Here is a 71,527-nt window from a genome sequence, read left to right as displayed (position 1 = left end):
TGTCATAGGAGGAGATGTTGGTACATATTGCTAAGTACTTTTCGGCAAGTACTGAGAGTGTTGGAAAGATATGCTGATACGAGTTCTACCGTGACAGAGGTTTTGAGTCAATGTCCGCGCTTGGAAGTTGCACATAGAGCTACATTCTTATTGACGCTGACGCTCAGCTGCATGTCCCACTCTCAGCATCAACGCTGATGTGTTCACATGTAGCAGCGAGTTGTGTTGGCTTTGAGCGTCTGATTCTATTTAGATATTGTTCGCAACTTCATTCTGGAAGTTAACTATTCGTATACGGACAGCGTGTGTGAATGCACTGCTCGCATGATGGATGAAGAGGTGTTACTTTTGTTATTGTTGTTCAGGCGTCGTCGTCGTAATACAGAAATCAGGACACATCACAGGCGATTTTGTGCATGTTAGTTACATACTAAAGAAAATGGAGATCTCACTGGCAGCTTTGTAGTCTTCTTCAGGAGAGGAGACTGAACGACGCGGAGAGATACTTCCGGTGTCTTCGAAAGTCCAAGTCGACGTATGACCAGCTTGTAGCGATCGTTGAGCGTATGTTGTCTCGATGCCGTAAAGGAGTGATGAACAACCGAAAATGTGACTAACTGAGATACCTGTTGTCAAATGTTTTATAAACGAAACCCCAATTGTTTCATTACCTTGTACACGTACAAAGTGGGTTTTCCATGGTAGGTACCCGTTGCTCGAAATTTGACAAGAAATCTTTCTATGGTAGGTAGTTCTTTGTTCGAGTAAGCTGTGAACTGTCCTTCTGATAGCCTCTTGATCAAAGTTGTCAGGCTAAATTCTGCTAGCCCTTCTACGTTTTCTCTTGTCTGGAGTTGATAGAACTCCTGTTTGTTTGAGTTTTCTTCTAATCGATTTTACGACAATCTGTCCGACACCACGTGCCTTTGCCATGAGAAAAATAAGCGCTGGTTTACCTGAGATTCGGTTCGGATTTCATTACTGTACCGCCCGTGATCCCGCGCATAGTGAGCGCGGATCCGACGCAAATCCGACATCGGCCCGAGAAATTTCTGTCGGGATGGGCTCGGGGAATTGCAGGGATTTTAGCATCGGATCGATTTCGGGATCTACTTGAGAGCACGACTCGGGATTGTTGCAGGCTGGATTAGGACAAATTGGACCTCGGGATGAAGCTCCGGATAGTCGAGAAGTCCTATACTGATATTTGTACATACCACAGGTATCTTTAATTAAATAAAGTAAAGAAGAAAGTACGTACGCTAGATTCTAGTCGACAATAAGTAGTACATCTTGTTTATTTAGTTCTCCTGTGCCCGTGTGACCATGAATGTGTTAATCGTTTGGTTTTCTACCCTGATCCCTACATTTGGCTATGATAACTTTATAATTCTCGTCCAGTCACATTTTTTATCTTGCGAAAGATACTTCAAAAAGTAGTGACCTGCAACAGGAGAATTCTAGGCTCTTCTACTACACGTATCTCATTCTGTGATATAGATTCGCCATTCTTTGCATGACCTTCAATATACCGCTGTCGATTGGACGCTTTTTTACTTCCATAGGCGCTAGAAATCGTCTATACCGACTTACTAAGTACATCATCTAACAGGTTGCGTGCTAGCGCCTACATATGGACGCGTTCATTTCCGCCTCCACCAAACTCAGTCTTAATAGCATGGATTCTTCCAGCATATCTTCAATCGCAGATTTCAACGTTATTATCTCGCATGTGTTCCGATGTGGGGCGCTAAGAGCACGCAACAACTTCACCTGATAACCTCTTTTCTCGCCGAATGAAGAAAATCGGCGCCAAAATTTAAACAGTTTTTGTCATATAGTAAACGGTTTTCGCCTTTTGTAATCTGTCGAATAGTTGGCCATACCTCAACTTTTTATGTTAACAAGCGGAACAGCTTTGTAAACAAGGTAGTTCGTACTATCATAAATGATTTGCTTTAGCCACTTAGTAGATTGCCTCATTAGTGCGCCTCAGTTATTGTTGACTGTTTGTTGATACCATGTGTTATTCTCAATAAAGTTAATGCTCAATATCGTTGCGCTTTCGTATGACCAGGTGATTCTTAGCGGACATTCTGTCCGATTAGACCACAAACTAAGTCTAACACGTTTTGTTTTGTTTAGTTTCAACTTGGGACCTTGATGCCAACACATATTTTGCAAAGTTGTGTAAGGGTGTAGTCGCATGTTCGTCGAAGACACATGGAAGGTAGTGTTATTAGCGTACAATACAATTATTGCTGAAGTTAACTTTTGTTACTATGAGTAAGTGTAGAAAACAGACAGATTGGTGGCAAGGAACACACAGTATCTTGTCGTATATGTTGAATATCTTTTAAAACAAATTTTACACAACACTTATAGTGATTGCCACCTTCACATCATTAGCTGAAAGTTTTCTATAAGTGTAGGTGTTTGCTGAAACTCCCAGCTGTTTGTATCGTGCACGTATATACTGAAAACTTCATTGTCTCGCGGTTGCATTTTTACCTCACTGTGACTCCTCTTCACTTGCAAACTGAAAATGACTTTTTAGGGGTTAGTACATTCCCAGATATACTAAGCAGTATGTCACAGGAGGAGACGTACAAATTGCTGAATACTTTTGGCAAGTACTGACATTGTTGGAAATCTGCTGATGCGAGATCCACCGTGAATGTGTTTGAGCCAATGTCTGCCGTCAGAAGTACCACGGCTTTATCTTCGCTGTAGATTGTCCAACTAGCCACATTGATTCCCACCGACCTGCCATTGGGATGGTCTTGCCGAAGCGCGAAGGTCAGAACCCGTGTTTGCGCATACGCCCATAAATTCCCGCTGAAGGAAATACGGTCAAAAGACCCGGATTCCGAAGCTCTGTTTTTTCGTGTTGCCAAGACAACGGAGAATAGAGCAGAATACAACTCCTGGGAGGGCTGCGATGGGATGAACTGTTCTCCGCACTGACGAGGCTCGAACTGCTGTCGATCGCCTGATTACGTGGTATTACTACGCCATTTGTATGCGCGTGCATGCCAGACTCCGGGGTGGAGTCAACTCCGTTTAAACATCGTTTGACTTCTACTTTCTCTGTAGATTGTCCAACCAGCGACATTGATTTCCCATGTTCTGGCCGAAGCGCGAAGTTCAGAACCCGAGTTTGCTCGTGCGTCCAAAGATCTGTGCTGAAAGATAATACGGTCGAAAGACCCGAATTCCAGCCCATAGAGAAGAATTTTGCAATTCTGTAGCTGTGATCGTTGAAGCTCGAGGAATCCAGGCCATCCTCGGATAAAGCTTTTCGAACTTCGTGTACGAGTTTGCACCGAGCATAGGCGTAGGAAAGTGATTACTATTGGGGGGGGGGGGGCACAATTATTGAATCCGTGCACTTTGTATATCAGCGGCGCATGGGCACTCATACAGATATCAAGAGTCATAGTGTTGACAGATATCAAGAGTCATAATGTTGACAAATAACTAAACATGACCAAAAAAGTTTCTTCTCCTCTCATTAACAGTTATAAAGGAATTTGCAATTTGATCTAGATCTATGTTATCCGTTCTGTCCTTGTGCACATAGAGAGACATTGCATGATTTAGTCTTTCCTGACTCATTGTGGTTCTCAGATATGTCTTCAATCTCCTAAGTGCTGAAAATGTTCTCTCAGCAGTAGAGGTGGTGACAGGAATAATGTAGAAAAGTTTAATCAAGTGAACAACTTCTGAAAGCATCTCCTTACAGAGAGAAATATCAGCCATGATAGAACATATTGTTCTTACATTTGTCACTTCTGTAATTGGTGGATTGTTTTCAAGCTTTCGATTTCTGACTTGGACAACATCTGGAAGCATTGATAGCTGGTATTTCAGTCGAGATAAATCAAGGTCATCTTTGTAGAGTTGTAGTTCTTCTGGTAAAGCAGTACCATCCATGGTGTACGTACCATTTACTGCATCTAATAGTAGCTTCTCAATAGTAGCTGCCACAGGCATACCTCTCTTCTGCTGGAACCGTCGTTTGAGTTCATTAACCAGCAAATCTAACACTTCAAAATACTGCTGCTTGAAATAACATTCAGGGGAAGAACATTCATGGCTAGTTAAACCTGCCTCATCCAGTCTTTGTTGTGGACGCCTGTATCTTGGGAGGCAAGGTGGTGCTGTGAGATTCTTTGAGCATTTGACTACATCCTCATAAAACGAATGAAACTTCTCATCAGTCCTCAGCCGTTCAAGATGACATACTGCTAAATCTGCCGCTGTCGTAGCCTCCTGCAAAGTTGTGTCTTTCCCCTGCAATGATATGGATAGCTGCTCACCAGCACCAAAGATTAAATGAGACATTTTGAGACCGAGATACGTACTAAACTCTTCCATTTGAGCAAGGTACCCACCAGCAGTACGCCCATACTCATCGTGGCATTCAGCATTAACCTTCTGTAATGTTTCACACAGCACACAATAATTGTTCAAAATCGAATGCAGTGCTGAGGTGCGCACAGTCCACCTTGTAGGACACAAAGGTTTTAACGAAGGTGAACGGTCAGAGCCTGGAGGTAGTTGAGCCTGCAGAGCTTGAAATAGTGACGATCTTTTGGGGGAGTATCTAATAAGATCAGCAACACTCCTGGCCAGATCCAATGCATCTCTTACAGGTTGACACTGACGACCTATTGTTTGTAAACATAAATTAGTGCAATGGGCCAGACAGTGCACGTAGAGTGCTGATGGTACATCATTTTGAATTTTAGCCGCCACACCATTTAAATATCCACTCATATTACCTGCACCATCGTATGCCTGACTGCGGCATTGAGACATGGGCAGACAGCATCTCAACAAACAATCCTTGATACAAGTAGTCAAAGTCTGTGCGTCAGTTTTTGGAACATTGATAAGCTGAATTGTGTCCTCGTGGATATCAAAATTATCATCCACCCACCTGATACAAACCACAAGTTGTTCCTTGTGACCAACATCTGTTGCCTCGTCAGCAATAATGGAATAGTACCGTGCATTTCTAATTTCAGACAAAAGACCTCTCAAAACACACAATCCCATAAGAGAAATCCGTTCGTTTTGAATTTCAGGGGAACACTACTTCTTCTTCTTGAGCCAAACCTTTAGTTGAGGGATCTCATTACTTCTCAGGAGCAAAAGCTGAGCCAAGTTACCTTCTTCCTCATGGTGACCCCTAACAGCCATTCCTTGTCGAAGCAAGTACCTCAATGTTGATAACTGAGTCAGCAGCATTTGCCGGTGAAGTTTTTGATCAACCATAGCTTGTCTGCACAAGAGTGCATCCACACTGTCATGCTTTAGTTGCTCAGCTTTAAAAACAGCTTCTTTATGATGACCAGATTGAGCATGTACAGAGAATCTTTCATGAGCCTTTTTCCAATTGTCAAACCCTGTGTCAATAAAGTTATCTTCTCCTTTAGTGGCCAGACCTAGCAACCCTTTCCTACTACAATATCTGCAATATGTGCAGTAGACTTTGCTCCTGGTTGTGCACAAAGTCAGCCAAGGATAGCTCGTATACCAAGTGGGAGAAAATGCTCTGTATTTCTTGCCTTGCTTCCTTTTGGTGTTGTTTATAACAGCTGGGTCTTTGGGTTGGAACGGTGACATAGTCTCTTGACAACACGCAGAAGAGCAGGCAGTACCTATCGACAATTATAAAGGGTAAACGTCTTAGATAACACGAGAAAGGTTCAGAAAAATGTACTTGATGTAAATCCCTGATCAAGGTCAGAGAAGACGCTAGCTCCAGCATCAACTGCGCTACCTGATGAGCTTCTACTCACCGCTGTATCGGAGTTGGACGAGGCAGGAAAGAAGTTCAGAATACTCTGATTCCGTCTTTTAGGTGGTGGAGGCGGTGTGCGCTCCTCGATCTCGCGTCCAGGTCCAATGCCGTTGTCAGACATACCTTCACGTGTAACGTGCACATGCGCACACGACACGTCGGCGTGACAGCCTGGCTCGGTTGTGGGGCACGTGCTCCCAGTGCCCCCACGGTTCCTACGCTTATGTTCACACAAAATTTTACTTTCTATGCAAACCTGACGGAACGAGATTCGACCCTTGAAGGGAATCATCGCCTCGTCAACGGCAATGTCCCGGGGCAAGGAATACTTTGCCTGAAACGATTTCTTCAAGGCATCAATAAGAGGTATAACCTTGCCAAACTTGTCGTACCTTTCCTGACCGGGTTGAATCTCAGTGTAGGGGTCAGAAACGTGCAGAAATCGTAAGATTTGCTCGAATCTGGGTAATAACACTCTGTAAATATCTTTTGAAATCAAGAAATGTGAACACTTGACCTACCTGACCACAGTGAAGACACTTGCCAAGTTAGATTGTAAATAAAAATCTTTCTTGGACCAGTACATTTCAAGACGAGGTAGATCCTGTATGCCCATGTGTATATAAGGCAACCAAAAAAGGCCTTCAGCTCAGGGACGGTGACGTCTGTCCATGGTCGGGCAAGGTCTTCCTCAGTTGGTTCATCCAGATAGTTTAGCGCATACAAATTAGTGCTTCTAACCAACAGCTCCCACACACCCTCCGTGAAAAACAATGAAAAAAACTAAAAAAATTATCAACATTCCAGTCACATAATTAGAATTCCATCACCGCATGAAACCTTACGGCAAAGCCCCTTTATCGCTCCTGAACTGTTTTGTGGGTCCAGACTGCTGATCTCGAACTCCCAGACGCACGTTGGCTGGTGGATGGTACGCCAACCGTTCTCGGCATCAAGTTCCACAGCTCTCGCTGACTGTGCGTCTAGTTGACGTCGCTGCTCCGCGCGTTGTCCTTTGCCGCTACCGGCACCAGACGTGCGACTCCTCCGTCTTCCGCGACTTCCGGTAGCAGCAGCGACACCGGAAGTTGAACGGGTGGTGGTTTCCTCTGACTCCTCGTCTCCCTCGATAGTATCCATCTCGGTATCATCCATCTCGGTGTCATCCCTCTCGTCCACCAAAAACTCTTCGTCGTCGTTCCTAGGCCGACGGCGACGGGTCGAAGAACCTTTAACACAACACTGTTTGTTCGCACGCAAAAACCTGTCGCATTTGAATGTTTCACCTCGGACGGCGGTAGATGGCCTTGGGACATCATCATCAGATGTCGCCTGCACTGACCAAGTCAGTTCCAGGAGCCTCGCGTCAGTGTTATCGCGGCAAGACCTTCTAGGAGACATGCTCGAGACAAAATGGCGACTAGTCATACCGGTTTTCGACTGGTCTATTCTGCATAGCAACAACGCGTCTCTGATTGGACCATTAGAACAAAGGGATCAGGCCACATCTTTCCTAACGGTTGGGGTGTATAAGGACCTGTTTTGGCCTTTCTTCGTTAGTCGTGCGCAGATGCTCACGGTAGTCTTCACGTGGTGGGCGTCATACAACTGGAGTTGTGGTCCACCGCGGGAGGGTTAACTTAAGTCCATTCCAACGATAGAGGCTGTATTAGAGAATTCCCAGATCTTGAGGCTCTGGCACTTAACGTTGAACTGGTACCTCTCGAACGGACGTTTGGAGGCGGAGACATTGGTGTATTCTCAAACAATAAGAATGACACTCAGATACGTTAGAACGAGCAGCTTTCGGAGGATTACATACGTAGACTCCACCCCATTCTGACATGACCCATCCAATTCTAGCTAAATGGGAAACTTCATTATCTGAATTGCATTTCTAGGGAAGCGTGAGACAGCCAAGAAGTTGTCAGTGACGTCTTCAGAGTCAGAAACAAAGATCTCCTTGCTTTCAGAGCTGGAGGAGTCATCGTTCCTTACTTCTATCACTAGACTCTCTTCCGCTTGTTCTATACAATGATATCACAGGTTGTATAATGGTACTCTACGTTGCTAATTACATAGTCAACGCACTTCTTCCATTTCTCAGCCGTCACGTTTTGGATTCCTTCCTTGGCCAATCTCTCAGTTGCTGCCATTGTGCGCTGCAGCATAGGCTTAAGTTGTGCTCATACGTTTTCGATGGGATTTAGTTTGCAATGGCCAACTGAAAGTCGAAGAACTTGGTGGCCCTTCTCGGACGCGAGAACGTCTGTCATGTCCGTGCTCTGTGGGTTACGTGCTTAGATAAGCATGAATTAAGATTTCTGCTTTGAGCGTTTTGTCGTATTAGATGTTGCGATTCTCTAAATAGTCCATCATTGTACGGATTTTTCTACCACAGTTGTGGTATTCGGCATTGTCAAGGACGATGACAGAGCGTGGAGGACAGTTGGCGATGAGCTTCCTCTCATACCACTCCATGAAGTGGTTTGTATTCTTCTCTTGGTGGTAGTCTCCTGTTCTAGTTTTGTCTCTAAAGACCAACTCTGCATTTGCAATCCATTCCTATTTCCATCCTGCGTGAAGTATGATAGATCTACCACATTTTCCGGAAGGCACACGTAGGCCTTCATTGCCATAATAGACTAACACCACACAACGCAAATTACACCAAAAGAAAATTATTCTAACAAAAACGAACCACCACATTGAATTCTTGACAAAATGCAGCGACCAACAAACAACACCAACAGGACTACAAATACTCATAAGTCTTCTTGTCGGTTAATAGATCTGCACAGTCTCTAATATATGTCTTCTTATCTTCACTTACGTTACATGAGTCCGCTGATGATCTCTACTCTCTATTTTACAGGGTGTTTTAAAAGTAACATACCGAAAGTATTTATAATTAAAAATATTTGTAATTAGAAATATTTGCTACATTAACTAATCATAACAGTTGCTGGAAATGTGAGCCATCCACTTGGAGACAGAGTTCGACTCTCCGACGCAGGCTGCTGAAGACTCGGTGCAGTTCCTCACATCTGATATCGGCAATGATTTGTCTGATATTATGTTTAAGATCATTGATTGAACGAGGGTTGTCAGCATAAACAAGATCTTTCAATTTTCCCCAAAGGTAAAAATCCGGTGGCGTCAGGTCTGGTGAGCGTGGTGGCCATAAATCTCGTGAAATGACGCGTTCACCGAATACCTTGCGGACGGCTGTCATCGTAGCTCGTGCAGTATGAGCATTGGCGCCATCTTGTTGGAACCATGTTCTTTGCTTTTCTGATGCTGTAAGTTGTTCAGAAAACGGAACAAAAATGTTCTTAATATACCGATCAGAGTTAACGGTGCTGTCGAAGAAGATTGGCCCAATGATACGGCTCCTGGATACTGCACACGAGACACCGATCTTTTGGTCATGAAGCGGCTTCTCGAATATTTCATGGGGATTTTCAGTTGCCCATGATCTCGAATTCTGCCTGTTGGTATAGCCAGATAAATGAAACCATGCCTCATCAGTAAAGAATGTATCATTCAAGATATTTTCTCCATTCATGTCGATGAATTGTTGAAATCAACGACAGAAGCTTACTCGCTTTTCGGTGTCTTGTGCCTTGAGTTCATGGACGGCACTAACTTTGTAAGGGAAGAACTTCTGCTTCTTAACTGCTCTGTAGGTTGACGTTAACGACATACCAACTTCCTGTGAAAGACGGTCTCAGAGATTTATGCGGGCTCCTATCAAGTTTCTTCGTGACATCTCGTAGTGCTTCGTTATTTATAACTGAAGGACGGCCACTACGAGGTCGATCCTGCACGCTTCCAGCTTGCTCGAATTTCTTCATTAATGCAACAACACAATGTCGATCAGGAAGTCGTTCCTCTCCAAAGTTTTCTTTGAAAATATTCTGAACTTCTTTAGAATATGTTGCCATGGCGTACTATTATGACGTCATAAAGTGACAATCCACCACATTTGAAATGAAAACTGTTTTTGTTATTATAAAGATATATTTTGGGCAATAAATGTAAGCATTATTCGCTTTAGATATACAATTATTGTCATAATGTATTTCAATAATATACTGGTATGTTACTTTTGAAACACACTGTAGTTGTTTGAGCAATACGCACGAGTATGATGTGCATTGAGCCAGGTCTTGTCGAGGTAGACTATTGGCTTGCCCTCAGAACGGAAAGTCAGGATTTTCCTGATGTACTCATGACGTGCATCGATGATTTTGTATTGCTCATACAGTGCAGTCTTCTTGTTAAGTCTTTGTACCTAAACCTCATCTTCCTGACTATTTTGTATAGTGTAGATCTACCATAGGGGTAGTCTACATTTTGTAACGTCAGTAGAACCAAACTTTTACGCAATCAGCTGAATAGTACTCTGCCAAATTCACTCTGTCAGCTGTACATGTGTGCTGCATTTGTGTTGTTCAGTATTATAGAAAATGCTTCACTTATAAAATTATGTAATTCTATAAAATTACTGAAGATGTCAAATGAAGTTACCTTTAACTACTGTTCGTGCCCTTCGGGTAGATTTGAATTGCACATTGATAGCTCTGTTTCACAATATAGTTGCCCTTCAGTTAGGCGGCAAAATCTTATTGTAGAAGGCAAGCTCCAAAATGTGATTGGCATGCCACTGAGGACACGCTACTGCTAGTAGAAATCTGCGGAAAATCGCGCGCCCCTGAATGAACTTGGCCCAATCAATCTAGCATAAAAACACGGTCTAGGATTGTCTGGTACAAACTGTACTGTAGTCCAGTCCGGGTACACGAAATGGTTAAAAACACACCTTCGTTTGCATGTCCTGCAACCATCTTGAAATGAGGTACTCATTCACTCCTGAAGTAAACGGTACATTTTGTGAACCAGGCTTTATACCTGCTCCATTTCTTCTGTCCATTGTAGTTTTCTATTCATCTAAAACTTAAGAACAACGTTCAATGTTGTAAATGCAAGTCGCCAATTAGGCACTCAAACAGCACCAACGCTCATGCGGACTACTCATGCAGTACTACTCTTGCTGCCGTGAGTGACCGTACAACAGCCAGAGGCGGTGGAGCACTCACAAAGTGGTACGGCGGATTGGCCCAACGGCATTTGCATCATTTGACATTCTTCAAAAGTGGTACGGGGCTCGCCGTAATGCGGGACGTCTCCGCTGCGTATGAACAGCGCCAGCAACACTTGTCTTGCTTGGAATGCATGCACGAGGAATAGGCGGGATTGCGAAGTAAATACTCCTATGTACAGGCCGGGCTGCGCCAGCTATAGATGCAGTCTCAAAGTTGCATAAGACTCTGATTACAAGCGTCGCCAAAGAACAAATGGAGCGAGCGGTATCTAATTGTTAGAGGCCCTGGTCACGCTACGTCAGGATACGAGTCTAACTTTGACCTTGATGCCAACGCATATTGCGCTAAGTTGTGTCTTGTTTTAGTCTATTGATACACGGAGGGTAGTGTCAGCAGCATGCAATGCTATTGATGCTGAAGTTAACTTTCGTTACTATGAGTAACTGTAGAAAGACAGACAGATTTGTGGCAAAAAACATATTGTATTGTCAAATAATTTGAAAATCTTTCCAAAACAAAGCGTATTTACACAACACTTATAGTCATTGCCACTTTCACATCATTAGCTGAAAGCTTCTGTAAGTGTAGGTTTTTGCTGAAACACACAGCTGTTTATATCTCGTATATACTAAAACTTCATTGTTTCGCGGCTTTATTTTTTGCCTCACCCCATCTCCTCTTCACTTTCAAACGGTTCTTCAGTGCAGACAATGCGAGCCCTTTCGGGATTTCTCCATTCTTGGATATACTAAACAGTTTGTCACAGCAGCAGATGGTGGTATACTGCTAAGTGCTTTTCGGCAAGTACTGTGAGTGTTGGAAAGATATGCATGCTGATACGAGTTCTATCGTGACAGAGGTTTTGAGTCAATGTCTGCGTTCGGAAGTTAATGGGTTCAACACTTGGCTCTTTGGATAGTTAGATGCTGTGGTTTCCTTTCAGTTAGTTCCTGGTCAACGTTTGACGAAAGCTCTCCATCACTCCATCACTTTTTTGATGGCTCGCCTGATGGAAGCGAGATTTGACAATCAACGTCTTTTCGATATTGCTTGAGCATACGCCCAACCATGTCAAGTGTAGCTGGGTAGCCAAATGTTCCTGGAGCTATGCATGCACGAACCACTACCTCTCTCCTAGCTCTGAAAGCGTGGTAAGCCTGCCAGTTTGCTGGTGTTTGTCAACACGGACGTGGCTGTAAAGTGTTGTTGTAGCACAGCCATAGATCTTTGCTGCTTGACGGACTGATAAAGGTTTTGACTTAACGGCACCAACTGCTTCTTGGAAAGCAGGAGATTGAGATGAAGCAAACGTCGACATGTATTCACAAACACAGTTGGGAAAAGTTCAAATCAATTAAATCAAATGTCTTCGTTTGCTCCAACTTGCACGTGCAGAATCAGACACAAGAGAACGTGTACAACTCCGTTACTCTACATGCGTAGCAGTGTGCTTTTCCAAGGTTCATCGCAATATAAATATCTTTTTATGCTTGGACACCTAAATGTAATTGAGTCGGTAGGCTAGTACACTTTCGTTGAATGTGATGTCCACTTCAGGACGGAGCTGACTGGTGCTAAGGAAGTCTGAGTGCATACTAGTAAAATTCAGGCAGTAACAATTTTGTGTGTCGTAAAACTATCGCGTAAGTCATTAATTTTAATAGGCTTGTCTCTACGCCATACTGCCATCCACACCAAATGAAACGGTGCACGCATCATGCTAGCAGATACATGTTACCGTCTGTACCATGTTTTTGCACTAAAGCGATTACGAGAGAGATTCAGGCCGTTTTAGCTTACCTTTGGCAAGATGAGGAGAAAATGGTACCCAGAGCCTAGACATTAACCAAAATTATTCTACATTGTTAAATACAGTCAAGATAAACACATGAAAAAATCGCAACGCGATGTGACAATTGTATCAAGATTATCTAGGTACAAACCAATCAAGCATTTTGGTACGTGAAGTAAGGCGCCGCTACCTTTCAAGTTTTTCCTCCATTGCTGATCCGGATGTCATTATCTCGTATATTTGTTGCTCTGATAACATGTTTGCATCAACCTCACCTGATAACCCCCTCTCTCGCGGAATGGAGAATACCTGCGCCAAAATTTGAACAGTTGTTTACGTAATGAAGGGTTTTTGCCTTTGGTAGTCTGGGCAAACGTTAGGCCATACCTCAAATTTTTATATTTTTATATCAACAAGTGGATCTGCTTTCTAAACAATGTCGTTCATATCAGTCATAAATATTTGTTTGATCCACTCACTAGATTGCTGCATTGCTGCGTCTCAAATGTTGTTGACTCTTCGTTAATAGTCTCGACATAAATTTATTCCAAATATCTTTGTGCTTTCTTAGCAGACAGTCTGTCTGAAAAGACAACGAACTAAGTCAATTTTTTTATTTTGTTTGGATTGTCGGTGGGGCGTCGGACTGTGCCGGTGTCGCCAGTGAGGAGCTGCCACTTGTGGGGTACGTGTGCTGTGATGTCGTGTGTGTTGTGGGGGCGTGTCGTCTATAAAAAATGATGCTGTTCGAGTAGTGGTTGGAGGGATTGTTGCAGGAAGTGTAGGGTCTGTGCGATGTGTTGGATTTGTTGTCTGACATCGTTGTGGGCGAGATCGTGGTGTTGTCTCGGTTGGTAATGGTTGTTGTGGTGTTCCGGTTGGTAGTATTGGTGTTGATTTCTGGGGTAGTGTCGGTAGTGTTGTTGTTGTTGTTGTTGTTGTTCTGGTCTGTGTGGTTGTTGTTGTTGCTGCCGCTCGTGTTGTTGTTGTTGGTGTCTCTGGTGGTCATCCGGTTGTCGGTGGTAGTGTTGTCTGTGGTGTTGTTCTTGTGTGTCGGGTCGTGGATGTCGGTCGGGGATGCGTAGGGACATGAGTGCTGGAGGTCTGTTGTTGTTGTCGAGTGTCCGGTGTGGGGGCACGTGGTTGGGGTGTTGTGTGCGTCGCGTGTCGTAGGTGCCTCTGTTGGTCGTTGTGTTGCGGGTCGTTCTGTTGAGGTAGTGTAGTTTTTTGTTCGTCTCTGTTTCAATTCGTTCTGGAGTCGGTCGATGTACTCTGTGTTGTCTCGCTGCTGTTGTCGGTGGTCCGTCTGTTGTCGTGTGTCGAGGCCGTCGGAGACGGCGTCTAGTTGTCGTTGTAGGTCTGTCGTTTCTCTCTCCAATTGTGTCTTTGTATCCTCTAGGTGTCGTAGTGAGAGTAACATGAGTTTGGACTCGGTGTCTCTCAGGATCGTCTCCCAGTTCTCTATAAGGTAGCCTGTTGCCCCACCTACGCAAGTCACACTCACCTTACCGCAATATTATCTTTTGAACTGCGCGCTCATTTCGAGCTCAAACACCGGCTGTGAACATGTCTACTTATGCCCTTTCTACTCGCGGGTTCGTTTTTTGCCAAAGTACGCGTTGCTAGGCTTTCGAGGTAGCCGTTGTTCTATTGTAGGTCGACCACGACCTTCGCTAAAACCGGTTGTAACTCGGCAGAATGGTAGAACGATGTATTTGAAGACACGTAGGTAAACCGATACATCTTTCTTACTTTATTAGAAGTACCAAGAACAATCTCAAATGCAACAATTAGCAATCTAGTCCAATGTCACGCCGTGAATTCGCCGCTACACGAACCAGACCTCTTCCTGTCGCTCATTATCAGTCGCAGACGTCCCCAACACTCGTCTATCCTCTCAATAACGTTTCAATCAACCTACAGACAAAGTCAAACCCCTAAACGAACGGATTACGAGAAAGGAAACGTGAATTACGGTGGGCGAGTCTGCTCGAATCGAGTTGTTCACGCCGACGCGTCTCCCAAAACGGTCGCTTGGCCAAAAAACGTTCACAGAAGGAAGAAACAGGTCGCCGAACGGTTTTCGAAAGAAATAACGGTCGGATTTGAGCTCTTTCGATGTCGAACGTCGGAACCAATCACTGAGACTAATCAATTATATAGCAACTGATGATTGGTCGCCACACAAATATCCAGGCGGAGCTATTGAAACACACGTGCGACAAATTATATGCTGAATGCTCATTGGCTGTCGCTAGGGACAATGGCGGGCGGAGCTAACACCACACCCATATTATGCGCATGGCACTACTGCGCAACATTTTCAATAAATAATATATAATATATCCGGTTACAACGGATGCATGCACGACGTCACAGATGATAGACGGGACTTCGTTCTATCCACGTGATCCTTTAGAACTCCCGTACGTTTCAGAATGGCGGCGCAATTTGACGAAGAAACCGACTGCTTGGAGTCGCACCGGCTGTCCAGACGAGTCTTCTTCGACTTCGTAAAGCTCTTCGCGTTGTCCGAATTAGAAGGATTCCTTTCGGGGTGTTGTTGCTGAATGGTATGTCTATGTTTTGAGATCGTTGGTTGTTTTTTTTGTGACAAGTGAAATTCGGCCTTTCTAGCGTAGGTGGGGCAACGGGCTACCTTTATGATAAAGGTGTCAGTCATTTGAGTGATGTTGGGGAGTTTGCGTATCTGTAGTCCTGTCGGTATCGTCTGTTGGTCGCTGCATTTGGTCAAGAACTCGATGTGGTGGTTCGTCTTGGTTAGAATGATCTTCTGGTGTATTTTCCATTGTATGGTGTTGGGGTCTGTAGGTGTGGCCTCGTCTCGCTCGTCCGTCTGGACTGCGGGGATTACCCGTTCCGTTTGCGGCGTGGCGACGTTCGTCGGCGGCGGTGGGTCGATTTCTTCGTTCTGTTCGACGTTTCGTTGGCGTGTTTCCGTGTCTGTAGGTGCCGGTGCGTATAGGGAGTCGAATGTGTGTGCGAATATCGACCGCGAGGTGTCGGTCGGAGGTAATGGATTGCCGTCGACCGTTGTCGTCCTCGAGACGGTCGGAAGTGTCTTCTTCGGTGTGCGAGGCGGTTGGGAAGTGGTGGAACGTGCGGGAAGTGCGTCGTGCTCCTGTCGTCGAGTGACTCTCTTGGTGCGGGCGGTCGGTTGGGAGGCGGACATGTCGGTAGAATCGAGGTGAACAGATAGTGCTCGGTAGTCGTGAAATAATATGATCTAATGTGAATAGACTGAGTTAAAACTATACCAACTCGTCGTGTCGCGACGTTTCGCAGTCTAGCTTCTTCTGGCGACGAGAGTCGGTCGTGCAAGAGTCTATAATAGTTTCTTTATGATTTCCTGGGCTGTTTGATGTTTTCAGAAACAATAGCTGTGTAGCTGTGTCGACAGTTCTCCAAGTTGCTGCGCAACATCATCAGTTACATCGATTTACGAAACATAATTTCCATTTTTAGCATCATAGGGAAAGCTTCTCTAATACCTGTGTAAGACTCCCTTTTTTGTATCATTTTAGAATAGTCAATATCGCCGATTTATGATTATACGAAACACAGTTGATCGAATCTTCAAAACATTCTGTGCAAACAGCTTCGTTCTTTCAGATGCTATGCGAGCAATATCCCACCAGATAATATAAACTGTTCAACTCGGCCTTCTGAATGTCGCTTATGGAATTGGCCTCTGGTAGATCAAGATTATGCTAATAGCTTTACCGGCTGCTCAAGTAAATCAACTACTAAGTCTCTATTATCCTCTTAATATCTGCCAGAAAATCCACTGTGTGCCTTCAAACTTTGTGCGATGCAAATGACCTTTAGTGCATATTTAAGAGCAAGTGGAAAAGAAATAGGGTTCTTAAGCCTAACAACAGTAAAATGGTTTTCTAGACAGTCCTGGGTAAAACGAGAAGTCAAATAGAAATTTTTATCCCACTGAAAGTAACTCCTCTTAGATACCAAGAACACTACTTGTTGACATGAGAACTCCCATTTGTACTGGCTTCCAGTCGCTTCTCTCTCCAATTTCATACCCTTAATCAGGGTGATCACTGATCTCAGAAATGTCACAGCCTCCACATAGGCACCAGGATTCATTTCACTTAGGACAGTTGCAGGATGCTTGCTAGACATTTGATCAAACGTCTTCAGGAACCATGCAGTTGTAAGGTACTCCTTTCCTCGGCCTTCTTGTACGAGGTAATGCAGTCCTAGCTCACTGACTTGCTAAGCCAATGCAAAGCGTGTGTTACCTTCATTTTCTCAAAATGTGATGGAGAAATAGTGGCATGAATAAGCTTTGGTGCTAATTTCAAATCATCTATGTTTAATACTTCTAAATCCATTATAGTTGCAATTGAGATAAAGTTAGACTTTGCCACTGATCAAAGTTCTCTTCAAATTCTTGATTATTTACGGAACATCTGCAGGAGAGTACAGCCACTTTCCCAAAATTTTGAAGATGGACAACTTTATTTACTATATCACAGTGTCTTCTATTCATAAGACCAAAAATTCTCCAAAGTGCTCTATTGACACTGCATATCACTAGTTACAGCTATACTAGTAGAGCTAGTATACTAAATACTAGTAGAGCTCTCAACTCAACAGGAACTACCTGCTCTACAACCAGCACGATACGACACACACACACACACACACACACACACACACACACACACACACACACACACACACACACACACACACACACACACACACACACACACACACACACACACACACACACACACACACACACACACACACACACACCAAGAGTATATTGTCTAGGACTAACGTTTACATAATAGCGCAACGTGTCAACAATAGTCTAGCTCCTCCCAACATTCTTATATTACTAGCACGCCCAACTATTACACTCTCCCCCCTTACTTCCTTGACTACATTACTTCAAGAACATGAACACGAACAAAATCGATCACCAAAGACTGTCAGGTCAAATCAAAGTCTGCCAATCGTCTGGGTAACATTACTTGTCTCCTTGGACGTCTTTCTGCAAGCTGTTGAAGTGGCTGTACTGGCGTTTGTACAGATATTTGGTAAACTTCAGCATACACTTACTTGTTCTTCTTTCATTGATGCTCTTTTGTCCTTCTTAGGTGTGGATCTTGTGATCTTGTTCCGAAGTTTCACATTCCTGTCGTTGAACGGCTGCACAGGCTCTTCTAGCGTCAGAGCTTGGACTTCAGAATGTCTATTCTTGGATATCGCTCCTTGATAAAATCCTTGTCTATAATAGGGTTTTACACGTTTTACATGCACTGGTTTTTGACCTCTGCTTCCTTTCCCCACTAGCTGTATGATAACGTTCGGTGCATGGTCAATCACCTTCACGATCTCATAAGGTTTGCCAATAGGAATGGACTGCATTGGCGCAGACACTCTTGCTTGTGCTCTATTTTTGTCTGACAAGCATGGCAACTTTTTACCCACTCAGTTGCTTGTAGAGTGTACCCTGGCCACCAAAACCTTGTATTAATTTTTTCAGAAGTCTTTTCAAGTCCGAAATGTCCGCTTTTGTCATGGCAGTGTTCTAATACCTCAGCAACCAAAGCATTTGGTAACACCAACCGGTTTTTGACTTTGATGATATTCCTGCCTTGCCCCTACTCGGTAGAGTACTCCATCTTCCATTTGTAGTTGAGGCCAAATCTTCTTTAGTGCCAACCAGCGTCGATTCTTTGCCTGTTGTGTTGGCACCTGCCTCCTAGGAAAATCATTCATCACTAGTGAGAGTAATGGATCGGCTTCCTGCAATTGTCGTAACTCTTGGACAGATCTTGTTACTCCAACACTAGAAAATGGCTTACTTTGTCTTCTGAGGTCATGTTGAAGACTAGGTGGGAACATGCTTTCTGGACACTCAAAACTCTCACTGCTCCTCTGTACTCTGAACTGGATGATCTCGAGACAAAGCATCTGCATTGACATTCTCACGACCAGGTCGATGTTGAATTTGCCAGTTGTATTCCTCTAACTACATTATCCATCTAGCAATGCGACCTTTCGGCTCTTTGAAAGACTTCAACCAAGACAACGGTTTGTGATCAGTTGTTAACACAAACTGGTTACCATAGAGATATGGCCTGAAATATGACACTGCCCACACAATTGCTAGTGCCTCTTTTTCAATACTGGAATAGTTTCGTTCAGGCTTCCTCAAAGTACGACCTGCATACCCAATAACACGCTCTACTCCATTTTGTCATTGTGATAGCACTGCTCCTATACCACAATCAGACGCATCGGTAGCCAATTGAAAAGGATTTGCTTCAGGACTCAAATTCGGAAAAGCCACAATAGGGTCACTCACCAAACATGATCTCAGACATTCAAAGGCTTCGTTGCATGCGACTGTCCACTCAAAACAACTATTTCGTTCAAGCATGGAAACAATGGAGCAGCCATCACCGAGAGAATCCTGAAATTAATTTGCGGTAATACCCTGCCAAACTTAGGAAGCGTCGAACAGCTGCCACATATCGAGGAACTGGAAAGTTCCTTACAGCAATTAGATTCCGCTCTGCTGGTTTCAACCCATCCTTTGACACCATGTGGCCTAAATATTCCACCGAACTTTTCGCAAAATGGCATTTTTCTGGGCGAAGCTTTAGTTCAGCTTTTTGCAAGCATTGAAGGACATCGGTAAGCCGCTCAAGACGACTACCAAAGGACCTTGATAATACGAGCACATCATCGAGGTAAACAAGACAAGCCACGCCTTGTATGCCAGAAAGAACTAAGTCCATAAGCCGTTGGAAAATTCCAGGTGCGTCGGTAAGTTCAAATGGCATTACATTAAACTAAAAATGACCTCGATGGCATATTAAGGCAGTCTTGTGTCGATCCTTTTCGTTGACAAGAACTTGCCAATAACCGCTGGCTAAGTCAAGAGTGCTAAGTATTTTGCGCCTCCAAGAACGTCAAGGTTGTCATCGACTTTGGGCAAAGGGTAAGAATCCCGACTTGTGACTGTATTTAATTTTCTGTAAGCTACACAGAATCGATGCTTACCGTCCTGCCTTTTCTTTACAAGAACAACAGGTGACGCCCATGCACTTGATGATGGTCGTATGACACCTTCTGCCAACATCTGGTCAACCTGTTCTTATACTACTGGTCGAACAGTATGTGGTACTCGTCTTGGCAACTGACGAACTGGTCTGGCTAAACCAGTTGGTATCGTGTGAGTGGCAACTTGAGTTCTACCCATGTCATGTGTTTCCTTCGAAAACAGATCTTCATAACCACTCAACAACTGATGTAATGTGAGACTTTCCTCAGTACTCAGAGCTGAATCCGACCAATCAAATTGCTTTAAGAATTCTGCATTCAGTGTTTCTGATGCCTTTTTCTCCGGACTCTCACTCAGTCCACAAGACTTCACATCAGCCATCGCACAGTTCGCCTAGCCTTGTGACCTTCAGCAATCGTCTTGGGCCATCCAGAAGTAATAGTTCAACTGGTATGTTTTCATCACCCTGTTGCTTCACTTCTACTAAAGCTCGAGCAACATGTACTCTTGTCCTCTCAATAAATATGGTATCTGCCTCCATTAGCCAAGTTACAGGCTCTACACTGCCAGTTTCTTCATGAACAACTTTAGCTTTAGCGATTATTGGTTTTTCTGCTCCCTCCAAGTGTTCATCCAGCACCACACTAAATTTCGATCGTCGTAGTGGTGTGGAAAGCTCAGCTACACCTCCGCTCCACTTTAAGCGTTCTTGAGGCAAATCCAGGATTATTCCATGGTTTAGGAGAAAATCCGACCCAATTGTAGGACAAGTGTCGAATTGTACCACAACAAACTGGTGCATGGTATGCCAGTGGCCTATTTTCACCTTTATACTCACTTGTCCAATCACTTTCAATGGATCTCCTGTTACTGTGGTCAAATTGGGTTCTTGACTTGAAGGAAAGATGGCATTGCTGTTTGGTCTACCATGTGGTCAGGAACAATAGAGACTACTGCTCCTGTGTCTACTAGGCAAGAAGCATTGTTGTGGTTTAGCTCAAGATTGAGCACAATGAAGTCTCCGTTACACCTGCAACAACATTCACTTGACTACGTTAACCACGCCCTTTCACACCACCTGCTGCTGTAAACTGTCTACCGTCTGATTGTTGAGGCAACGTGAATCTCCGTCCTGCTGTTGATTGCTGTATCCGTTGAGGGCAATCACGACCTAAGTGCCCAGTCTCAGGCAAACAAAACATGGTCCGATTGTAACTTGTTTACAATTGCTGCGGACATGTACTTCGCCACCGCACGCAAAACAGCGGCGTCCCGCTTTTTGTTTGTTGCCGCCGCATGGGAACCGCACGCTTGGAATCTGGAGTGACGGACGCACCGATTGCACTCATCGACTGCAACGCTTGCTCAATCCGATCGAGCCGTTCCGCAAAACTCACATCAATACTCGAATGATCTGCAATCGCTCGAACTTGACCATCCGTCCGCTTTCCGAGTTTCCTCCGCTCTAACAACATCAGTTCGCGTGCTCTGGTCACTGCCGCTTGAAAACTCGCTTCAGGGTGTAGGTCCAACTCGCCGGCAACGGACGGTGCGTTGTCGATCAAACCTTCGACGAAGCGATCTATCAACTAATTTGTCATCGCCTTCGTCAAAAGAGTCTCCAAATCTTGCGCATTCACCTCCAGTACCTCAGCCGATTTCCAACAGCGAGTCATAATTGTCGACGTGCGAGACGACGACTCTCAATCGTAGTAGGCGAAAACACGCGCTTGAGATGGGTCGTAAGCTCCGCATAGTTTCCTTTCTGCTCCCCCGTCATCTGTCGATAGACAGCATACGCCTTTCCCTTCAGAATAGTTGGTAATAACCGTAGTTTCATGTCGGCGTTCCAACCATTTGCAGTCGCAGTAAGATCGAAACGCTCGACCCACATCTCAACATCTCCATCCTCAAATTTTTCTGGAACAGATACCATACGTTGTAGGAGCTGAACCTGCTGGACTGCGTGCTGTCTCTCTTTCTGTTGTTGAGCCATACAATCACGAAAGAAACGATAACGTACAGTACTTACAAATCCACTTGCGTGCTAACACCTGGCCACTTGTGAAAGCGAGCCGTAGTAACGCCTGGCGAATGAACGTCTGCCGCTTCAGAACTAAACGTCGCTCCTGTCTCTGTCTACACTCATGTCACCACTTGTAACAAGTTGCCCACAGCACGTCTCTCGATGTGGTCCTGCTACTTGACGGGATGGCCGTAACACACACCAGAATAGTGCTCAGAACACAACTTGTATTTGTAACACTTACGGCTAACGTTATAAAACGTCTGGACTAACAACACGTCCAAATACTAGTAGAGCTCTCAACTCAACAGGAACTACCTGCTCTACAACCAGCACGATACGACACACACACACACACACACACACACACACACACACACACACACACACACACACACACACACACACACACACACACACCAAGAGTATATAGTCTAGGACTAACATTTACATAAAAGCGCAACGTGTCAACAATAGTCTAGCTTCTCCCAACATTCTTAGGTTACTAACACGCCCAACTATTACACAAGGCTAATAGCTGATCTGCAGCAAAAATCTAATTATGGTTTCGTGTGTTTCCTTTTTGCTTGATCAGAGCCTTCTTTTTTCTTGTCATTTTGTTCAAGCCGTTGCCTTCAAGCTCTTTTGCTCTGGCCTGCAGGGTCGATATTTTCGGGTTGTTGTAAAGCAACTAAATGTGGTCCCAGCCACGTCCAGCTTTAGTCTTTTAGACTAACTCTCTCCTGCTTCCTGTTGATTCGACTCAACATCACCTGCATTCTTTTCATCTGTCAAAGAGACAATCAATCTATTTAATTTTATAAGAATTATTCAATTATTGTTTAGACTTGAGTTGAAACGTTTGCAAAAATAGTGGTAATAGTAATCAAGAGAATGCTGGCAGTAAAACTTACAAATAGACAAGTAAACAAAAATGCAGACAGTTTCTTCATCGGCTTGGCTATGGTTGCACTTGAATTTACCATCCCAAAGGGGATTATTAGGAATTCATGCATTCCATCCGGTGTAGCAAATGCGGTCTTGGGGATATCCTCCTCCTCCAAGGGTACCTTCCAGTAGCTTTTGTATAGATTGATTTTGGTATATCATTCGTCCTTGCTTATACTTTGTATTGCATCACTTATCGACTCCATAGGCTCTGCACAGTGGCTTTGTTCAGTTTCCTGAAATCCACTCTGTCACGATTCGACCCATCTCTTTTCCTTACGGTGACATTTGGCACCTGATAGGCTGAACGAGATTCCCGAAATATTCTCATCTCCAGCATCGTCTCAATTCCTTCCGAAGTTTTCCCCCACAGCAAATAGTACTGGGTAGCGACGTGATCGTATTGGGGTCGTCGTCGTTAGCTTAACTCGGTGTTGCAGTAGCCTCGCAAGACAGCCTCTTCCACGCAGTTGCTGAGCTAAACGCTCGTGAATCATGCGAGGAGGAGGAGCTTTTGCCGGAATTGCTCTAGCATTCGAAGACCCTGGCCGCTTTCGAGAATGTTATAGTGACGTGAGACCCCGGATCCAGTTACATAGATTGGATATGACTAATTTGATTGCTTAAAGTGCTCTTTGATGTACATGCGTTTGATGCATGAAGCGCAACGTAGAGTGGACTTGCTATTGGCTAGAGTGAAGGCGCACAAAGCATATAGTATACTGTGTGATGTGAGGGCGTCGCCGAGAATTAGGTAGTGACTGGATTTGCGAGAAAGCTATGCTTCTCGACAAGAACGTGTTTGGCTTCAGTGAGTTCCGACTTGGACAATTGAAAGCTATAACATTAGTGGTACACGTGGGAACGACACGGTTGTTCACTTGACGACCAGCGCTGTGAAGTCACTGTTTTACCAGCTTCCTCCACTCATTGCGGATTATGGTTTGTGTTGCCTGGTAATAAGTTCGCTGCGTGCACTGATGAATATTAGGTAAGGATGACTTCACTCACATGAGTGTAAATCGTGAAATTGAAGCATCTTGGGCTGAGAGCTGCGTCATTTGTTCATCCGGCAGAATTATTTAAGTACACTACGACAAGCGACGTACAGCTCTGTCCCTTTTAAAGGTGCATAGCTCACACATCTCAATCAGTCGAACAAGCACGATCTGAAAGTCCTACTCTCTTTGCAGACATAGAAGCTACTCCAGCAGACTTGAAAGCTACTCCTGCAGACCTAGAAGCCTCTTTGTCTACCCAAAGGGGACTTTCTCTACTAGATTCACCTGATGTTGCAGTAAGTACAGTACTAGCTGTATTTGTGTGTAGGTGTATGTGGATATGCATGAATACATAAATGCACTAATTGGTTACTCAATAGTTGATTGAATAGTTAGTTTTTAATTAGGTTTGAATTTTTTATTGTGCAGGTCACACTGGAGTATAAGAAATCAAGAAGGCGTAGGCATCTGCAATTGCAGTCACCTTGGAGTAGGCAGTGTGCTAAAAGAATTGCCAAAAGAAAATACCCATCACTGGCAAAATCTGTCACTAGATCATCAAGGACAAATCCCTTTGTCATTTCAGTAATTTGCAATCAAATTAGACGAGAAATGCAGTCTTTATGTGCAAGACAGCAAACCAGTATGATTGGCTACTCAATTGAAGGCATTGAGAACTTCAACTTAGAAGCAGTGTGGCATGAGTTTTCAACACATGTTCCCACTCTTGCCATGATATTACAGCAATTGGTCACAAAGAAAAAGGCAGTTGATTATCCACTCATGAGTCTGATTGGCTGTATGCTGCTCAAGAAAAGGTCTCAGAAAATGTCTCTGTTTCAGAAAGCCATATCTGTTTTTTTTTGTATGGGAACGGAGCCAGCAAACAGGCAATAATAGGGTCAACGAATGGAATTAATTACAATAATAATTACTCTCTTCCTTTTAGGTATATAATTGCCTACATCGTCTCATGCTTTGCATGTCATATAGATATACGTTAAGTTTGGTCGACATGGCTTGTGAGACATATGATGTCCCCGTATTGGAATGGCGAGATTGCATGAAAGACCTCTTGGATTCTTCTCTACCTGTAAGTATAATGTCAGCTATCTTTCGCATGCAGTATATATAGTTATAGCAGTTTTTGGATGTCATTAATAGTTTGATCCCAGGCAAACAGCAGTGTTGCACTTGCAAAATCCGAACATCTTATGTCAGACCACAGTGAAGATGAAGTCGAAGAAGATCAGACCATATCATCCCTCGCATTATCAGACTCATCGAGTTCAGTCATAGCCAGTGATGATGGGACTGACATGGAACTGAGTGATGATCTAGATGACAATTACGCTGATGATGATCTTGCTGAACCTATTCCATCTGAAGATGTGGATTTAGCTGGTGTGACTGAGACAACTGGAGAAATGTTGTCATACAAGCTTGTGGGTGACAACTTAGATAAGAACGTTCGAAGGTCTTTCCAGCGTATGGACAGAACAACGAAGTCACTCCACTATTTTCACACTTATGGTGTCAGAGATCGAGTCAGCATTGCTGGGATGTCGTTTCAGCCTTGCCAACAGTTTGTGAGTGCTGACTTGATACTCCCTTCATAATCTGATTTGAATGTACTGAAGAGGGACTTTATAATTCTTGTATCAAGGTGCTTTAATTATATAACACATATAAACACACATTTAATTCTTGCATCTATGTATTGTTTGTGTTCTGTTAGAATCCTTGTTCAACATCTGAAAACATTTGATAATCAAAAGGAAAGATGTTGTCTGGCACATTCCATCAAGCCATACAAAGGAAATGTCGCAAAAGTCATATGTGGTCAGAAATTCTTCAACTAAAATTTTAGCTTAATTAACTTATGTCAGATAGTTAATGTTATGAATATAATATTACATACATGGTATAAATAGTAATGATTACTAGCTGACTGCCGGGACATATGAATAGATATATAGAATGTGTCCCAGTGGAAGGCTGGACAGGAGGGGCATATACAGATGCTTACAAACACACTCTTTGTCTACACCTTTAGGTCCCCTTGGGTATCCAGTTCCGCAATGAAATGCGATTAGACGAAATGTGCCACATCATGGAGGAGTTACATACATATGTCCCTACTGTCGACGTAACCCAATCATGTGTGCTACAGAAGGGAATGGTCAGAAAATTCAATGAGTTTTTATTCCTGAAGATCCTCTTTGGAGGGGACCAGTTGACTGTAGCTAGAGCCAGAGGAGCACAACAACTAAGAGCCAATGATATCAATGCTGTACTCCGCCTTGATGGTGTCATTCCAAAAATTGAAGACTGGCATGCTCGGCAAGCTCTTATGAAGGTATAATTATGTGTCAAAATTTTTGTGTCTTTTACTGTATGCCCATGCAAACTGACCATAAAGCCCTGTCATTAATATTGTTCTTGCAAGCTTGCGTGCTCTACTTTTCTGTATTGATAACTTTATTTCCAGGTTATATGGCGACAACTTTACTCAAAACCATCTGCCTTTGAACAACACAAAGGAACCTTGTACCAACTGAAGGTTATTACAAATCGCTCATCAGTTGCAGGTGACCCAGCAGACAACATGAAAGGAGCAGAGGACTTCTTGCTTGCAGTTATGCATGCTCATATTGTTGCTGCTGCAAAAGCTGCATTCCCTGCGATAGCTGACAAGTCTTGTCATCAACCTATAGCCGAGGTTGCTGACAGAATCATTTCACAGTTTGTTAACTTGAGTTAGTCTGATGGTTCAGACAACTGCCATGATAAAGTTTACAAATATGCATGTGAGCTGTTAACTGTCAGTCTTCTATGGCATGGGTTTCATGATGCCATCAAAGAAGGGGATGGAGAGAGAATTCTGACATACTGGAAGTTCTTGCTGCTGCTATTCGATGCCCCTAAGCGAAGAAATTACACTGTTGAAGCTCTCAACCTCCTGAAACAGAGTCAATTACTGTCAGAGGCACATAGAACTCAGCTGCTATGGTCAAGAACAGTGAACACTCTGGGACGACAAGGATGCAATGTACCATGTGATCTTCACATGGAACATCTCAATAGGGTGTTCAAACAAGAAATTCGACATCTTGGGTCCAACCTTACAAGATCTGCCATGGTACGATGTGGCAAGTCTTTGTCTGTCGTAAACAACATATGTCAGCTATTCGAGTCTGAGATAACTTTGGCGCCAGAACGAAACAGACATTTTTATTCATCATTTGACAAAGATTATCGGTTGATGCTTAACACTTTGGAAGAGACTAATATCTTTGTTCTGAATCCATCTTCACAGCCCAGACAATATCTCTCTGTAAAGTGGTCGGAAGGTCTTCTCCAGAAATGTACCAGGGAGGAACTGATGGCTTGGATTACAGACCATCTACTTTAAAACGGATGCGGTTTGTCTACTGTTCTGTATTCATATAGACAAGCATAGTATATAGAATGCTGCTTATAGCAATATGACGATCCACCATGCTCATGTTTTTGTAACCACTTCTGCCATCCTTTCAAAGCACCATAGGTAATCAATGGCAATATGTTACTGTGCCTCTAACTCTGATAAACAATAAAAGCTGTACAGTACTGACAGCTAGGTAGTAATATTTTTCTTAATGCATGCAGGATTCTTGCCTATTGCTTACAAGCAGGACAAGAACATTTGAGAGCACAGATATCACAACACAGACAACCTTTTACCAGTGGAGCAGGTGCAGGGCACAGTAGAAAGTCTTGAAACAACAATTTTCTCCTACAGAGAGCATTGTTTGTAGCATATTTCATCATCAATGGTGTTACATGGCGTCCTCCACGCCTATACTGCAAAATGGCCATGCTGCTCTCTCCATCTCTTCCTACCCGTCCGGTTTCCTGAACATACATTTCTTTGTCTGCTGGGCAACCCCAGTGGAGCACTGTTCGAATGTCATTACAGTCAATTCCCATACCAAAAGCAGTGGTAGCGATTACTAGACGTAGAATTCCATTCGGTTTTGAGAATGATGCCAGCACCATCTCCTTCAGTTACTGTGAAGAAGCTCTGGTGTACATATCCAAAACTCTAAACTCTTGAATGTTTGAGAGCCCTGGTGGATATGTCAAGAAGTTAGCAAGCTTGGAAGCTAATGAAAGAGAGAGACTTGAACAATCCTCATACCGTCGGCAGAAGATCACAGTCTTAGGTTAATGCAGAGGGTGATCTTTTAGCTGCTCAGAGATGGCTGTTGATAACTCATCAACTGTCATGTCTGGTTCCACAGAGTATCTGATATTTGATCTTTCTGGTGAAAGGGCTACAATGTAAGGATCAGGCATGGACAAACGTGTTTTCACGACCTTCAGTGTTTCCAGGGTCGCTGTGGCAGTCAAGGCCATTATCTTGACAGATGGTGGAATAATGCAACGAATGTCACCAATGAGAGAAAGAGCAACTCTAAACTCATCCTCCCTACGAAGTAAGCAGTACTTTAGAGAACTTGATTAATTGTCTATTTTTCATTAGCTTTCTTGAAGACACATGCATGGAGAGGTGCAATTATTTGTTGGTAAGGTTTACATTCCCTTAATTAAGAACTATAATTAATTAACTAAAACTTGAATTGAAAGTTTATCGGTGGTTGTAGGTGATTTCTTTTCGTTTGTGTGTACAGTGAAACCTAGTATTATTATTGTTGTTATTTTGCAACTGGTGATGTTATACTTGCACAAGAGGATCACAAAGAAGAAAGCTGTCTAACATAGGTTGTTGTGTACAATACTGATATACAAATATAAACTATATGAACTAACTGAGGACACAACAAACAACAAGAACACTTCAATGCAAACATTGGATATATGTTCCTACCAAGTCTTGACACAATGCGCTTCATCCACCGCAATCGCCTTCAGGCGATCTCTGTAGGGTTGGCTCATTAGCATTCCTCTGTACAGTTCATTGTTGATTAGCTTTTCAGGACTGAGGTAGACCAGTTGAACTTGACCTTTCAAAACTCTCCTGACTGCGTTGGGATCTTCCTGCGCCTCTCCTACAAACTCAGCCGTCAGTCCTACAGGGCAAATCTGCTTTTCTGATCTATCATAATTGCCGTAAGAGGTGAAACGCAGATCACGATGCTTCCATGGCCACTTTGTCCTACAACCGATGAACCATGTTGCACATAATTACCTAGTTGTGTGAAACTCTAACATTACTAACCAGATACTAGCTTGTCGAACACTACAGGCAGAATCGCGTAAATTAGAGATTTTCCGTAGCCAGTTGGAGAGATACAAAGGTGTCTCTTCCCTGCACAAATGCCTTCACAGCTTCCAACTGTTTTGGTTTGAGAGGAAGGAAATGCAGCTCCGATGTTGCTGACAAAATAGCATCGTCAAGCGAGACTGCACTCGTGCCTATGGAGGTAAGCGCGCAGTTTCCGTGAATTCGTAGTAATTATACGCCCGATACCAAGAACAATGCCATACTATCGCAAAGTCTGTCCATTGCTTGCTGCAGCTGTAAGCCTTTCTCGTCGACAATAGAGAGAAGAGTGCTTTCCAGTAATTATCACCTGTCAGCTTAACCTTAATCTAATTACTAGTTGGACAGACGTGGGCGTATGCCTGGCACCACTACTTGTGTGCAATTTCACCAAACCCTTCCCTGCCGGTAGATATCAAAAAGGGGAGGGGGTTGGCTACGCGAGACTAATCAGTTGCATCAATTGCATTGTCTTTCTTTCTTTCCAGGGCCGTTCGTATTTATGGACATTTTTAAAAACGAAGACTTTTCGTTGTTACTCAGAGTCCTTATCTCACCCCGAAAACGAAAGCGTTGATGTCCGCACTTTTCAATCTGTGTCATGTCACCTGTATAAAAATCTTAACGACGATATATACCGTTACTGTGCGATTACATAGCGATGATCTGAACTGCGAGGCTCGACTAGGTCAGAGTCTTCAGATTCTGAAAAGAGTCACGGAAGAACCTCTCAGCCGGTAGACTATTTGGTGAGCATTTAAGAGGTTGTATTATATACAAACCTTTGTATTTGCCCCGTCGATCTTTGCACTTCTCTTTCCGCAACCTGTTCGCTTCTTTCATAAATCTCTTCTTCGTCTGGAGGTCCTTTGTCTGCCACAACGCTTCCACCTCCTTCTCATAGTTATTCGTCGATTTTGCGTATATTGCAAGCCGAGCGACGGTACTGTGTCTGCTGAGAAGAGACAGTTGCCGCTTTACCACCTTCTTGCAAAATATGATCCGTACATTTCAAAAGTCCCGTCTGTGATCAAGTAACGAGCGTTTTTCCAACCGGTCATTGTGCATTCTACTGTTTTTTCAGGAGTACTTGCAAAGCACCTGTTAAGCTATCCACAACGCCAATTTTTACTTCCGGTTTAAAGAACGAAACGGCCATTTACCTTCATCCCAAACGAAAAATTTTCGTTTTAAAAATACTGACTGCCCCTTAATTGATTAACGGGTTTCTTTGTCGATTTCACAAACTATTTTGAATTTTGTAATTTTTCAATATCGGTAACATCAATAGTGTTTTGCAGTGTTTTCGACGTAGTTTTCTAACGTTTAGTTTGAGCTCCAATTGGAAAAAATTGGTTGACTTAGGTCTTAACTGATCGATGTTGTACTATCTATTTGATTGTCTTTAAAGATATATTGGATTTGCAGCCCTTGCATAGCTGTCAAAGTCTTACAATATTGAAGTTAAATCTGCTGGACAAGTTGGAAAGAACTTAAACCCTTCTATAACTCTCGAGATGGTCCTTAGTTAGTTGAATGGACGATAGGAAAAAATTTAGTACATTATTGTAGGCACGACGCTTACTAGCCAATTACTCACGCCTATACCTGTCCTAGATCTATTGGCTATTAATTAGTCCTAAACAATCCTGACTTGATAGAACTTTCCAAAATTTTAGATTAATAGTTTTGTTCCGTAATTAACATCCGTTATTCAACAGTTCTGCCATCTGCTGTCGTCTAATTGCGGCAACTTGATTAGTACCCGCTCTGGTCCTAGAAGTCTCATCTCAGTTTTCCAAACTTTCTTTGATCCGAAATCTTATTTTCATTACTGGATATGAAGTTATATCATCTTGTCAGGTTGGAGTTGCGCAACGCGTTGAAAGTTCCTGAAACATTCAAGATCTTCAAAGTTCATGTACAATATTCTGCAATTTATTAATTTCGTGCTAATGACCAGCGTTAAGCTAGGAGAAGAAATAGTAATGAATATGAGAGCGAGCGTGAACTGCGAGAACTGCATAGCACCCATTAATATCGTTTCCGGACTGCTAGCAAATTGCAACATGTGTCTAAATTCGTAGCAGTTTCCTCGTCGTCCAGTTCCGGTCTTTGTCCCTAGACATCTGCTAGTTTACAGCTTCAGTTGAATAAAGCTGTCACATAGTTTACTGGAGACGTATTATAATTGAACAAGTGTCATGGGACACGCTCATTATGCATTAAGGCAATGAGAACATTAGACAGACGGTCATCGCATTAGACCTACATGTTTATATATACATAATGCAAAGCTGCTGCCAGATGTTGGGGCTTAGTCTGCCAGTCTTTTTTGATAGACTGATGGGTGAGTTTCCGGACAACTTCATCTTTCTAGGACGACAGTTCAAGAATTCTATGACGTCACTTTTCGTTTGTGTTGTATTGAAATATGTGTATGTGTTTGTGTACCAACAAGCACAGATGACGGGTAGCGTTGAGTTATGCAAATGAGATGCATGCGCGAGCATTGCTATGGTATTATTACGTAGAACAATTATGTAGTAATTGGTCCATGAGTATTCAGAGTGTAGAGTACCTGCTCTCTGTCGTTATCGTTTAGATAGTTGTTTGCTGCAACAGTTTATACGCTTTATTTATTGCAGCTACACATTGCACACACACACACACACACACACACACACACACACACACACACACACACACACACACACACACACACACACACACACTCGCCAACAAACAAGCACACAATTAACCAAACATACCAAACGCACACGAGCTCGCCCACACACGATCATCAACCGTCCATCTATCAAGATGATGGTGTCCAGCAAAAATTAGTCAAACAATACTACAAGTTATATCAGTAAATAGTCGTGACGTATGCTATATCAGTTGTGGAAGTCATGATGGTCTCTTGATTTTTCTTCTTGCAAACTGATGTCACGTGTTTAATTAAGGTGGTGGACGCAAAGTACCGACTAGGCTTACTTGATCTCTGCGTCTGACAACGATGCTAGGTCTTCGACGATGCTTAATGTTCCTGTTTTGTCATCACTACTTCTGGTCTTGTTGTTGTGTCTTTGCTTTCGTCTTTCGTTTGATTTTTCGGTGCAATGTACAGCTTTTCCCATGTGCACACTGATTTCATGCACTCAGTGTAGTACACTGCAAAAAGAGTTCACTGCGGGTGCTCCGCATTAGACATGTTGTCGCATGATGCCTAACGTCGCTGGTTGTGTGGACTTCTGAAGACTAGTGTGTAAACTGATGAAACGACGTCAAACAGCAGTCACAGAAGAGAGATGCATGAAATTCGAAATCAAGTATAGGTTATTACAACAAGGACCGTACGTGCAGCCATGATACATCCGGGAACACACACAGATGCACGTGCGGGCGCGCGCACACAAAAACACACACACACACACACACACACACACACACACACACACATCTTGTACATTGAACTTTGAATCGGTCGTCATAAACTTCACGATGCCGTTCTATCAACGTTGATGAAATAAGAAGCCGATAGTAGCAGTAGTTGTCATGGGATTCTTTTTCTTCTGGAGCTGTCACATACATTTTTTGACGCTGAAGTCCCCGGATCGTCTAAAAGCTTTTGTCACCCTGTTTAAAGATACCAACGGATTTTGGTTTATCCTCAATTTTATGTTCTCTTGTAATCTTGAGTTTCTTATTTGTGTTGCACACGTAGGACACATGCAAGAAAGGACTTAATGTCCAGGCGCTTAATTAACGAATGATCACTGACCTATAACGATCAGTGAGGCATTCAAGTTTAAATGAAATTGTTTTGTGCTAACAGTTGTAGTTTCTAATTGAATTTCGAAACTGCGCATGCCTGTTATTTCTGCGAACTGTCAACAGGCTTGCAGTAGTGTTGATAGAGTAGTTGATACAACGGCGACGGCAAAATACAATGCATTTGCATGCGTGCTGTCATGCGCACTATGAATTTTGATAATTATATAACCAGAGGAATAATGACGAGCGGAGAAAAAAAGACATTTAGAGCCATTCCGTGGACGGTTTCTTGCTTGAAGTGTAACTGACAGCGCGGGAGGCTCTGGCTACGCGAGAACAACGATAGAGAGCAATATAATCATGCAAGAATGAAAATAGCAGCTGCTCTAGTGCTTCCTAGACTAGTGGTATTGTATGTAGTTAAGTATTTGCATCCGTATTAATGACGACGACATCCGCAGGCGAGACTGAGGTTCGGACTGCGAAACAGGTTCATTAGGAGCGAACAGAAAGGCATTACTGTAAGTATAAATGCCTCGATTACGAGAAGTTTCTACCCAGAGGTATTATTTGTACTCACAATGCAGGCGTGCTCGTACGCGTGCATGCATTTATTCGACGTCTTTTCAAACGGCCGGCCGCACAGGGCGTGGCTACTGCGGCTCCTGCCTATAAAAAGCAATTACGTATTAATTATAATCGTTGCTTGTGACGTCACATAACGGCTATCTCCAACTGTGGGCGTATTTTTAAGAAATCTTTCATTGTTACTTTTCTTGAAAAGTTCTAGAATTGAGAAGGTTTTTCAAATTGTAGATGGAGGGGCAATGCTCGCCCAGCGTTATTGTCTCAATGCCATTTTTTTTTAGTTATTAATTATTTTTATCGATTTTGGTAGATATTATTTAAATATTACTGTGTATTTAGCAAATAATTGTTACAAATATTTACTCGCGTGGATGAGGTCAATTACACACCAGTGCAAGCGTCGCAAATTACTTGGCTGTTCTTGCTCTGTCGTACAAATGTTTATAGTGCAACGGTACCATATGTACCTAAAGAATTGAGGGAATCGTTTACTTTTTCCGCCTAGACTGTTCCCCACAAAAGGACGTCCGGTACATTGTGCACATGCGTGATGGTAACTGCATGCTCTGTATGTCCATGGATCGATCATTATGCCTTAGTCGGGGAGACTTCATGCCTCATGCTACAACTAAAAACAGAAGCTTGCGCACTGCAAGGGATAGACAGCAGACAGCTGTAGGCAGTGAACATCCTGTTGTTAAGAGGCTTCTATCCATTTTGGCATGCATTGAGAGACCCATGCACTTCTGCAGTAAATTTATTCATGCACTGACTACGTTGTTCGGACAGAAAAAGATTTAATTTTTCCCTCGGTTAGGATATGAATTTTTGTTCAAATACGTATTATTATATTAACTTAAAGTAGTATATAAGATGGCAAACTGGACATGTCTTGTAGTATACAGTTTAGATTTGACTAGACAAGCTAGTGCTCGAAATACCAGAATGTTTCGACTGCTGTTCTTCTCAATAATTGTCATCATCGGTTCGGCTGTAGCGGTCCCACTTCAATATCAAGGAACCTTAACAATTCGAGTGCCACACGTTAATAGAGAAACAGATTTGAAACCGCCACTTTATGCTGGAGAGACTCAGAACGACGTCGTCGATTCTTATAAATTCAGAGATCGAGGGTAAGTCAATTATGGCGTTCGCTAAATCTTAAATGAATTGTTATGCTTAGGTGCGCTTGCGCAACTAGCACACGGTACTGTGTGTGCATGCGTGTGTGCGTGCGTGCATGTGTGGTGTGGTGTAGTGTGGTGTGGTGTGTGTGTGTGTGTGTGTGTGTGTACGCGCGCGCGCGTGTGTCTGTTTGTGTGTCTGTCTGGGTGGCTGTGGCTGTGGTTGTGCGGTGCATGCGTGCGTGAGTGTGTAAGTCTCTAGCAGCTCAACCTGGGAAACTAAATGCTTTTATAAAGTATATGGGTATAAGTACTGTTTCTTGATTTGAATTAGCAATTGTGGACTGAGAACGGTTACCATCGACCCCAGACACGTGGACTGGAAGGGAATGGAGGTGATACTCAAACGCGCAGACAACAAAGTCATCAAAGTTCATAAGCTGTTAGCACCGATTGCAAAGCCTTTCAACCTCACAATCTGCGACGGTTCTTGTCGCGTTGACGATTCTCACACGTACAGGCGACCTCTAACGAAGAGCACTTCGAGTAAGATCTTGTCCAGAGTGAGCTTGAGTGTCGCCCAACAGCTGGGAATAAATCATCTACCAAACTGTGTGCCACTTTTTATTCGTCGTGATCCGGTCGCGGTGCACCTTCATGTTAGACAAAAGAGTTTGGGAAGAGAAAGGAATGAATACGCAACAGTCAAAGACTTGTACAATGCTGACGCTTGCATGTGTCAGTAGCCAATGAGATTTGATAGTCATGATAAACAGTAGTTTCTACGAAATTTTAAGTTAGCGTATTTGGTTACAAAATTTTGGTGATTTTTGGTTCTCTATAATTAGAGAATATTTTTGTGTAGATCTAGAGTGGAACTACTATTGTAGTATTTAAGCAATATATTTATTGTATTTATATGCGCTGGTTACACAAAGAAATCGCAATGAAATATATTTTAGCCCATATAGGTAGACGTGTTTGCTTAATTAAAGAAACTGCTTTATTGAAATGTCTGTTAGAATCTTGTTTTCGTTCATTTCTTTATGCCGGTGTTTTGATACAAACGGAAACTAGTAACAAATAGTCAGAAACGAAATATTATTAATTATACTTATATTTAGTTTTAGTATTTATTATTAATTATGATAAATATATTATATATCAATAATTATATTGATAAATTATTTTTAATAAATTTAAATTACGATTTATGTGTAATGTAATGCATCATTTGATTTTACATTTACAAAGTTAATTTATTTATGTGAAAAATTAGTGAGCGAACGTCTAGAAAAAATAATTCATTAATGATTATAGCACAGCAGTTTATTGCACGATAAGATGCTTTTCATTTCTTGACACCAAAACCCTAAACGTGATAAATGGCATATACACTTGTAGAACTCGACGAGTAAGTCATTTTTAATTAATCTACTTCATGCCCGTGTCCATACAGTCAGGAGGCACGGAAAGACATTGGCTGATCTCATTTCTCATCCTGAAAAACGTGTCATAGACTTGATGGGGACGGGGAAACGTCCAAAAAAGGGGTTCATGGGCAACGCGGAACCATGCATTGCTAGGCCCTACCGTGTCTACTGGTTTCGAGTAGATCTCTCTTCAGTGGCGTAGCCAGACCTAAATTTTTAGAGGGCCATATTAATATTAATATATAAATTAATTAATATTAGTGAACTAACATTTTACATTGGAGGTTGATATAAACTTGCACACGCCAACCGCTATTATTGAAATTTCTAATATTCAAGTTTATATGAGCTACATACGTGCCTTTCAAGCAAGTTGCTTCATACAATAGTCAATACGTCTGTGTTATTTGGTTACTGATTGCTGGAGCCAAAACGCAGTAAGTCTATCACAGTTGAGTCTATTTAATTTGAAGCCTTTTCCCTTTGTCTACTGAAGCAAACTTATCTATTGTCATATCAAAACAGTGATTTTTCCTAACCCCCTTAAAACATGCGTCCTCATCTTGCGCATATTTGGCCAAGCCCTAAAGAGGCGTGGTCTAAGTCGGTGCACAGTACGTATTGAATAGTAAACGTTTTCTACGGTGAATTTAATTGTAATGTATGTATATCAACCACACTTGTAGACAGGTTTCATTATTAAACCAAAATTCAAACGAAGGTCTATACTAATAATACCACTTTGTGACTTTGCTCATCGTGTTATAGTGTAGTCATACAAATTAGGCCTAGATACTGTCCAAGTATTTTAGGCAACTGTAGTTTATATCAAACAAACATGTGGGCATGTTTTACTAGTTTAATATAATTATTAACCAAACTTGTGCAAACAAACTTTTAACAACAGTCTGTAATTATTTTTATTATGTTATGTGGCAGTGAGTGCATGTAGCACTTTGGGCCCAGGGTGCTGTTCAAGTGACCTTCTAGCTTTGTGCTTTTTCCACTTGCAAAATGCACACTCAAAATTAATACAGTAATTAGAAGTTTTTATGCAAAGTTTTACTTCTGAAACTACATATTTGCCACAATGGTGGTCAGATATGTCAAAACCTATAGACAGATTTCAAAAATTCAAATGACTAGTATTGGGGAAGACAACTTTCAATTGAATTCAAACTTAGTATATATGCTACCCAATTCAAACCATCAATAGAAATATAACTAGAATGTAAAGAATGTATATTTACAATATTCAACCATTTTATATTATACTATAGCTGCTTACAGGTCTTGCATACATTGTTGCTCCACTGCCAGAGTTGAATCAATGTAATTATATTATGTAGATATTAATATCAATTCTTAAAACTTTCTCAAAATGTTAATACAGTAAATAGAAGTTTGTATGCAAAGTTTTACTTCTGAAACTACATATTCGCCGAAGTGGTGGTCAGATATGTCAACATCTACGAAAGATTTCCAAAAATTCGAATGACTTGTATTGAGGAAAGACAACTTTTAATTGAATTCAAACTTAGTAGATATCTTACCCAATTCAAACCATCGATAGAAATATAACTAGAATGTAAAGAATGCGTAATTACAATATTCAACCATTTTATATTATACTATAGCTACATGCAGGTCTTGCTGTACACAGCCAGAGTTGAATCAAAATAATTGTAATATGTAGACACTAATATCAATCATTAAAACTTTCTCAAAATATTATTACAATAAATAGAAGTTTGTATGCAAAGTTTTACTTCTGAAACTACATATTTGCCAAAGTGGTGGTCAGATATGTCAACACCTATCAACAGATTTCTAAAATTTGAATGACTAGTATTGGGGAAGACAACTTTCAATTCAATTCAAACTTAGTAAATATCTTACCCAACGCAAACAGTCAATAGAAATATAACGAGAATATAGCCAACCATAGATACATTATTGTCTCTTCACAGCTATTAGATCAAAATAAATGTATTAATTAAATGTAGTTATTAATAGCAATTATTGAAACAGTTTAGAATATTAATTACCACAATCAATAGAAAATTGTTAATTAAACTGTACATTTGCAATGGTCATATATCATACTGTATGACACAGTGTAGTGGGCTGACGTTCTGCTTATTATATATCTAATCAATTTCTTAAGTAAAATGAAAATCTGAAAATTAAATATTGAATATAAATTGTCAGGAACAATTTTAAAAAATCGACAATTGAAAATTCATTAACATCTGAGACGTGTTGATGTGTGAGAATATGAGGTCACAGAGGTAGGTGTCTCCATGTATGTCGATAGCTTCCTGTCATACTAAACATAGCAATTAATCGTCTAATTAATTACATGTTGCTTTGCTGCTTGGAAAACGCAATCATTTATTAAATAGTTATAATGTAGTTATAAAAAATTAGTTCAAATGCAAGTATAAGGGACATCAGTGAATTATGTAGATGTTTATTAATTAATTAATTAATACTGTTCGTTTGCAGATTCATTTGCTTGATTTGTTCAAATTTCAAATTTTAAATGTTTTTAGCTAGGTAAAGGCAATAGAGATTACAATCGTGAGTAATCCACGTAAACAAGATGTTCTTGAGGTCCCTAGATCTCTAGCTACAAGGACAGACGTTGATGCCTAGACATGATGTCATCGTTGTCGATTCAAACTTTGCATGTTGAATCACATGCCGATTCGACGCCATAGTCAGGTGTGTAGCCTCGACTTGCTTTCGGTGGTCCTGAAACAAGCGACGATAGATCACGTGACCTTCGCGCACGTGCGTGGTAAAGGCTAGACTTTTAGTTGGGTATGTACGTATGAAACATATTTTCCTCGACCTCACGTATTGAGTGTAGGACCGACCTCACTGAGTAAGTCTACGACCGACCTCACATGACGTCTAGCTAGGACCGACCGCATTGACTTAGCGACCGACCTCATGACGTCTCGGACCGACCTCATGACGTTTAGGACCGACCTCATTGAGTGTGCGACCGACCTAAGTAAATAGTAGTACTACCGGCGTAATTTTGACACTGATTACACGCCATAGACATGTGCTCGATAATAATGTTTAGTAGTGGCTTCTTCATTTTCTTCAGTTGAATCCTCTCCAGCTACATCTCTTCTTCCTGTTGTATCCAACACTACCATATCGGTAAGTAGTCGTTGAGAGTTTCGTTTCTTACCCTTGCGACGTACATCTACAACAGCAATCCCCAAACGCTCAGCCAAATCAACAGAAGCCTTCCAAGTTCTCTCCCACTCTTTGTCACTTCTGCTGCTACGAATAGATGACAGGACAGAGTCAACAAGTTCCGCTGCAGCTGCTAGATCAAGCGAGTCATCTTGCAGTTGATCTGTCAGTCCTTTGGTTATTGAAAGTCCTTTGACGAGTAAAACCAATATGAATTTAAACCTGAAGGTCCTGACATGTGTCAAGAGACCACCTGCTTCGATTCTTTGCTTACTGTCTCTGTCGTTCTCAGTAAGATCCTCTAAAGTAGCAATTATTTCTTTGAGTGATTGTAAAACTCCAGATACAGCATCAAAGTGGCATGCCCATCGAGTATTGCTGAGACTCTTGATACGCAATGGTTTCTTTATACCTGCCACCCTTTGGACTTCCTCAAACACAGGCAGAACAGCAAAAGATGACAAAAACAGGTAGAGCATTTGATAAACAGAGAAGAATTCGCTGACGAACTCCACGTTCTTCGAGCAGTCCACAAGAACTAGGTTTAACCTATGCGCAAAGCAATGCATGTAAATGGCTTGAGGACATAACTTCCGAATCCGTGCTAGAACCCCTGACAATCGACCACTCATCACAGAAGCTCCGTCATAAGATTGACAGACACACATTGAGAGAGGTAGATTGTGTTGTGACAAAGTGTTGGTTATCAATGTTAAAAGTCCTTTTGCTGTAATGCCATGACCAGTGACGATGTCAAGAACTTTCATACACTGAAGAGGCCTTGACATATCTCACAACAATTGAAACCTGCTCCTTCTTGCTGATATCTCGTGTTTCATCTACCATCAAAGTAAAGTGTCCACTCTTTCTCACTTCTTCACAGATCTTGTTTCGAACGAGTGATCCTATTACCGATAACAACTCATTCTGAATTTCAGGTAAGCGATAACGTGCATTCTTGGGTAATTTTCCAATCTTCTGTTGCAGACGTGTGTCATGATTTGACCAAAGATCCAGTATTGCTCGAAAATTTCTGGATTCTTGAATCTTCAGTTTCGTCATGACCTCTCAAGGCTATCCCTTGTTTTGCACAAAGGAGGAGTATGTCAATGACAGTTTTCAAAAGATATCTATTGTCTTCTATTTCATTTTCTGACACCTGAAGCGTTGATTGAGACACAATATCTTGTATTGTGTGACCCTTTTGTGCAGATTGACGATACTCTTTCCATGCAACAACGATGATCTGTGAGCAGATGAAAGGTTGTGTTTTAACAGAGAGTTGGACTTCTCTTTGTGACCACTCTTCTTCCAATTAGGAAATCCTGTCACAGTAAACGCTTTGTCAGCGGTCGAGCTTGGAGTAAAGTGACGACAACAGTAGCAGTAGCAGGCATTATTTATCACTGAATACTCCAACCATTTGTATTCAGTATACAACTCCCTTTAGAAATGACGCTCTCGTTTGCCAAAACTTCGTGATGGAAAACTTATTATAGGCTGTCGGAGTTCTTCATGAGGTCTCGAGGATAGATCTGTGTAAACAAATCAATCAATACCTCGCATCTAGTCTCAAATATTTTGAATGTAAGATTATCCATTGGACTGCATACTTCAGTACACTTATCATTCTCCACTTGATTTGCCGTCTCGGCCACACTGCTACTACTTATAGCCTCAGAATCCCCATTGGTCGAGTCAGACGTCACCGTAGTAGCAAATGTGACAGATTCTTGTAAAGCCAAATCAATCCTCTCTGGATCCTGTTCGTCTGTTCTTACATGGCCAACCTCAATTGACTCGCTATTCATAGTAGCCATAAAATTTGTGGAGTTTATTAGAGTCTACAGCTGTAGCCTAGAGCAATATATGGAAAGTTGCAATTGCATACCTCTTCTTACTGATCTGACTGTCCCAATACCATTCAAGAGGCTTACTTCGTTGCTTCTTGGAGTTGGACTTTGAAAGCCGATGGAGAGACGTAGACATAACCGTACTCGTAGGTTGCAAATTCCCGAAAGTGCCATCAAACCCCGTATTCAGCACACCCCGTATTGCCTCGAGTCCCAAACGCTTCTAGACCTTATTACCTAATTGTGTTTATTAATATTGTTAAAGTCATAGCCAATTAGATGAGCCCAATTGGCGGTATTCACCTATTTGCAAGTAGCGTATGGACAGTCAAACAACTGTAGCTTAGATGAACCACGCCTTAAAATTAAGACCACGCCTTCATTTTTAGGGCCAGGCCCCTCCTGGGCCCCCGTAGTTACGCCACTGCTCTCTTAGTTCGGAAAATCGTTCAATTTGACAACGTCGTATAGCCTCTAAAGACGAAGTGAAGGTACGGTATAGGTATACCAAGCAAGAATACTGGCCAGGAAGCTGTATTGTCGATCTATGACTCACCAATTTATTGAAAGGGTATCTTGCCTAGTACAGCCTTTCTGGATCAACCAAAGGACGGACCGACCGACGGATCTATGATCAACTGGAATGCATGCAGCGCATGCGCTCATTGTGTGTGACTGGTATTAATAAAGTATCATGCAATTCGATGTGATTTCGTCGTTGCATGCTTTCATCGGATATCGACAATCCCACATGCCAGTCGATATGCCTTCTCCTGGCTCTGAGTTATTAGGTTTAAGGTGGATAAACGCTTTGTCACCTATAAAGCTAGCAGCTGACGGTTTAGCATCTATCGCTCTTTTTCATTTCCTACCGTGACTCATATAAATCTTTTTTTAATCCATTTAAGACCTATTCTCTCTCGCTGTCTCTTCTACTAACATCTATCATGCACGCCCAGAAATGTTTTAGTAACCGCAGGAATTGCAAATTTAATTATATCAGAGGTTAATATCAGCTGTGATGGGGTCCAACTTTGCAAACGGCCTACTGTCTATTCCCCGTAAGTGTGAACTCGGAATTGAGTAATAAATTAGACGTCACACCAGGTGTGCTCAGTTGAGCACTAAGAGCTGCTCCAGTTGGACGTGTTACACCAATTATCTTAAATGGTTTTTGTTGTTGATCCGTTGTTCTTACAAGATATTTGAACAATAACCATTGCTCCACCCGTTTGTCTTTGATATGCACAAGTATTATCCTTCCATTTCGTTTGTAGGAAGAGCTTAGATTATTTGATAAACAGAAATGCCAGACCTTGCGGTTTCTAACGATACCGAGATCATCACGAAAGTCGACAAAACAGCGAAGTTATTGAGGATTTTCAAAGTTCACACTTATGGGGAACAGACAATAGTGCCTCCAGCACCTCGACTACCGTTCACTAAGGATCAATTAAATTGTGGTTTTTGAGTTTACATGCATGGACTTTCAGATTGGAGTACACTTGTGGACAGTCGTCATTGTAGCACTTGAGTGCGGATACTGTTCTGTTATCGCAGCAGGAACTGGACTTTACCAGTTTACACTATAGCGTAGTGTTTGTAGTACGAATTTACTCTACGTATCGAAGCAGGCGCGGATCCTGACAGAGGCACAGGGGAACGTGAACTCTTTAGGCGACCAGAAAAGTCACATAGATTCTGTAACGGAAGCCCTACCGTCCCAACCCCAGGCATGCATGAACTTAGATCCTGTTGCGAGACCCAGAAGAACAAATTTCAAATACCTGTAAACGTGTCCGCTTTAAGTTTATATATCTGGCTCTATTGAACTGTTGATATGAAGCTCTTTTGTCACCGACTACTATAGTTTCATTGTTTTTTGCCATGCAGATAGCGCCCCTTCTTAATCAGGTCTTAGATCTCCGCCTTGAAACCCGCTTTAAAAATAGACAACAGATCTTTAGAAAATTGTATTATTATTTCATAAAATACTTCATACAAATTTACTGTTTAACAGCATATTGATTGTCTCTCAATATAAAAAAAATACATTTCAGAATGTATCGAAATTAAAACTTTATTTATACTGCGTAATAGAATTCCAAAAACGTCAAATCGTAAAAAAACATAAAAATGTAAGTAATATAAAATTAGGGCAATTAAGCACACATGCAAGCGTCAGCGTTGTGCAAGTCTTTAACAGTAGCGTAATCCATTTTCTCTCCGTTAGAGCTCCGATAGAGAACATGAAGGAGGAGGTGGACCGGATCACGTCGTATAAACAGCGGCATACAATTTGGCAAATGATCTAACTTCATTTCTCGAGCCGTGCTCTCACAGATTCTCGACATAACTTCACCGGAGGCGCTTCTCATCGAGTGCTTTATGCGACGAACCGAAGATCGACAAGATCCGTCACATATCGTGATATTGAAGCGTTTTTGAATCGGCTGGAGAACTCTGTCGACTTTGACTATTGGGTTGCCCTGACGTTGTAGTCTCACATTCATGCCTGTCCAGTCCACCACATTAGTAGCGATTGTAACCGTTCTCAGTCCACACACACTTCTTGCCCTAAGGTGATACACCCAGTTACAAAAGAAATTAAACAGTGAGACTGACAATGTCGCATTGCGCATTGAACTGCCCATTCAGAAAAGACACGAGGCAGATACCATTGGTGGTGCTGCGTACGTGTACCGAGAAATAACCCCTAACTCAATGATGTTTTCATCTTGAAAACCCTTAAATGAGAAATTACTTCTAAATTCGAGAAAACATCACTTCTTTATTTAAACCCTTGACGTCCATATTTTTTGGTAAAATCCATCGTGCAAGTAGATATAGTGGTAACGTATGCATATTGAGAAATCACTTTCAACTCTTAAAGCCGAGAATTAAAATCGAGCAAAACATACTTCTTACCCGTCGTTTAATTAAATACACTGCGTACTGGTAACACACAGACATGCACAAGCACACATACACACATACAAATTTTGTTCTGCTGCGCATGCGGAATGAAGCATAATAGTTACCTTGGAAGAGTTGACTTACTTTTCTAGTCTTGATTGATGATTAGTGGTGACCCCTAGGAAGTGGTCTCTTTCATAGCATGGTATCTTGCGTTTCTTACTAATTGTCAGATAACCACGAGATAAACTTCTCCTTTTAACTTGTAATTGAAACAGAGTTGGAATGAAAAAAATGATTAATACGATCAGCAGATGTCGGAGCATTGTTGGTCTGCAACACTCAAATCAGCGAGGAGTGTTTCTAGAGACTGTGTTACTGTTCGACGAGTTCTGTTCCATTTATATCATGTGTAGAGATTAAAAATTTAAAAACCCCAAATATGCAAAAATATACATTTCTTCATTTTCCGTGTGTTGCATTACTTTTCCTCAGGACTTGTCACGATAGGGTGCTGGCCCGGGAAGCTCCATAAACGGCACCGGATGTTTATTGCTCGCAGGTGTCCGTCTTGGGGTGTGGCAAAGACACAAGGACACAATAGAGGTTGGCCTTAGCAAGAGCTCTACGCATGACAGCAACGAGTCCAAACAAGCAAATGGTATGGTAAACTCGGTGGCATATTCAGAAAGAGTCCTTTTGCGGAACGTAGTCTGCAAAGCTTCCTGCTACTTTGAACTATGATTGCCAAACGGTAGAATGGCTCTGAAACATTACCTTCTGTAACTCTGTGTTTGTGATAGTAGTTACTAAGGAAGGTAAGCAGACCATGAATTTGAATAGAGGTTAAGTAATTAATTGCTTCCGGTTTTGAAACAACTGAGTCCATATGTGTACTATAGGATGCCGTAGTCAGACCCTCTCCCGCCGTCATATTTCCGGCGAGTAAAGGTCGAGGAAACTGTCTTTGGATGTCGTTGTTCTGCTGTTCTCATTGTCCCACGGCATTCCGGTGGGGTAAAGATCGTCATGCCTAATGGTTTGGGGACTATCAAAGTCTACAGGAGTGCATACTGATGCCGTTTCTGATGAATTAATTAAGTTAAGTGAGGTGAAGTAAACAGTTATGACCATGCAGTACATTCTACTGTTAAATTTCGTAAAAATTTGCTTTCAAAACACGGACGCCTCACTCGCATATTTTTCTATTGAGTATACATCTAATCAATATTGAGTTTATGAAATGTGATCTGGTGACCGTGTGAGAACCGCCAGGCTTATAACCGAACGGTATACTATATCCTATTGTACACAACCACCGCTGAGAAGTTTTGCAGGTCAGAAGCGTGAGCACGAAATAGGAAGCGACGGACCACACCCTTTGTGATTTCACTACCCACATGCTATAGATCCTATGTTATTACTGATTTAATTAATAACAGATGACTGCTTTACATACTACTTGATGTTTTGTACCACACCTCTAATTCATATACTACAAACGCATTGCTCGGCTACGATCGCTTGTTCAGGTTATCTCTAGCTAGAACTTGATGAAGCACTGGCATACACAAATGGATGTGCACTTATATGACAAGATGGGCTCGAAATTGAATGTATCCACATGAGACATGGCGGGTTCTAACACTTTTGAAGTTAACATTCCAATTTGCAATTGTATATTCAACAATCTGATGTTCTGGTGACAAAGCGTGATCAAATATGTGATGTAATTCTGCTGCTAATTCACCATCTGTAACGTCCAAAGAGACATAAATCGACATACCCTTTTGGGCGTAGCTGTTTTGTGCAACCAACACAACAGAACAAAATATCTCTTCACAAGACAACCTAAATTTGCGCTCTGTTTCGACATGCTTGAAATATCTGATTTACTAACACGACTGCAACTGTCACAACAGGCTAGAGCGTTACCTCAACGGTCTAACTGATGATGGGTGTAAGTGCAAACAATTGAAATTATTCTAATTCTTTTCTCACCCCGACAAAAGTAACTTCCAGGCGACATTTCGTTCACACATTCTCGACTTTGCTAATCCAATGCAGCGTTTTTTGGAAATTAGAAGATGCAATGGCAAAGCCAAGTGTCGGATTTGTAAAATTGACACAGTGAAGCTAGCAAGCAACAAAAATTGTGACAGCATTCAACCTCTCATGCACTCACTCAAAACAGTACAGCAGAACGATGTAACTCTATTGCAAACGGTTTAGACCCACAGACAGCCTACATCATGCTCTATTGATCCTACAGCTTGAAACAATTACTAATTCTGTCTATTGTCTCTGCATTCTAACTGTCCCGTTGTCAGTCCGGACGACATTCCTCACACTAGAGCAAAACGCTAGTCTCGTTCTTGCGCACACCAGAGAACGTCTCCATTGTCCCGATGCACATGGCATTGAAACTCGTCTTGATCGCCGTCCAGTCGACCAGAGTTCCTCCCGGCTCGAACGCGCTGATAGCAAGTTCTTGAGGCTTGCCGACGGTACGCGGAACGGCTACCATGATTTCGTTTGATTCGGGCGGTTTGTCGAACTCGAAAGTGCAGACTGGTGGCAATTTTTCATAAGACCGTTTGAAGGGCAGAGTCAGCTGGAACTTGGAACCGGAAACGCCTCCAATATCGAAGTTGGATTCTCCGCCAAAAGCGGTACCCCTGATCGGAGTAGCCTCGTTGCTTGGTCCGTCCCAGTCGACCCGAATAGTACTAACCGACAAGAGTTTGTCGGCATCTCTTGCCGGATCGAAGATGACCCACTGACTTGGTAACAAGGATTGACATTGTAGCAACATCGTCAGCAAGAGAAGAAAGACGGTGCGCATTTTTTCGTACTCGGTCGTACACGTTAACTGGTTCGCAGAAAGAGTGGAGAATGGAGAAATGATTGACGGCGAGTGACACTGCGAGTTTGACTGTCCGGCAATGAGGGTGGAACGTTGAGGAAATAGAATGCGCGAATACTGACACGTATTATGTGTTGTGACCGTTTGTATATAGAACTAGATGTATTCTTGTCTTCTATCGTATATTTGTGTGCCACAATTTGTGTACACAAACTGGCAATAAGCTATGCCAGGTTTTGCTTTTTAATCGTAGCAGCATGCAAGCAAAGTAGGAGTTTTGTATACAAATATTGTATTACATAATTTCCTAATTTGATATAAAATAACGCTAATTTAAAGTGTTGTAATTTTGTATGCTATGATTGCATTAGTTGATATTGTGTTAGAGTAGGAATGAGACGAAACAGGTAATGTGTTGTGGAAAGATATTGGGGAAAGATCTGTAGACTATCACGGGCTATTTGAAGAGCAGACAGTGAACTGAGGCTATAATTTTGAAAGACTTTTTATTGTCGCCTCATGCGCAACAGTAAGAACACATACGTGGTCACACACACACACACACACAGACACACACACACACACACACAGACACACACACACACACACACACACACACACACACACACACACACACACACACACACACTGTTCCTAGTTTCTATAGCTACTCATGTCTCTTGAAAGAGTCCAGTCTCTGCTCAAGCTCTCTTTACACTGCGCGCAGCGGACGTTTTTCTTTATTTCTGCGCAATAGCAATTGCTTCAATATCGCCTTCCTTCCTTGCAGTGTAGACGAGTCAGTCGGACCGTAGCAGATGACGGATATTTTCGTCTTCACGTGCCTCCAGCTGTGCTTGTCTCCGTATGAATTGAACAGGTAGACGCTCACTCTGTCGCTTTGCGTTGCAATGCGCGTCATGTAGGTGTCGAACGCGAACTCCTCTCCTTCGAACGAGAACGAGCAGATGGGCGGTGTGCTGATATATTTAGTCTTGAAAGGAATCCTCAACTCGTTGTCGTTGTCGGGGTTGACTCCGGTGTTGTTTACGTCGAAATTGGCAACGCCACCCCAGCCGACGTCGTTGTTCGGACAGTCGGTCAGTTTAGCCCTATACATACCTTCCCAAGTGCAGTAGAGTAGGCTGATGCCCAATGCGTCGTAGGCGTATGACGAATGGACGTCTTCTATGAGGTAGAAGGAAGGCATCGAGAGTGTGTGACCGCATGTGATGGCGATGGACACCATGAGTAGAATGATGAGGGAGTTCATTGTTTGAATGAATGATCTCGTTCTTGCAGGGTTCGTGAGCAAACGAAGTTGTGAGTCTTTTGTGAGCGATTGGATCGATGGGACGAGTCGACGTTGATATGTCAGCCGTTTGAGGGCGTTTTTCATGTGTCGCGTTACCCGATTCCTCTAGAGATCACAAACGCTTCTAATATCGTGATGTAAACCTAGACAAATTTGCATTGGCTGCACACATTAGAATCATTTGAATTTGGTGTGCATTCGGGTATGGTTCGTTGACTTGTTGCGAACAGAAATAGAGCTCGCTCTACAAGACAACGAATACACAATCTATTTCCTGGCGTTTGAACCTCCTGGGCAGTGGAACTGTAGAGTCTCAGGTGCGTGTCCCATGGTATCATTAGCGGAGATTTCGACGGTTAGTCTAGATGTCTAGCCCTCACACGAAATGGAAAGAGAGTTAGGTACATAGGATATCTGTATTCAATACAATAGTAAACTAGGCGATAGTGTCAGCAACGTGGTAGATTAAGAATTAATTATATTTGCATCAAATTGTCACATGATTTAATTCTCAAATAGCAAAGACTAAATTCAAAAAAAAATTTAATTCAATGGTTCATTCCATCAAATATGAGCTAGCTTACTATAATTACAATCTTTTACTTCAAGGTGCGGCAAAACCAATTGTAGGATTTGTTGAAGAAAGCTTGCAAGAGTAATAATAAACATACATTATGGTAATGCCACTCAAACGACTATGGGTCACTGCAGACTGTTTGAGCTTTTGAGTTCTTCTAGCTGATCACTGACTAAATAAGTCTAAAAGCCATTTCACACTTGAAGCTCATCAAACCGCGTTCAATCCGCATTGACTCATTTCACACCAGGAAAACGCAATCTATGTCTACGTCATACACACACCTCCTCGTGTAACGTGCGTTAGAACCTGCGGTCATCATGACTACAAGTCTCTTCGTGAAGATAGTTCTCTATCTCAGATTCTGTTACAGTACGTCTATCCACGGTTTGACGATTAGGTGTCAAACGTCAATGCGCATTAATTAATGCGCATTCAATGCGTTACGTGCTCATACAAAGAGAAACCTGACAAGAACAAGCTACATTTACGGTGTAGTATTTATAGATTTCAATGTATGGACTCACACCATTTTTCGCGTGTATATATTTTTACTTGCTTCGTTTGGTAACGTTGATCGTAACAACCAAGCATCAAGTCGTATTTACACAAAACTTGTGTGCAGTGTGTCAAATTTGTAAATTAACGGTTTTAATATTTTAAAGTATTATATGTGTAGTTACTACTTTGAAAATTTTTTATTTCTTACAATTCCTTAATATAATCTTTTAGCTTGTCTTTCCTCCTACTTCAACATTTCCCCCTGAAATTATTGTTGTATACGTCGCTTTCTAGGGGACATGCTGTTCTCATTGTCCCTAGGCATTCCGGTGGGGTAAAGATCGTCATGTCTAATGGTTTGGGGACTATCAAAGTCTACAGGAGTGCATACTGATGCCGTTTCTGATGAATTAATTAAGTTATGTGAGGTGAAATAAACAGTTATGACCATGCAGTACATTCTACTGTTAAATTTCGTAAAAATTTGCTTTCAAAACACGGACGCCTCACTCGCATATTTTTCTATTGAGTATACATCTAATCAATATTGAGTTTATGAAATGTGATCTGGTGACCGTGTGAGAACCGCCAAGCTTACAACCGAACGGTATACTACATCCTATTGTACACAACCACCGCTGAGAATGTTTTGCGGGTCAGAAGCGTGAGCGCGAAATAGGGCGCGACGGACCACACCCTTTGTGTTTTCACTACCAAATGCTATAGATCCTATGTTATTAATGATTTAATTAATAACAGATGACTGCTTTACATACTACTTGGTGTTTTTTACCACACCTCTAATTCATATACTACAAACGTATTGCACGGCTACGATCGCTTGTTCAGGTTATCTCTAGTTAGAACTTGATGAAGCACTGGCATATACAAATGGATGTGCACTTATATGACAAGATGGGCTCAAAGTTGAATGTATCCACATGAGACATGACGGGTTCTAACACTTTTGAAATTAAAATTCCAATTTGCAATCGTATATTCAACAATCTGATGTTCTGGTGACAAAGCGTGATCAAATATGTGATGTACTTCTGCTGCTAATTCACCATCTGTAACGTCCAAAGAGACATAAATCGACACACCCTTTTGAGCGTAGCTGTTTTGTGCAACCAACACAACAGAATAAAATATCTCTTCACAAGACAACCTAAATTTGCGCTCTGTTTCGACATGTTTGAAATATCTGATTTACTAACACGACTGCAACTGTCACAACAGGCTAGGGCGTTGCCTCAAGGGTCTAACTGATGATGGGTGTAAGTGCAAACAATTGAAATTATTCTAATTCTTTTCTCACCCCGACAAAAGTAACTTCCAGGCGACATTTCGTTCACACACTCTCGACTTTGCTAATCCAATGCAGCGTTTTTTGGAAATTAGAAGATGCAATGGCAAAGCCAGGAGTCGGATTTGTAAAATTGACACAGTGAAGCTAGTAAGAAACAAAAATTGTGACAGCATTCAACCCCTCATGCACTCACTCAAAACAGTACAGCAGAACGATGTAACTCTATTGCAAACGGTTTAGACCCACAGACAGCCTACATCATGCTCTATTGATCCTACAGCTTGAAACAATTACTAATTCTGTCTATTGTCTCTGCATTCTAACTGTCCCGTTGTCAGTCCGGACGACATTCCTCACACTAGAGCAAAACGCTAGTCTCGTTCTTGCGCACACCAGAGAACGTCTCCATTGTCCCGATGCACATGGCATTGAAACTCGTCTTGATCGCCGTCCAGTCGACCAGAGTTCCTCCCGGCTCGAACGCGCTGATAGCAAGTTCTTGAGGCTTGCCGACGGTACGCGGAACGGCTACCATGATTTCGTTTGATTCGGGCGGTTTGTCGAACTCGAAAGTGCAGACTGGTGGCAATTTTTCATAAGACCGTTTGAAGGGCAGAGTCAGCTGGAACTTGGAACCGGAAACGCCTCCAATATCGAAGTTGGATTCTCCGCCAAAAGCGGTACCCCTGATCGGAGTAGCCTCGTTGCTTGGTCCGTCCCAGTCGACCCGAATAGTACTAACCGACAAGAGTTTGTCGGCATCTCTTGCCGGATCGAAGATGACCCACTGACTTGGTAACAAGGATTGACATTGTAGCAACATCGTCAGCAAGAGAAGAAAGACGGTGCGCATTTTTTCGTACTCGGTCGTACACGTTAACTGGTTCGCAGAAAGAGTGGAGAATGGAGAAATGATTGACGGCGAGTGACACTGCGAGTTTGACTGTCCGGCAATGAGGGTGGAACGTTGAGGAAATAGAATGCGCGAATACTGACACGTATTATGTGTTGTGACCGTTTGTATATAGAACTAGATGTATTCTTGTCTTCTATCGTATATTTGTGTGCCACAATTTGTGTACACAAACTGGCAATAAGCTATGCCAGGTTTTGCTTTTTAATCGTAGCAGCCTGCAAGCAAAGTAGGAGTTTTGTATACAAATATTGTATTACATAATTTCCTAATTTGATATAAAATAACGCTAATTTAAAGTGTTGTAATTTTATTGCATTAGTTGATATTGTGTTAGAGTAGGAATGAGACGAAACAGGTAATGTGTTGTGGAAAGATATTGGGGAAAGATCTGTAGACTATCACGGGCTATTTGAAGAGCAGACAGTGAACTGAGACTATAATTTTGAAAGACTTTTTATTGTCGCCTCATGCGTAACAGTAAGAACACATACATGGTCACACACACACACCACACACACACACACACACACACACACACACACACACACACACACACACACACACACACACACACACACACACACACACACACACACACACACACACACACACACACACACACACACACACACACACACACACACACACACACACACACTGTTTCTAGTTTCTATAGCTACTCATGTCTCTTGAAAGAGTCCAGTCTCTGCTCAAGCTCTCTTTACACTGCGCGCAGCGGACGTTTTTCTTTATTTCTGCGCAATAGCAATTGCTTCAATATCGCCTTCCTTCCTTGCAGTGTAGACGAGTCAGTCGGACCGTAGCAGATGACGGATATTTTCGTCTTCACGTGCCTCCAGCTCTGCTTGTCTCCGTATGAATTGAATAGGTAGACGCTTACTCTGTCGCTTTGCGTTGCAATGCGCGTCATGTAGGTGTCGAGCGCGAACTCCTCTCCTTCGAACGAGAACGAGCAGATGGGCGGTGTGCTGATATATTTAGTCTTGAAAGGAATCCTCAACTCGTTGTCGTCGTTGGGGTTGACTCCGGTGTTGCTCACGTCGAAATTGGCAACGCCACCCCAGCCGACGTCGTTGTTCGGACAGTCGGTCAGTTTAGCCCTATACATACCTTCCCAAGTGCAGTAGAGTAGGCTGATGCCCAATGCGTCGTAGGCGTATGACGAATGGACGTCTTCTATGAGGTAGTAGGAAGGCATCGAGAGTTCTTGGCCACGTGTGATGGCGATGGAGACCATGAGTAGAATGATGAGGGAGTTCATTGTTTGGATGAATGATCTCGTTCTTGCAGTGTTCGTGAGCAAACGAAGTTGTGAGTCTTTTGTGAGCGATTGGATCGATGGGACGAGTCGACGTTGATATGTCAGCCGTTTGAGGGCTTTTTTCATGTGTCGCGTTACCCGATTCCTCTAGAGATCACAAACGCTTCTAATATCGTGATGTAAAACTAGACAAATTTGCATTGGCTGCACACATTAGAATCATTTGAATTTGGTGTGCATTCGGGTATGGTTCGTTGACTTGTTGCGAACAGAAATAGAGCTCGCTCTACAAGACAACGAATACACAATCTATTTCCTGGCGTTTGAACCTCCTGGGCAATGGAACTGTAGAGTCTCAGGTGCGTGTCCCATGGTATCATTAGTGGGGATTTCGACGGTTAGTCTAGATGTCTAGCCCTCACACGAAATGGAAAGAGAGTTAGGTACATAGGATATCTGTATTCAATACAATAGTAAACTAGGCGATAGTGTCAGCAACGTGGTAGATTAAGAATTAATTATATTTGCATCAAATTGTCACATGATTTAATTCTCAAATAGCAAAGACTAAATTTAAAAAAATTTAATTCAATGGTTCATTCCATCAAATATGAGCTAGCTTACTATAATTACAATCTTTTACTTCAAGGTGCGGCAAAACCAATTGTAGGATTCGTTGAAGAAAGCTTGCAAGAGTAATAATAAACATACATTATGGTAGTTCCACTCAAACGACTATGGGTCACTGCAGACTGTTTGAGCTTTTGAGTTCTAAAAGCCATTTCACACTTGAAGCTCATCAAACCGCATTCAATCCGCATTTACTCATTTTACACCAGGAAAACGCAATCTATGTCTACGTCATACACACACCTCCTCGTGTAACGTGCGTTAGAACCTGCGGTCATCATGACTACAAGTCTCTTCGCGAAAATAGTTCTCTATCTCAGATTCTGTTACAGTACGTCTATCCACGGTTTGACGATTAGGTGTCAAACGTCAATGCGCATTAATTAATGCGCATTCAATGCGGTACGTGCTCATACAAAGAGTAACCTGACAAGAACAAGCTACATTTACGGTGTAGCATTTATAGATTTCAATGTATGGACTCACACCATTTTTCGCGTGTATATATTTTTACTTGCTTCGTTTGGTAACGTTGATCGTAACAACCGGGCATCAAGTCGTATTTACACAAAAGTTGTGTGCAGTGTGTCAAATTTATAAATTAACAGTTTTAATATTTTTGAAAGTATTATATGTGTAGTTACTAGTTCAAATTTTTTTCACTTCTTGCAATTCCTTAATATAATCTTTTAGCTTGTTTTTCCTCCTATTTCAACATTTCCCCCTGAAATTATAGTTGTATACGTCGCTTTCTAGGGGATATGCAATTTATCGCTGAAAAGGACTATTTGTATTACTATTATTTTAATAAAAAATTTTTATGTACCCAATTACGTCGATATGGATTAAGACAATACTGTATGATCCAATCCTACTATGCAGGGGTGCCCAAGCAAGGAATTGATAGCATGGGGACGCATCATGGTGACCATGCTCTTACATTTCTAAGTGGAGAGGCAGAAGTCATTAATTAACAAAATTTAATATTATAATTTACGAAATCCGAACTTAGAAATGCCATATAGTCGTATGACATTACATTTTATGCACATGTTATACTCGATCTACTCCAGATCAGGCGCTAGTGTGAGGTTGTAAGCCACTAACGTGCGCTACCATTTTATCACCAGACAACTTTTCAACAACTGGACGAAACGTTACCTTCTTCTCATTATAGCCACGTACTCGTTGAGGAGCAACCGAAAACAACCCAGGGCCACGTTGGGTCATAGCTGAGGTACGCAAGCAGCTATAACAGTTTTGTACGAATAGTTTACACACACAGGTTTTGTACTTGCTGTTTTAACCCAGACTAGCTCATGGCGTGCTACACACCTGAGACTTTGAGATGGTACCTCCTGTTCTCAATATATTGCGGTTGGTCCTAGGACCATGCAGCATTAGTACTAGTGTTCAGTTTGGTAAACGCATAACTTTCAATTACGGTAGAAATACAACAACGAAGACATGCATGGTGTGGTAGTAATCTGCTGTATTTCAGGGAATACTGTGCAAAACGACCACTTGTAGCGTGCTCTTCATGTATCATCACATCCCCACGCGTTGCGCCTTGTATACTACGCCTGTCGAAGGCAGTTTAAACAACACCATCTAAGCGCAGAGCCATGCTTCAAATAACTCGTCAACCACAAATTCAACACAGTACATTTCAAACTAGCTGCAAGCTCAACGACTTCATGATCACATCTAGTACACACATAGCATGCATATGCTGATCGATTCCGCGATTCCATTAGTATGAAAAGAAAGTCCTTTATGTATAGCATCCCATACACGTTATCAAGAGGTACGATATGCAGAGTTAGCATACAAATGATAAAAAAGTAGCTACAGCAAGCACAAATGTACCTCGTGCAGAGCAATGTGACATGGCGCGTTAGTCTCGCGTGGCCAGACCCTTCCCGATTACATGTTAATTTAGGAAAGATGTATGCGGGAAGGGTCTGGTTACATGAGACTAACACAGCGTATAGCGCAAAATGTCTTCCTTGTTGTAATATTTTACTACAGTCGCAATTAGCAAGGTAATCATTTATGAAACTAAACACTCTAGTGCTGGTCCTAGGACCCTTTGTAATAGAGAAGAGACGGTACCACCCAAGACCAATGGAGACCAATTTTAATTGTCGCTACACGGGTCTGGGAGGCCGAGGCAAGGCAATGTAGTAAGGTAGTCAGTTATCTTTGCCATAAAATTCCCTCTACTGCAAGAATCTACGGCTTTTCAAACTTCAAGTGATCTCATGATTTGGAAAACTATAATAAAAAAATCAGATTGCACATGAAGTCCTCAAGACTGTCTTAATAATTATTATATTTAAGTTCTAAAATTATCTTGACTGCTCAAAAAAGACTTCAGCTTGCAGTAGACTTTTGGATTGTGACTGCTACAATACAGATGTGTCGGCTAATTTATTTTCATGCAATCAACTAATCCAACCTCATTAACAATAACATCATTGAAATCATTTAAATAAATTGGCCGACATTTTAGAAATGAAAACATTACTTGTTACACTAAACCTGCTGCAGACAATAAGACTACATTCAAAAATCATATAGGTGGGCAATGAACTTCATGTTTAATAATGCAGTATGTTTGCTGTTGCATATAAATGTAACAATCAATACTAACCTGCTTCATATCTTTGACTGACATCTGAAACATCTCTTTGTTTCAATTTTTCTAAAGTATTTATTTTAAAGTCAGCAATTACAAACACATTGGAGGTTGCAGTCATTTCTCTCCTTACCAATGTCACTAACTGTTTCTTCTTTCTTTCTCTTTGTTTCCTTGATTTCCTTCTCAGAGTTGGCAGCAATTTGCTTGAGTTCTTTGCGTTTCCTGGCAAGGGTCAGATTAGCTACTTTTGTTTGCAACCTGTCTATCAATCTGCAATGGTGAGTAGCTAACTCTTGCAACTAAACAAAACAATTCCATTACACATCACTCAATAAAAATGATATGAAGATGTTGCACTTGTGATCTTTGTGATAACCTCAACTCTATGTCCTTCTGAATACCTCTAATCCCATCAAGCTTGTCCTAACACAAACAAATCATATTAAAAACCAATACAAATGACTACTACTGCAGGAGTGGACATACTAATACATACATAGACATCACTTGCAACAGTCGTCTCTCTCACTTGCATTCTAGTAAAGCAAGCAGCAATAGAACAATCGTGGTCTGATATTTTCTATGTTCATACATAAATGAGATGAGAATTAGAACTGGTTGGTTAATTAATTAAATCATAATTATTGCTTCAAACCTGCAATGCAGTGTCAGGTCTGTTATTTCCAAGAGCATCCATCACCACCATGCTCTCTTTGTTCGTCTCATCTAAGACTGTTGTATGTAATGCTACAGCTTTGAACTATACAAACATAATATATCTATATCATTTTAGGTATACTGGCTAAAGCACATGCAGATGTGTGTGCTGATACCTCACTCTCAAACCTTTGTGGACTCGGATCGTCAGCCAAAAAATCAACAGTTGTAAACAAGCTATCAACTTGTTTCTCAATACCCTTGAATTGCTACACAAGTAGTACAAATAGTATTCTAAATACATTGCCAACAATTTTAGTACAAGAGTACTGAATCTATCTTTGACAATGACAACGAAGTCCTTTGGTTCATCCTCCACATTCTCATTGCACTTCCTACAACAATAGTCTGAGTCATATTATATTGTGAGTAGATTTGCAAAATATTAGTTAGAGTGCATGCAGACACAGAAACGCTAGGGAGCACTCTCACCAAAGTCAACAATATCTAAGATGAAAGCTGTCACTTCATGACACAACACTGTGCAGCCGTTTACTGCAGACGTTTACCGTAACGGGGAAATAAAAAGCATTGAAATTACTTGTGTGGGCGTGTTTAGTACCCGTATACTTTGTGATTGCTGGATAATTAGCAAGTAAGACCGATACCTGTGCACTTTTCAAGGTAAGAATTGTGAGACATATGGTTGGAAGTTGTGATTTATTGACTAAAGCAAACTGGGACCCCAAACCTATCACGCAAGTATCGACTGTCAGTGTGTCAGTAGAATTACACGGAGGATCGTCTGAACAACCTGTGGCCCTCACTCTGCTTCTGGGGCTGGCTAAACCCTAATTATAAGCTTCCTGCAGGAAGATACTAGACTTTGTATTTTTCTTTCAGCAAGTTTTAGTATTTCATTTTGGTGAGAGTTCTACTTAGATCATGTAATATACGTACTAACCAAGCCATTCAATGTAATGAGATACTGCAACAACAATATCAACACCCGTCTAGATAAGTTTTCTTCATTGCGCATGCGTGCGTGCACACAAAAGTTTACCATTCTTGAACATGACGTTTTGACTGTTGACACCTGAACTTGTCAGTTTTATAGTGGGCAAACCACCTGACTTGAACTTGACAACAACCAACTCTGGAAATGTTTGTTTCAAGGTTGCATAGAATTAATGCAATGCATTTTGCTTGTACTCCCAAACCAGAAAATAGTTTAAGGTAGGCAATCAATTGAATGCTAAACAGTACAAGAGTTGAGCCTTTGATCGTTTCCATGTAGTAAATGAGATCTTCCCTCACATTCATAAAACCAGCAATGTATGAAATTAGGCGATGCTTGTGCTTCCGAATCAACTCTGGGTCAACATGATTAAGCTGGAATACAGCAAGCTTGTTGTCTATGTCACCATAGAATGTAGAAACATTTTGACCAGCTAATGGGAAACTATACAAAAAAGTATGTCAACTTCTAACATTCCAAAACATTTTTCACACATATTGACAACACTCTTCTCCCAGCACTTGACTAGGACCTCATCTTTCTCTCTGAAGGTAAAGGTTGCGCTTATAACTTTCCCTTCAACACAAAGCTTTTTAGACCTTGATGTTGATTGCAAGGCTGTTGATGCTTTCACGCGTTCTCTTTGTCTGGATGACTCATGAGTGTCAGATTTGAATTCCTCACCAATAGTTGCAGAGTTGCTACAATGGATAGGCGTTAAACCTACATTTTCAGCTTTTAAGATTTTACTAACAATATGCCTTTGCTTCTCCTCATTATTCAAAACTTTACAAAATGTTTCAAGTGATTCGTTTCCCTTCTGAGGAAGAATTGTACTTACAAGCATGTCAGATCTCTCAGCTTCACTCATTGACTTATTCTGTAACTCTAGATATTGTTCTCGTGTAAGTAGATCGTGTTCTCGAAGTTTATCTAACAACAGACAAGGACGCAGCTCATTGATGAGGTCCGTACGACAAGGCCTCAAGCGCTCCCATTGAGACTCCACCTCTACCAGTGAAGTGCGGGTGCTTCATCTGTTGATTCATTAGTACTTTGCTGTTGCGGCGTTTTCTCTTTTTCTCCACCAGAAGATGTCGTTACTATTTCTATCTGCAAAACTTCTGTCAGTATGTGTTGTTGCCCTTCAACTTTACGGAGGATGTGGCAAAACCGATTGAAGGCGTCGTTTCCCTTGTACGGCAAAAAGTCGTAAAGAAGTTTGCGCGATCGATCCTCCTCCTTGGAACAGTCATGTCGCAGACTATTACCTTCTTCTGAAGTTATAAGGCCACAAGCAAGTAACTCCTCCAACAACGACGACGGGTGTAACTTTTGGACAAGTTCTGGCAACTTGGGGATAACATATCGTTGCCAGTCGTTCTTTGGCTCTGACGACATGTTGTCAGATGACACAGACGAGATGAATCTGTATGCAATGAAAGTGAGACGTAAAGATCGAGCAGAAATTACCTTGATTGTAGTGTACCGCATACACCAAACGCAGTTAGCGAACCACAGAAGTGCGATCTACAGAAGTTTAGTCTCGCGTGATCAGCTCACACCCCATGCGGTCTAGTGAGTCCAAAGTAGTCACGTGAGTTACACATATAGACGAGTCTACAAGGCAAGAAGCTTACTAATTGACTAAATCATCACATTCAATGACAAGATGTGCTAGTCACAAGTGGACGCGCAAAGGGCGTGTTCTCACTAGTGGTTTACTTAATAATTAACAAGTGGTTTATTTGAGCTAAACTTGTTTAATTAAGGATTGACCTGTTTCAACCTGCGCTAAACCAGTTATATTCTAAACTATTTCTTAATTTAAGCTAATTCGTTTGAAGAAAGTTTAGCAAAGTGGTTTATTTTTAAATGTCACGTGACAGTAGCGCGCTTGTTTCGATGGCTTCTGACAACGCAGTTCTGATGATATTGACTATTTTGCTGGGATAGGATTGCCATAAATGATGTTACTTTATTATAAGGGTCGTTAATTTACTAAAGAAAAGAAAGCAGCTACGGAGAGAGAGAGAAGGCGGAGTCTTTGGTCATGCCAATTCCTACTGGCAGATGCTGAATCAGCGACAACCAACAGTTGCTCTGACTCTGCGACAGAGCGGCCCAATACTTCAAAATAAGGCGTTCGTACGGTGTTTGTCACATCCCGGATGTGCACCTTCCTAGTGGAAACAGTAACTTTCTTGAACTGATTTAGTTTTCAAACGCATTTAAGCTAAACTAGTTTACTAATTTTCTCTAAGTGGAAACACGGCCAAATTTTTGTCTGTCCGTACCGCTACATGTGCGTATGAGTTACGAGAAATTCAGTCGGTGACCTTTAACGCATGGAAGAGTCTTTTAAATAAATAGGTGTCAAAAAGACTATTCAAAACGACTTAATTCTTCGCGACAGGTGTTAATTATAAAGAAAGTGCCCGTATTAAATTCATTCGCTAAATTACCGTATTTCCGCGAATAGTGCCTCCTGGGTACTATTTGTTTATAGTTCTCAAACATGGGGCATTATTTGAGCATGGGACACATGCAATTCAAGCATGAGACACTATTATTTCGCAAACTTAAAGACCGGATGTCACATTGTTCCTTTACATACCATTACACTGCACAAACAAACTATCTAATCTAATCTTACAGTCACCCCTCACTATCATTATATTCCTGGTCTGTTGCATACGTTGAATCTTCATCGTCACTCGGTGGTTTTATCTAGGAACACATTGATAGACACGCATGCACATAACTGTTTTTGAGTACTACACCGATGGGGCACTAATCGAGAATGGGTTATTATTGTTTAGTCACCATGGGGCATTATTTTAGCATGGGCACAACTTGAGCATACTCCACTGTTCGCGGAAATACGGTAATTAAAATTAGTCGGACGTTGAAAAGATTTTGTCTGACTTTGAAAGAACAATGTCTTATATTTAACATGTGTACCGTACGCTCTGTCTGTTTTCTCTATTGTACAACTTGAACTAACTACCTACGCGTGAAACGCTAGGTGTAGTAACGTCTCGTGTTACGTGTGCGTACTTACTTACAATATATATATATATATATATATATATATATATATATATATATATATATATACACTAGATTCATGCCTGTCCTTTGTACGGGCAAGATACTGTAGCGTCCTGACGGAAGACGCAGTCTGAGCGTGTGTGGACACGTCACGTGCAATGTTTGTTGCGGGGTCTTGGGTGTGCTGAATGAATTCGAATCTTGCTCTTCGCGCTTGTTTCGATAAAAATCGACACACTCCCCGTGTAGCGCTTGCTGCAGAAAATGTGTAGGTTGGATTTGGTGCAAATACAATCAGAATTTGGAGAGAAACGAAAATCGCTAGAATAGTAAGTTCCGTCGAGAAGAGATATTCCATTGCTCGAATCTTTGCGAAGGACAAAGACGCGTACGGTCTATACAGGACTGGTGTGGGCGTGGGTTTGAATAAACTCGAATGTGTTTGCGCCATCGAGAAATTTTACGCTAGGGTCGACCACTTGAGAGGGGACCCGGTGCATAATTTTTTAAATTTTTGGCGCAAACCTTCTTCTTCGCGTGCCGAGTGTGCTTGCCGATTTCGGTTGCGAACGGACAAAAGACGTGGCCGCGTATCGCGAACACACACACACACAGACAGACAATTTGAGCATAATTAAGATATACTAGATAATCGACATGCCAGCTAGGCAAGGGCGTAACATGTGACCATGCAAACTAGTAAATGCTCGTTAGCATTGTGTTTGGCGAGCGATGGTGTTCTAGCTATCTTTACCTAGTCGTGTAACAATATTGATGGTTGCATAGCACAAACGCGGGAACTCGATTAGAAACAGACTTTCAGTTGCTCTTCTTTTAGTTGTCTTCAATTCTTAGTTCAGTTCTGTTTTAAGCTCCTTCCACTGTTAGTTTAAGTGATGCAGATCAGTGTCACAGTTTGTTGAATATGCTCTTTGTTAGGGTAAACAGGGCAGACGAAAAGGTCAGAGCATTTCGTGCCCCAAAAATCGTTGTGGAGATAATCACTTCCCCACCAGTGAGAACCATATCTCACTTTTAGGTATAAATGCCTGTTAGGAGACAAAAGGACATGTTAGAGTATGTATGTTATACTCACTTGGTAGACATAATGCTTCTGCATGATTATTGTGAATGAATAGACACAGTTCTTGTGATGTAGCTATTGTCAACCCTGTACGTCACAACCGACACTACAACACCGTTTCAATGGTGCGTTTTATCCATTGTCAAGTTTGGATCCATGTCTTAATCAATTTGCTTTCTCAGCTGTTTGTTATTGTAATGAATTACAGCAGAGTCTTCTACACATGGCATTTCAGTACTTTGCATGATTCAACTTCAACTGTACATTGTATTTCCAGTTGCATCAATATGGCATTTGTATTTCAGTTGACATTACTTCACATTGTGTGTGTCACTTTCCGAATGTATTCATGTCACATATTTGTATTGAAATTCCGTATTGTTATTTCCAATTGTAATCTTGTTCTATTTGTATTTTTGTTATTAATGCTCCATATTGTGCATGTCTTTCAAATGTGTTTTTGTTACATTTGTGTTGAACTCATAAATTTGTTGGGCATGTGACATACTTCTGTTTGAAGACAATTTAGCAGTGTCGGTTGAATTCGCAATTGATAAAATTACATCACAACCAAACCCTTCTTATATTTAGGAGTTGGTTTCATTTGCAATTGAAACCTATACATCTTCTGAAATCAACAACCAGTCAGTTAGGGACTCAATTCAACCACATCGTAGTGTTGTCTATCGTAATTGACCAGTTCGATTGTATTTACGTGTAGATGTCCAGGGGTTTGAAATGTAAATTGAGGCTCATGCTTATGCCATGCCCAAGTTTTTCTAGCTCTGTAAATATATTTATGTTTGTGTCAAACATGGTTACTGCTGCCACGATTTCTGCATCTGTACTCCAGGTAATCTGTTCTCTCATTGCTAGTAGATGTTCATTATAGTCTCCATCTACGTATGGTCCGAAGGCAGCATCACGACCCCACATAAAAGCCACAGTTTGTTCTCTGTATGTGAGGTTATATTGGTCTGTGCTCATGAATGCTTGTGAAATGCACCTGAATAGACACTCATCCATTCCATCTATATGGATGATGTAACGATTTTGCTCTTGGAGCAAACGATCTGCCTCTATGTACGAAGATGCATGTGCCTGCATAGAATCTGCTTTGTTTGTATTAGCAACAATTGTTTGACTGATGTCTACATTTAGACTATTTGCAGTTGTGGCGGCTGTAATTTGTCCTCTCTAAGCTAGCTGCCTCTCCTCATCTTTTCTCAATCTCATTTTCTTATTTTTGCCTAGATTTCCGAGACGGTCATATGTAAATTGCTGCAGCAGGCAGTCTTGTAGCCTTCTAACACGGGATAGTGCGACACAGGAGAGTCCAGTAGCAAAATCTGTATGACCAATGTCAATCATTGCTCTGTCTAATGTGAGACCATGTGCTTTGTGTATAATGATTGCGTATGCCAACTTTAGTGGAAGTTGTTGGCGGGTCAGTTCTCTCTGCCCAGCTCTCCAGGATCGAGTAATGGGTGCAATCGGAACACAATGTTCACAACCCCATGCAGGACCACTATATTTGTCAAATCTAACCACAACCACAGGTCTGGTGGCGTGTCTAAACGGTACAATGTGGCCATAGCTGTGCCCATGCTTCTATTTGCTAACCCACATTCTGTCCATATGTTACAGGACAACATGACTCGTGCTTCTTCACTGAGAAAGATGAAGCTTTGGAGACTACCCGCTTCATCCTCACCAGCTTTCTTGAGTTCTAAGCAACTGTTCTCTTCTTTGATAAGAGCAATTGGATTGCCTAAAAAATGCAGGCGACTCAATTTATATTCGGCCACATTTTCAACTGTACTAAATAATCGAACAGCCTCATCAAACTGAATCTGTGTTAGGTCTTCACCATTTCTTTGTACTGCCTCTACTGTTCAAGTTAGGAACAGGTTACAATCATCAGCTGTGACTTCAGCATTTCTCAGTCGGAGGAGAGCCTCTCTAAAACTCACCTGAGCTGAATCACTACCCGCTTGTCGCATGATGTGTGTCAGCACGACTGAGGTATGGAATAGTGTGTGTACATTTCTCTGCCTAGATTTGATAAGACTCTCTTTGAATCAAGCATGTAGAGTGGTGTGTCCTCTACAGGAGGGAGCTGTGCAAAGTCGGCAATCAGTATCAAAGATACACCAGCAAATGGCTCACTTCTATGAGTAGGAAAGACTTGGCATAGCCTATTATGCATTATGCCAAGTTGACGTCTACCGATCATAGACATCTCTTCTACAATTAGATAACGACACTTCTGAAGCTGTTCTTGAAGAACTTGGAGTGTAGGACCCCGTAGTTCACTGCTCACTGTGTAATTTAGTATTAGTTTTAATAGCTAATGTAGTGTTTGACCATAATATTTAATGCTGCCACACCCGTAGGAGCAGCAACATACCATTCTTCTCTGAGTAGACAACGAAGGCAGCCAATGAGATAAGACTTACCCGTGCCGGCCGTTCCGCATACAATATATCTGAGTGGTTGTTATACTGATTCACCCTCTTGACCGTGTTTGTAATGTGATCGCACAATATCTTATACTACCTTCTGATTACCAATAGATCAGGGTCATACTGGATTATTTTATTGTAGGCTGGACTTTAGCTCTGACACGCTTTGATATATGTCGGCTTTCAAAATTAACTGCTTTCTGTGGGCCAGGAAAGTTAGCTAGTGATGCTGTAAAGTCAGTAGTATTATTAATGCTCGCTTCTTCCGATCTAGAGGCGGACAGGTCAGGCATCAGTTGACTGAGAACCATCCAGTCTTCCATAGGATGTGTAGCATTATCGTTAGAGGTAGGCTCTAAATTATCATTATTTGATGTTGACTTAACCTTTGCTGAACGTCTCTGTCAGACGAATCCTGCTAAACCTGTCATCGGAAGACTGTCTGTACCAGTCTTTCCATGCTCGAACTGCACTGCCATTAAAGGCATCAATTAATCTTTCATAAATCTAAAATGATTGTATTTTATTAATTGCCTATAGCAATAATTCTCATAATTGTCAGGATCAGCTGACGTAGCAACTTTTACATAAGAAATAGATCGTACAACAGTCTCATTATTGAGTTGAATAGGCACATTCGAGCGATTGACTTTGTATCGTTTAGTAAAATCATGCAGTCACAAGTTCTCAAACTCATCAGTTATTGGCCTCTGCATATAGCAATCTAAAACATTAAAACGGGTGGCCTGTTTGGCTTGAGCATGCTATTTTACCAGTTGTACCTCTCTTTGGCCATCAAGGCTTACAACAATACAGGAGGCAGTACTCAAACCAATTTCTGTCCCAATAGGAGATTGTATGTTTCCTGTGCAGAGTAATCATTCTCGGCTACTGTCTGTAGCGTTCTTGCCTACACATTTGTGTGGGAGGGTATGTATGTGGTTAATTACTAATTAATTATGTTGCGTTGTTATAATTTGTCAATCTGAGTTGTGTTGCCATGTGTGGCCTTACCTAATTTGCATTTTTTTGGTATTGGACTGAACCGACGTTTGGTTTGAGCGAACTAGTCCGGTGGGCTGGATAGTAGTCAGTCGGCGAAGTGGAGAGTTAGCATTTTGATAATAGAGAAGTCGCCGTGTTTTTGTGCACTCATTACGGTGTCGACCGCTCGTGCCTTCTCGCTGCATCTACATTGCCGCTACTCGTCGTCCACCTCGTGACAACTGGGGGCCTCTCCGGGAGCAACGTCGCAAGAGGAGCTGAACAAGGAAGAGTAAAGAACACAAGTATGTAAGAAGAGAAGGAAGCGTTACTGCGTGTTTGCAAAGCTGGTAAAGAAACGATGGACGGAACCGCGCTAGCTATACATTGGCAGTGTAAGAGTTATAACGAGACTGACATGGACCGGTTGCTTGAGGTCGATCAGAAGATGGATCTAGAAGGGAAGGAGCTACAGTCCTTCGTATAGGAGCAACTGGTCATAGAGCGCGATGAAAGACAACGAGAACGTGAGTTCAAGAGGGCACAGATGAAAGCCAAGAAGGCGTCGACGTCGCGATACCGCAGATTGAAGCCGAGGAGGCATTACAAGAACATGAATATGAGCAAGAACGCGAACGAGAGGAAAGCGTAGGAAACATGAATATGAACTGAAGAGGTTAGAGTTAGAGGCTTGCGGTTTAGCAGCACGCGTCACCGGCGCCAATGATGCGAGATAGACTCCAAAGCTACCTTCGGTTTCTAATCGCCACGACGAGTTAGACAGCTACCTCCAGCATTTTGAGCGGTTCGCCAGGAGTAGTACATAGAAAGAAGACGAATGGGCCACGTACCTAAGCGCCTTGTTGACGGGGAAAGCATTGGATACCTTTTCCAGACTTTCATATGCTGACGCGGGAAGCTACAAGCGACTGAAGAGCACCTTGAAGCGTTATAATCTTACTGAGGATGGTTACAGAATAAAGTTTGGTAGAGTCAGGCAGGAGCAGAACGAAACACCAATACTATTTTTCGTATGTCTGCGGTGATATTTAGACAAATGGATGACTCTGTTGGGCACGGACAACGCCGCTCCAGAAGCCATACAGGACCTGCTCGTAAATGAGCAATTCTTAAATTTCTGCCGGAGCGGCTTGTCGGCAAACTTGCGTGAGAAACCGCTGAGGACGCTGGAGGAGGTTGCCGACGCAGCAGAGAGATTCTTGACAGCCTGAAATAGACAATTATATACTGCACAGCAACAGCCACAACAGAACGCCGTCAAGACATCTAGCGAGGAAGAATTTACCGTTGCGAAACTAGGGGAAACAAGAGCGGTTCGGTCCTGGGGACCGCAATACGTTTTGTGTGACAGTTTTGGCCATAGAGCCATCGAGTGTAGAGAGAGGAGCAGACGACGTTGTTTCAAGTACGGCAAGATAGGCCACGAAGCCCGAGACTGTCAAAACACGATTCGTGCTGGGGAAGGCTATGTCAAGTCAAACGCTGCTTTGCAGAAAGTGGAATCCGGAGAACGCCGATTAATGTTCGGAGCCATAAAGAGATTAGCGCAGGATGCATGGCAAGCCCCCTTGTCATAGTGGAAAACGTCCCGGAGCGAGACCAGCCGACGACCCTAACTGGCAGTGCAGGGACAAGCGGCGGTCACTAGAGCGGCAAGAAGAAGGGAAGTAGAGGGAGCGCCAGCTCTTTTTCAATCGCCGGAGAAAGCAATGGATCTCAGTTAACAGGGAGGAAATCATAAAGATGCAAACAGAGGACGATTCTCTGCGAGGGCTAAGGAACATGATCGCCGAAGTAAAGGTGAGGAATCGACGAGAGGTTACATTCGAGAAGAAGAAGGGATACTGTACCGAATCTTCAAACATTCAAGCTTCAATAGAGGAGAGCTTTTTCGGCAATTCGCAGTCCCTAAACCTTTGCTGGAACAAGTAATGCACTTAGCGCACAACTCTCTCATGGGAGGACATATGGGAATACGAAAGACCACGGACCGAGTTACTACCAACTTCTACTGGCCAGCCGTACGAGAGGACGTGACGAGATACTGCGGGTTGTGCGACGTATGACAGCAAACTGTTTGGAAGGGGACAGTACCCAGAGCTCTTCTGCAGCGGATACCATTGATCGACTCGCCGTTCAAGAGAGTGGCCGTGGAAAACGTTGGTCCTATCCATCCAGCCAGCGACGAAGGACACCGATACATTTTGACGCTAGTGGACTTCGCGACACGTTATCTGGAAGCAAAAGCCTTGAAGCATACCGCATTACAGAAACGTAGAACGGAATCTATTCCTCAAATGCATAGACGAAGATTTACGTCTGCGGCTTGAGAATTCCGTCTTACCAAAACAGATTATGGGTATGAGGTTATCTGAGGTTGTTGAGCACACCCGCAGCTTCTTTAGACAGAAATACAATACAATCATGGAGCAAGGACGTCTTCACAAACGTTTTCAACAGACTGGTGAGATGTTCATCAATATTTAGATGCATTGAAACGATTAGCTGCAAATTGCTGTTTTGCTCCGGCGGAATATGATAGTAGACATAGAGATATTTTTGTTGCTGGTTTGCGCAATGATGAAATGTTGCAAAAGTTCCATGAAAGAGATAATCTTTTGACAACACCTCTAGAACAGGTACTGGCTTTCGGTAGAACGTTCGAGAGTGCCATGGACAGTGTTGCAGCAACACGAGATACGTCTACGTCGGTGAATTTGGAGACCATCCAAAATATCGGGAAACAAGGCAAGCAAAGGAAGATCGAGTTTATGTTAGAGATACTTATGAGAATTATAAGCATCAACGACGTGTGGGTGCATGCTACATTTGTGGAGACAGCAAGCATTACAAACTATTATGTCCTTTGAGAAAGCACCGAAATTTGTTAGTTTGTGCAAATGGTGAAAGCAGTAGTCATGTGGAACGTGCTTGCAGATTTAAAACTCCAGATCGGCGAGTAGTTGGAAACGGGCAAGAACGAAAAGCAAGGCATATTGCTTCGGCCAAGCTGTGTGATGATAGTGCTTCAGATTCAAGCACTACTGATCCAAGTATAGAGTCAATCTACAAAGACGTTTGCAAGATAGATGAAATTTGCTCGGAAAGCAATAAAATATTGGTGCATTTGCTAATAGATGGTAAAGCAATTGAATTTCGTATAGACACAGGAGCAGACGTATCTTTACTAAATTCTCAGTCTTGGGAGAGTCTTGAGATTCATAGATTGTCGGCTTCTCAAGGAAGAATTCGAAATGCATCGGGAAAAGTTATAACATTTAAAGAAATTTGTGCCAGAACAGTGCAATTTGGAAACTCGTTAGCTGATATTCAATTTTATGCCAAGGAAAGAGTGGAAACTAATCTACTTGGGATGGATTGGATAAGGAAAGTTGGACTTGCAACAACATGTATTGAATTTCTTAAAATCTTGAAAGGCCCAGCTGTGTTAACAGTGGAAGAAATAGCACCACTCGCTTTGAATATGCTGTTGTATAAATTTTCTGACATATTCCAGGACAATTTGGAACGTTGCAATGAGACGGCAAGCATCCAAGTTCGTCGGGACGCAGATCTAAAAATTATTCCGTTTAAAAGACCTCTTATCAAGCTGCAAAAAACAAATAGAGGTAGAATTAGACAGACTGGTTGAAAGAGAGGTTTTGGAGCCTGTGAATAATGCATTATGCGCTTTTCCAACTGTCAATGTTGTGAAGCAATCAGGAACTGTACGAATATTGACCATTGATAGCACTTGAGGAATAGATGACGCAGACTTGTATATACAAGAATCATCTGCAAAAGATTGATAAAACATTTTCAACGACGTCAGGGAGGTCATTGATGTACAGGGAAAATAGCAAAGGACCCAATATAGAACCTTGAGAACTTCCTGTTGACGTGAAAACCAGTCCGAGGCACTATACCGTGTAGAGACCATTTGCTGCCTGCCATTCAAAATAGCTATTGAACCAATTCATAGAGAAATGTTTAATTCCAATATCATGCAGTTTCCTCAATAGAAGTTGATGATTGACCGATTCAAGAGCCTTTTGACATCAAGAAAGGTGATGGCAGTAATACTTGTCTGATCACGATCCGAAAACCAGTTATTGGTCGACCGTACCAGGACGTCTTGTGTGCTACGGTGAGGACAGAAGGCACTTTGAGCAGGATGAAGAAATTTATGATGGATAACATGACACTGAAACTGGTGATGGACCCGACGCTCTAAAACTTTTGAAACGACAAGCAAATGAGATATTGGCTGATAATTTTTGGGATTTTTAGCTGAGCCTCTTTTAATATTAGTGCAACAGAAGCCATTTCCATTCGTCTGCACCCATTGATATTTCTAATGACTTAATAAAAATCTTTGTTAAAGGGGCGGCAATTACGTCAGCTGCAAGATTTAAGAATCTACCAGAAATACAATCAGGTCTTGCAGCTTTGTGAATATCAAGCAAGTTAAGCTCCTTCCAAACATCTTCCTCAACAAATGGTTGAATGATAAACTGACTTTTTGTTGTGGAGTTGATTGGTAACTGAGAAGAATGTATTGAAGTGTCATCTAAGAATTCAGAATTCAGAGAAATAAACAACAGAAGCAACTGGTAACTAAACTCTTTGGCAGAAATTGATATCGCGGCAATAGAACAAGTCTTCCTCTTGACAGCTGCATCCATTGCTTGCCAAACTGGGGTGAATTACAGTTACGTTGCTCCAACAGATTGCCAAAATAGCACCGTTTAGAATGTCTTATTAGCCAATTTACAGTGTTTCTTTTAGACTAATACAAATTCCAGGTGTTACGATCCCAATTTCGAATAGTCTGCTTATGCATACGATCTCTGTCCCTCATTTCCTTGCCAATTTTAGGAGAAATGCAGGCAGAGAACAAAGGCGAGGTCTGATCCATTTCATAGGTGCATGCCTGTCAAGCACAGACAGAAACAAAGACTTCCAATAGTCCCACATCGTGTTGACATCTCTAAAAAGATCTAGCAAATTCCATGGTTGGTCTAAAAGATCCTTGGTGAACTTTGAATTGTCAAGAGACCTGACACACCGCTTCATGACGGATGGCAGAGGACAAACAGCAGGTTTATGATAGAAAGTGCTAATAATTAGGTGATGATCATTGATAGATGCAGGAATTGATTCACAACAGTCAACGGACTCCCAAAAATTACAGACAAATACCGTCAAAGCTGTGATTCCGATGAGATGCAGACACGAGTTGAGCCTTCAATCATTGATTTCAGCTGGTATTTCTAGAGGACGCTATTTAGCTGTTGAGTACAAGGCAAAGAAACATCATCAAGGCCACAATTTAGATCCTCAATTAAAACAACCTTCTTGTTTTTATTCATGACTAAGTCTTCTTCTAATTGGTAATCAAGAATACTAATGTTAGCAGATTTACTGCCAAGTGGTATCCAGACACAAGCAATGACAACAGAGCAGCAAAGCCGGGATAGCTGTACCTCAAACCAAACTGCTTCTAGATCAGGATGTTCCAGATCACTTCTATATTTGGATAAAATCCTGTCTTTTACAAACAGAAGCACTCCGCCACCATGACGGTCACGGTCACGTCTGTAAGTACAATAACCTGGTGGTTGTATAGAGTTGTTGGTGATAGATGGGTTGAGCCCAGTCTCAGAGAGATCAAAAATTTTCACCAGGGAAGACTGCATAATGTCCCAAATTTCATCACACTTACCAAGAGAACTACTGACATTTAAATAACCAATGACTGTTTTCCCTCTACAGTTAAGTGAGAGAGACTGAAAATCAGCAAGAGAGTTGACAGTTGAGAAACCTCGAGAGGGGCCATGGTTTAATTCAATATCACCAGAACACTGCAAGGAGCATGGAATTAGAGATAATAAAAGAACAATTAAAATAAAGTAACACAGGAAGTGAAGTTGATTCAGGTTCGCACGTGTTGGCACTTGAACGCTTGAAAACGACGCAAAAAAGTTTCCAATCCTCAGACGATACATAAACAAATCAATTCCAATACCAAAGTAGGAAAGGAAAGCCAAACACATAGCAAAACAGGAAAGCAGAGGACAGGCAAATGAACGAATATCGATATGTTACATCCGGGATCTCATCCGATCAACACCTCTGCTCATGATAGTTTGCGCTAAAGAAACGTAAGCAGTTAGGTTATGCAGAATGAAATAAACTGTCTGAATAAAATTAGTTAAAGTCAGACGAAATTGCCCGGTATATTGCAAATACATTTAATTAATTAATTATTACAT

At 41.9% G+C, this 71,527-nt stretch overlaps 7 protein-coding genes and 1 long non-coding RNA gene across 11 annotated transcripts; 1 reads left to right on the top strand and 7 right to left on the bottom strand.

Annotated features, from left to right (window-relative positions):
* Window positions 1-3,480: 3,480 nt before the first annotated feature.
* On the bottom strand, window positions 3,481-5,064 carry LOC134188487 (zinc finger MYM-type protein 1-like). Its single transcript, XM_062656651.1, has one exon. It carries the CDS (start codon window positions 5,062-5,064, stop codon window positions 3,481-3,483), a length of 1,584 nt encoding a protein of 527 aa, XP_062512635.1.
* Window positions 5,065-14,991: 9,927 nt separating this feature from the next.
* LOC134189019 (uncharacterized) lies at window positions 14,992-15,989 on the top strand. The gene is made up of 2 exons (XR_009971419.1): window positions 14,992-15,492; window positions 15,545-15,989. It is a non-coding gene; the product is annotated as an uncharacterized LOC134189019 (long non-coding RNA).
* Window positions 15,990-19,871: 3,882 nt separating this feature from the next.
* On the bottom strand, window positions 19,872-20,580 carry LOC134188486 (uncharacterized). The gene is made up of 2 exons (XM_062656649.1): window positions 20,185-20,580; window positions 19,872-20,126 (listed from the first exon to the last, which is right to left on the bottom strand). The coding sequence occupies exons 1-2, from the start codon at window positions 20,578-20,580 to the stop codon at window positions 19,872-19,874; spliced, it is 651 nt and encodes a 216-aa protein (XP_062512633.1).
* A 7,382-nt stretch (window positions 20,581-27,962) lies between these two features.
* On the bottom strand, window positions 27,963-32,162 carry LOC134188484 (ATP-dependent DNA helicase RecQ-like). Its single transcript, XM_062656648.1, has 3 exons — window positions 32,020-32,162; window positions 28,627-28,914; window positions 27,963-28,227 (listed from the first exon to the last, which is right to left on the bottom strand). The coding sequence occupies exons 1-3, from the start codon at window positions 32,160-32,162 to the stop codon at window positions 27,963-27,965; spliced, it is 696 nt and encodes a 231-aa protein (XP_062512632.1).
* Window positions 32,163-46,123: 13,961 nt separating this feature from the next.
* On the bottom strand, window positions 46,124-46,871 carry LOC134188901 (uncharacterized). Its single transcript, XM_062657109.1, has one exon. It carries the CDS (start codon window positions 46,772-46,774, stop codon window positions 46,280-46,282), a length of 495 nt encoding a protein of 164 aa, XP_062513093.1. The 5' UTR covers window positions 46,775-46,871; the 3' UTR covers window positions 46,124-46,279.
* A 434-nt stretch (window positions 46,872-47,305) lies between these two features.
* Window positions 47,306-48,146, bottom strand: LOC134188949 (uncharacterized). The gene has a single exon (XM_062657163.1). It carries the CDS (start codon window positions 48,066-48,068, stop codon window positions 47,508-47,510), a length of 561 nt encoding a protein of 186 aa, XP_062513147.1. The 5' UTR covers window positions 48,069-48,146; the 3' UTR covers window positions 47,306-47,507.
* Window positions 48,147-50,699: 2,553 nt separating this feature from the next.
* Window positions 50,700-51,447, bottom strand: LOC134188889 (uncharacterized). The gene has a single exon (XM_062657094.1). It carries the CDS (start codon window positions 51,348-51,350, stop codon window positions 50,856-50,858), a length of 495 nt encoding a protein of 164 aa, XP_062513078.1. The 5' UTR covers window positions 51,351-51,447; the 3' UTR covers window positions 50,700-50,855.
* Window positions 51,448-51,878: 431 nt separating this feature from the next.
* On the bottom strand, window positions 51,879-57,803 carry LOC134188865 (uncharacterized). Of its 4 annotated transcripts, none has more exons than XM_062657068.1 (9): window positions 57,690-57,803; window positions 56,957-57,021; window positions 56,803-56,895; window positions 56,625-56,729; window positions 56,466-56,549; window positions 56,327-56,392; window positions 56,100-56,268; window positions 55,982-56,032; window positions 51,879-52,842 (listed from the first exon to the last, which is right to left on the bottom strand). In XM_062657068.1, the coding sequence occupies exons 1-9, from the start codon at window positions 57,700-57,702 to the stop codon at window positions 52,535-52,537; spliced, it is 954 nt and encodes a 317-aa protein (XP_062513052.1). In that variant the 5' UTR covers window positions 57,703-57,803; the 3' UTR covers window positions 51,879-52,534. The 4 variants fall into 4 exon arrangements, with proteins under 4 accessions (XP_062513052.1, XP_062513053.1, XP_062513054.1 ...); XM_062657069.1 differs by lacking the exon at window positions 57,690-57,803 and adding an exon at window positions 57,119-57,222; XM_062657070.1 differs by having other exon boundaries at window positions 52,702-52,858.
* Window positions 57,804-71,527: the final 13,724 nt, after the last annotated feature.

The sequence above is a fragment of the Corticium candelabrum genome, chromosome 13, assembly GCF_963422355.1.
Source record: "Corticium candelabrum chromosome 13, ooCorCand1.1, whole genome shotgun sequence".
Classification (NCBI taxonomy): Eukaryota; Metazoa; Porifera; class Homoscleromorpha; order Homosclerophorida; family Plakinidae; genus Corticium; species Corticium candelabrum.
Note: the sequence above shows the minus strand (reverse complement) of the source record. Positions and strands in the feature narration are given on the sequence as shown.

Excerpts from the sequence above, each read along its gene's own strand:
- LOC134188487 (XM_062656651.1), bottom strand. The coding sequence starts at position 5,064 with ATGGGATTGTGTGTTTTGAGAGGTCTTTTGTCTGAAATTAGAAATGCA.
- LOC134188486 (XM_062656649.1), bottom strand. The coding sequence starts at position 20,580 with ATGCACCAGTTTGTTGTGGTACAATTCGACACTTGTCCTACAATTGGG. Across the intron at positions 20,127-20,184 it reads GCCCAAGACGATTGCTGAAG|AGTCCGGAGAAAAAGGCATC; the intron begins GTCACAAGGCTA and ends GGACTGAGTGAG.
- LOC134188484 (XM_062656648.1), bottom strand. The coding sequence starts at position 32,162 with ATGGGAAAAGCTGTACATTGCACCGAAAAATCAAACGAAAGACGAAAG. Across the intron at positions 28,915-32,019 it reads TTGTCAGACGCAGAGATCAA|GACAAAGTGGCCATGGAAGC; the intron begins GTAAGCCTAGTC and ends CATCGGTTGTAG. Across the intron at positions 28,228-28,626 it reads GCGCATTGTGTCAAGACTTG|GGAGGATGAGTTTAGAGTTG; the intron begins GTAGGAACATAT and ends CTTACTTCGTAG.
- LOC134188901 (XM_062657109.1), bottom strand. The coding sequence starts at position 46,774 with ATGCGCACCGTCTTTCTTCTCTTGCTGACGATGTTGCTACAATGTCAA.
- LOC134188949 (XM_062657163.1), bottom strand. The coding sequence starts at position 48,068 with ATGAACTCCCTCATCATTCTACTCATGGTGTCCATCGCCATCACATGC.
- LOC134188889 (XM_062657094.1), bottom strand. The coding sequence starts at position 51,350 with ATGCGCACCGTCTTTCTTCTCTTGCTGACGATGTTGCTACAATGTCAA.
- LOC134188865 (XM_062657068.1), bottom strand. Across the intron at positions 56,896-56,956 it reads CATTGTCAAAGATAGATTCA|CAATTCAAGGGTATTGAGAA; the intron begins GTACTCTTGTAC and ends CTACTTGTGTAG. Across the intron at positions 56,033-56,099 it reads AGAAACAGTTAGTGACATTG|AAAAATTGAAACAAAGAGAT; the intron begins GTAAGGAGAGAA and ends TAAATACTTTAG.